Source organism: Carcharhinus amblyrhynchos, chromosome 3 (genome assembly GCF_965287045.1).
Source record: "Carcharhinus amblyrhynchos chromosome 3, sCarAmb.v2.hapA, whole genome shotgun sequence".
In the NCBI taxonomy this organism is placed as follows: Eukaryota; Metazoa; Chordata; class Chondrichthyes; order Carcharhiniformes; family Carcharhinidae; genus Carcharhinus; species Carcharhinus amblyrhynchos.
This window is the reverse complement of record NC_137326.1, coordinates 79,286,508-79,358,596: the sequence shown is the minus strand read 5'-3', so window position 1 is coordinate 79,358,596 and position 72,089 is coordinate 79,286,508. Positions and strand designations below refer to the sequence as shown.

Sequence of the window (72,089 nt, the reverse complement as noted above, 5' to 3'; positions counted from 1 at the left end):
CATAGCTTTTGCCCGATTACCAGCATTTTTTGTTTTTAATTCAGGAAAGACCTGTCTGTTTCAGTAATGATGCCTGATGCGTGTTAATTACTATCATAGATGTAGCACTGAACAGCAAAGTCTTAGTTTGTCATTGTTATTGGTGACTTTCTAAAATAAAACATTATTTTGTCTCTTTTTACTCTCTCTCATAATCAAATCTTTTTTCCCATTCTTTATTTTGCTTTTCGCTCCTGATTTGAAGCTGACTTTGCTATTCTCATTTACACTTTCTGGTTCAGACTCCTTTCTGGTCAAATCTCAATCTGTGCGGTTAAGATTGTGGCACTAATACAGAAAGTGAAACTGGTGTCTCCTTCCTCTGATAGCGGTTAAAACACAGTTCACCCTCTTTAAGACTGAAAGCATATTTGCAAGTTTCAAAACCTTGAATGGCATTTAATCAGATCAGCCATAATCTTATTGAATGGGGCAGCAGGCTCAAAGGGCCAAATGGCCTACTTCTGTTCCTCATTTGTATGTTCATATGTTGAAACTCATGGTTACAGTGGAGATCACGTCACTCAACCAGGAAACATCAAACACAAATTTGATGAGAACGACCACCACTCGAGATCCAGGAGCTGGTAAGCCACAAGCACAAGGCTTTTCTGACCCTGAAACAGCAACCCAACTCGAGAAGGAAGTAGCTCTGCAGATGGCTAAAGGCTGACTTCAAGCAAAAAAACACGAACTAAAGATCAGATGGTGGATGCAGAAAGCACAGGAGACCCAGCAGTTAGCTGACAACCATGACAAGCAGAGTTTCTTTAGTGTAGTCAAGACCGCTCAAGCACCCACGTCCCCACTTGACTGCAGGCCAAGAGTAGGGAGGTGCTCAAGAACTGCAAGGCAGTCAGTATGCATTGGAAGGAACACTTCAAAGACCTCCTAAACAGAGACAGTGGCTAGAATTTTACTGCCTCACCGGCCCCGATTCCTGAATTCTGGAATTCCCCGATTCTCACAGAATGGAATTCTCCTTGGCCTCAGGTGGGATTTTACAAGCTTCGCCCGAGTGAAGTCATAAAATTTCACCATCTGTCTTCAATGCGGGAATCCTCACTCCATTTCACAGTTACCTGCAATAACCCCAGCACAACCCCAACCCCTGCCAAAGAACTAAAGTGGAGAAGAACAAATTAAAGCAAAATACTGCAGACGCAGGAATCTGAAACAAAAACAGAAAGTGCTGGAAAATCTCAGCAGCTCTGACCGTATCTGTGGAGAGAGAATAGAGCCAATGCTTTGAGTCAAAAAAGATGACAAGTCCGACAACTTTAGAAGAATTTCCTTGATGTCAGCCACCGGAAGGTCCTCAGAGGAGTCCTCCTTAATCGGCTTCTCCCTGTAGCTGAGTAGCTCCTCTCAGAGTCATATACAGATTCATCCACTAAAGGACACAATTGACAATCTTCATCTTGCAGCAACCACAAGAGAAATGCAGCAAACAGCACCAACACTTGTACGTGGCCTTCTTTCACCTCACAAAGGCCTCCAACACTATCAACCACAAGGGATTATGGAACATCCTGCTCCATTTTGGCTTCTCCCAACAGTTTGTCACCATCCTCCTCCGCCTGCTCCATGGTGACATGCAAGCTGTGATCCCTACCAACGGATTCACCACAGACCCAATTCACATTTGGACAGGGTCAAGCAAACTGATGCTCTTCTCGATTTTCCTTGCTGCAATGCTTCATCTCACCCTCAACAAGCTCCTCATTGGACTGGAGCTAAATTACAGAACCAGTAGGAATCTGTACGACCTCAGCCACCTGCAGGGCAGACCCAAGGTCGCTCCAACCTCTGTCATTGAACGACAGTATACAGACCATAATTGTGTTTATACAAACACAAAAGCTGAGCTCCATGCCATCATCAACACCTTCACCAAGGCATATGAGAACATGGGCCTGACATTAATTCCCCATGAGGCAAAGGTCCTCTACCAACTGCCCCTGCCACATAGCATTGCCCTTGGTTATCAAAATCCACAACAAGGCATGGATGAATGTGGACCACTTTCCATACCATGGGAGCCTACTTTCAACAAGGGTGGACATTAATGATAAGATACAACATAGTCTTCCATCACTTAAGGAAGCGAATGTTTGAAGATCAGCACCTCAGACCTGGCACCAAGCTTATGGTCTACAGAAGAGTATTGATACCCAACTTCCTATATGACTTAGACATGTGAAATATCAGGAGAAGTATGACGAGTAATGCCTCCGCAAGATCCTGCAAATCCATTGCCAGGAGAGGAACATCCCCAGCAACAAAGCATTGACAAAGCATTTCGATCATCTCCACTGGGCGGCACAACATTCACATGCCGAATACTAGAATCCTGAAACAAGCACTCTACTTGGAGTTTTGACACAGCAAGGTGAATCCCAGGATTGCAGAAGAAACTCTCCAAGGACATCCTCACAGCCACCTTGAAGAGATGCAGCATCCCCGCAGATCCTAGGAATCCTGACCCAAAACTACAGAAAATGGAGTAAAAGCATCCAGGAAGGAGCTGAACACCCCAAATTTCATCACCAAGAGCAAACTGAAGCCAACCATTGACAGCAAGAGGAATGTGTGGCAATCCGACAGCCCACCCACCCACTGCTCCAACCACTGTCTGCCCCAGCTGTGACAGAGACTGTAGATCCAAACATTGGACTCCTCAGTCATTTGAGAACTAATTTTTAGCAAGTTGAAGCAAGTCATACTTGACCCCAAGGGATTGCCTGAGAGAGAGAGAGAGAGAGGGAGAGATATCACTATAAGCAACAGCAAATAACATGATGGCAAATTGGCCATTTAGTGATCTGTTTGTTCAGGAAATCTATGAAGGCCTGTTGTATCCCACTGATCTATGTACCAGGTATACTCAGTCACCAAATTTCCAAGTACATGCAAGGATGGTCACACATTTAGTGTTGCATCTCTCGGCAGTGATGGTCTTCACCAGCATGTGCAGCCACCCTATTTCCTCGAGGTTTTTTCGGTCAGGCTCTTAATACCTTTCCTGCACCATTAGTCATTCTCTCGGTTCCCCATGCCCAAACAAATCCTGTAGAGAGCACCAGGCCATTTCAATCTCCTACTTACACCAACTTGAAATGCAAAGTCTCATGGAAATTAACCAAACAAGTATTAATCAAATGATCAGTGACTGCCATTTGTTCACAGGCAACAGTAAAATCAGACCCATTTGTACATTTGCAGCTGTGATTCTTTGAAAACATCAGGTTGTCTTGAACTTCCCTGCCTGAGATTCATCAACCAACCATTGTGGCAATTAATGCTGTACCTATGTCTCCTGGTTCCCTAAATTATAACACTGGGTACATTTGAAAAGTAAGTACCCCATTACCTGTAAAGAACTTCAGAACATCCTGAGGTGGTGAAGGACACTATCTAAATACAAGTCTTGTTACAATCACCACAGAGATTAATAACTTTAAAAAAATAAATTCAATCTGCCAATGAATGACTGAAAGGAACACATTACAAGATTTCAAGTTTTAAAATTTTACTGTAACAAACAAGCTAAATGGAATAATGACTAAATACTATTTCAGTAGGCAACCTATATTCTAAACCAGAGATTCCCAAACTGGTGTCCACAAACCCTCATGAAGGGTCTTCAGGGCGTCCATGGTGCTGGCACCACATGATCAGCAAATGCTGGATCAAAAGGAGCAACCAACCAATTTCAAAAATAATTACAACAATGAAACAGGCCAATCAGAACAAGGACTCTTGGAGCACTGGTTATTGATAGGCTGACTTGTCATCCTATTAGCATTCAGTGATCTGAGAGGCTTTTCTCTGATTGGCCTATTTGATTTACTCCATTTTGCAGTTACTCGACCCAGTAGCCCATGGCCAACACTCAGGATTGAACAGCGGAAACTGGTGCAAATAGACTGATGCACTTTGGTGTAAGGTAAGAATAGAACATGCAACTGATCTCTTTTAACATACAGAAAAGTCTAAATATTGTTGGTCAGCGGTAATTAGTGCATACATACAAAAAATAAGCATCTTGGCACATCAAGAATTACTAAACAGATGGCAAGTGAGCATTTATTGCAAGCGCTTTGGCAACATGTTCCTAAAGTATTGCATACAGTTTTGGTCATTTAAAAAACCATTTTGAAGCAAAGATATACTTTTCTTTGGGGATTATTAGTTTAAGGTAACCATATCAGTTTGCTGTGACCAGAGGAGTGTTCTCTGATGAGAGGTGAAATATATTGGGCTATATTTATCTCGAGATAAAGGACCAGATGGCCGAGTTTCTGTGCCCTTCATGATTTTATAAAGTTCTATCATCCCTCATCCTCCCATTCTCCAGGAAAAAAGTCCTAGTCTATACAACCTCTCCTTATAATTCAAATCTTCCAGTTCCAGTAACATTCTTGTAAATCTTTTTTGTACCCTTTCCAGTTTAATAACATCCTTCCTATAGCAGGATGACCAGAATTGTATGCAATACTCTAAATGTGACCTTACCAATGTCTTGTACAGTTGCAATATAACATCCCAACTTCTGTACTCAGTTACCTGACCGATAAAGGCAAGTGTGCCGAGGCCTTGTTCACCACACTCTACCTATGATGCCATTTTAATACCGGCACACATAGGTCTCTCTGTTCGACAACACTCCCCAGGGCCCTACCATTAACTGTATAAGTCCTGCCCTAGTTTGTCTTCGAGAACACTGTGAGCTGGTTTCATTGATAGAAAATTATGAAGGGGATTGAAAGATTTTGGAGGTTGTTTCCTCTGGCCCTGGAGCACAGAAGGGTTGGAAGCAGGGAATATGTTGCTGGGTGGATTTTAGATAATCAATTCATTGGGACTGAGATAAGATGAAATTACTTCACTCAAATTTTTGAATTCTCTGCCACCGTGGCTTCTGGATGTTTAGTTATTGAGTAATTCAAGGGTGACTTTATTGTTATTATTATTTAGTCATGGAATGTGGGCTTCATTGGTTGGGCCAACATAAATGGCCCCTACCTCATTGTCCTTTTTCATTTATTTGGAGGTAATGTTGTCCCCTTAATGATGGGTGATTGGGGAATTACTCTAACAACACATTAGTAATTGAATAACAATAATATGAAGAGGTATTGGTGTTATGGTAATGTTACTGGACTAGCAATCCAGACAGTCAGGGTAATGCACTGGGGATCTGGGTTTGAACTATAGCAGATGTTGAATTTTGAATACAACAAAATCTCTGGAATTGAAAACGTAATAATGACCATGAAATCTATTGTCTATTGTCATGAAACTAATCAAGTTCACCAATGTTCTTTCGGAAAGGAAACCTGCCATCCTTACCTGGTCTGGGCTACATGATTTCAGATCCACACATACATACAAAACATACACAGAAACTAGAAACAGGATAAGCCTTTCAGCCCTTGAGCTTGCTTTGCCATTCATTATGATCATCAAATTCAATATTCTGATCCCCCCGCCCCCATTCCTTGATCCCTACGTCACCAAGAGCTATATCTAATTTCTCCTTGAAATCACACATTTTGGCCTCAGTTATTTTCTGTGATAGTTAGTGCCCCAGATTCTCTGATTCACCATTAGGTGCAGAAATTTATTCTCACCTCAGTCCTAAAGGTTTACCCCTTATTGTCAAACTATGACGCCTACCCACATTAAATTGCATCTGCCATGCATATGCTCACTCAGTCAGCCTGTCCAATTCATGCTGAAGTATCTCTACATCCCCCTCACAGCTCCCCCTTTCACTCAACAATGTATCATCTGCAAATCTGGAGATAATACATTTAGTTCCTCTTCCAAATCATTAATATATATGAACAGTTGGGGTCCTAGCAAAGGTCCCTGCAGTACCCATTAATCACTGACTGCCAAATGGAAAAAGATCCATTTAATTTATTCCAATTCTTTGCTTCTTGTCTGCTAACCAGCTTTCGATCCATTTCAAGACACTATTCACAATCCCATGTGCTTTAGCTTTGCATAGTAATCTGCCATGTGAAACCTTGTTGAAAGCCTTCTGAAAGTTTAAATAAACCACATCCACCCAGGTCAACTCTACTAGTTACATTTTCAAAGAATTCCAGTAGATTTGTCAAATATGAATTCCTTTTCATAAATCCTTGATTATTTTGTCTGATTAAAGCACTGCTTTCCAAATATGGTTCTATGAAAATTCCTTGATAATTGATTCTAATAAGATTTAGCTGAAGCTCATTTGGAATTTGCTATGTATTTTGAGCAATGTTGTTTACCCCAGTTTTTAGAATCTCCTGTTGCAATGATGATCCTTAGAAACCTCTTAAGATACAGGATGAAATGAGTTCTACATTTACTGTGGGAAGTATGCCTATTTCAAATGCTTTAGGAAAGTGTATTCCTTAAGGTGACGTACGCAATTCTCCTATAAGCTGTAGTGAACTATGTCTGTGTTAGGATTTGCAATATCAAGTGCAGATTGAAAATCTGGAGTCATGTTCCACCACTACTGGTACATCACACCTTTAGCTTGGCTTCTTAAAGTCATTTTGAGTCTTTGACATAGGTTCAGAGATCATGAGAGAAGAGTCAGGCTACATGTAAAATGTGCAAATATGTCCAAACCTTCCCCTCCTTCTCCCCCCAACCCCCCTCCCCCACTTCTATTATCCCTCCCTCCCTTCATTCCTTGTTTTCAGAGACAACAGAACTAATATTTTAAATTAAAAAGTACTTTATTGATCTTCGTATTAATAAGAAAAAACATTTTATTGCAAGAAATTTGAAAAGATGAGGCAATTAAATGAAATGTCATAATCAACTGTTGAAATACAATGGTAAGTTAAATGGGATAAAAGTTTTGCGTTTATCACAATATTTTGTTAACAAATGTTTTCTATTAAATTTTACAAAATTCTACAAATGCTTTATTGAAACATCAAAACACTCCATTTAAATATGAAATTATAAATGAATTAAATAAGGCAGAAGAATATTAATGATAAACACATGGTGGTTTAGATTTTCCACGGCCTAAAATGTAAACTCCCCTTTGCTCAACCTCATGCAATAAAATGTCTAAATCATGGTCCAAGAAATTCTGACCTCTCTTAGCAATTACATTTTCAGTTTCCATATTCTAAATTAAAACATGTAAACACTTCTAAGCCATATGTAAAGTTATATGATAGAATGAAGATTTAAAACAAGTAATAAAACTGATGTTCATTTAGACATATTAAATAATACTCATCTTCAATCATAAATATAAAATTAAAAATTACACTTTAAATGAGCCAACAACAATAGGATTAGCTGCCTAAAAGAAGTAGAAAAAAAACCATACCATTACAATGGCAGAGAATCCCTCTGCTTTCACTTTAAAACTGCTGTCTCAAAGCTAGATCTCAATGAACATTCCCAATCTGGCCCATCATAAGAGGGCATGACTAGAGTCCTGTGTACTGTGTTGGGGCCTGTGGAGTTTGTATCATTAAAGGCCAAAGGCTGCTGTTCCCATCAGGAGTTGGATTGCAATTTTTCAACACAGGAAACTTTGCAACAAATTCAACAATTTTCGGTAGCCCTGTGGCTTTCCACTATGAGGTGGAAGTTGTGGGCCAAAGACAGAATTAAAGATTTTCCTGGGCAGCCACATGCCTTGACAGGCACTTAATCATGTATAATACTCTGAACTCGTGATGAAGGTTTTTCTACATTCCACAGTGATTTTCACTGAATCATAGAATGGTTACAGCACAAAAGGAGGATATTCAAGCCATCAGACTTGTGCCAGCACTGTGCAAGAATAATCCAGCTCATCTCACTCACCTGCCCAATCCCAATTGCCCTTGTTTTGTTCATTCTTATTTTTACCCATTCTCTTTTGAAAACCTTGATTGAACTTACCTGTACCACTTCATCAGTGTTAATTCATGGCATTGTAGCACCATCAAGAATTTTCAGGCTTTGTTAGGGAAGAAAGGCATTTATTGATGAGAAACTAGGTACAGGGGTTGCCGCTCTTGGCTGCCCTTGAACAGTGCTCTGGTCCTTACATGCTTACTACACGGCTACTTACTGCACTCTGCCCAAGAGAGGACTCCATCTTCTGGGGTGATCTCTCACTCGGGGATTCTATTGGTTTTTCAAGTCAGGTGGCTCTTCTGCTGTGCTATCTTAAAGAGAGAGACATCATATACACAACCATCAGTGCATTCTGGATCATAACCACTCAAGAAAACTTATCTTCATGTCACTTAAGTTTTTATTGCCAGTCATCAGAGAACTCTCTAGTTCTTAACCCTTCCGCCAAAGGGAACAGTTTCCTTCCATTTACTCCAGAACCTTCACAATTTTGAACTTCTCTGTCGAATCTCTTCTGCTGTCAGGAGAACAACACTGCTGTCTCCTAGTATCATTCATTCAAGTTCTGAATTATTGTTCTGCTTCCTTATAGAAACAAATTAAAAATAAGCACAGAAACAACAAAATTGGGATATTTTTGAATGTGGCGCCATTTTGCTGTTCCCTTCTGCCATCTGTACACATTTTTGTACTGCTCTGCAGGTGCAGATAATGGTGTAGGTTCAGTAACAGGGGTAAAATAAAATTGTGGGATAGAAATAGTGTTTCTTTGTGTAAAACATGGAGAGGCAGGGCCAGGATCAGTGTACTACACCCAAAGGACAACCAAAACTGTCCTTTGAAAATTGTGATTATTCACTTGTGGCGCACTGCTTTTCTACTTGGTGTCAGGCTAAACTTGCCCTTCCATCACATTGGAAGCATAAAGTGCAACGTGCTTTTGTAGACTGGTTGCAATTATATTGTAATTTCTGCATTGCACAGTGCAAAACTGACAGTTTAATTCCAAAGTCATTTATTACTCCAACATGGAGATTGAAAGCAGATTTTAAAAGTTGTTTAAGAGTTTTTAAGGCACAGTTGTTCCTGTCTGCATTTTCCAATTAAACTTTTACATTCAGAAATGGAGCTCTGTAGCTCAGACTATATGTAAATGCTGCATACTTTGGAAAGGATAGAATGTTACTCCACCACCCTTCTGTTTCATAGTTCTTTCTATATTACTTTTTCTGTTCATTGCCATTTGTTGGTTAAAGTTACCAAACCCTTTAGTCAGTCTCTGCTTGTGGCGACCTGATTTTTTTAAGCAACATTTAGAGCCTCTGCATGAACAATTCCACCTGATTTTCTGAGAAGTGTCAACTACTAGCAGACAGTTCTCCTTCACCGTAATTAAATGGCCTCTGTGTATGCATAAATTATACATACAAATGGAAATAACTTGTTAAACATATCCACAGATTCAACAATTTGGATGTAAAAGTGAAGAAACATAATAGTGAAAAAAACCAGTAAAATAAAATTGTGGGATAGAAATAGTGCCCCTTTGTGTAAAACATGGAGAGGCAGGGCCAGGATCAGTGTACTACATCCAAAGGACAACCAAAACTGTCCTTGGAAAATTGTGCTGGGCCATTTCTCAGGCATTCTTAGCTGCCTAAATGCTCCCTCCAGGGAGGCGGTGGCACAGTGTTATTGTCACTTGATGAGTAATCCAGAGACCCAGAGTAATGCTCTGGGAACCCACGTTCACAGCAGATGGTGAAATTGTAAAACTCAACAAATATCTGGAATTAAAAGTCTAATAATGACCATGAAACCATTGATGATTGTTGTAAAATCCTATCCAGTTCATTAATGTCCTTTAGGGAAGAAAGCCTGCTGTCTTTACCTGGTCCAGCTTACATGTGACTCCAGACTTGCAGCAATGTGGTTGACTCTTAAATGCCCTCTGAAACAACTGGGCAAGCCACTCGGTGGTATTCAAGCATTACAAATGCAACAAAAAGGAATTAAATTAGATCTAAGCACCAGAAATAACAATGGCAAACCCAGATCTTTGACCTTACAAATTCCTCCTAACGTCTAGCAGCTTGTGCCAAAATTGGGAGAGGTGTTTCACAGACTAGTCAAGCAGTATCCTGACATAATCATACTCATGGAATCATGCATAACAAATAATGTCCCATACACCACTGTCACCATTCCTGATATATCCTATCCCACTGGCAGGAGAGACCCAGCAGAGGTGGTGGCACAGTGGTGTACAGTCGGGAGTTGCCCTAGGAGTCCTGAACATTGACTCTTGACCACATGAAGTTTTGTGGCACCAGGTCAAAAATGGGCAAGAAAACCTGCTGATGAATCAGAACACCACCATGTTGAACACTACTTGGAGGAAGCACTGAGGGTGGCAAGGGTCCACAATATATTCTGGGTGGGAGACTTCAATGCCCATCACCATGAGTGGCTCAGTAGTACCACCACAGACCGATTTGGCTGGCACCTAAAGGGTATAGCTACTGGACTGGGACTGCAGCAGGTGGTGAGGGAACCTACAAGAGGAAAAAACATTCTTGACCTCATCCTCACCAATCTGGCTGTCGCAGATGCATTTCTCCATGACAATATCGATAGGCACAATCACCACATGGTCCTTGTGGAGATGAAGTTCTGCTTTCACACTGAGGATACCCTTCATCATGTTGTGTGGCACTAACACCATGCTGAATGGGACAGACTTCGAACAGATCAAGCAGCTCAAAACTGGGCGTACATGAGGTGATGTAGGTCATCAACAATAGTAGAATTGCATTTAAGTCACAATCTGTAACCTCATGGCCTCATATATTCCCCACTTTACCATTACCACCAACCCAAGGGATCAACTCTAGCTCAATGTAGAGTGCAGGAGAGCACTGAGGATCAACAATAAGCATCCCTCAAAATGAGGTGTCATCCTGGTGAAGTTACAAGTCAGAACTACTTGTGTGCCAAACAGCATAAACAGCAAGTGATCCCACAACCAACAGATCAGATCAATGTTCTGCAGTCCTTCCACATCCAGTCGTGAATGGTGGTGGACAATTAAGCAACTTACTGGAGGAGGAGGACCCACAAATATCCCCAATCTCAATGATGGGGGAGCTCAGCGCATCATCGCAAAAGATTAGTCTGAAGCATTCCCAACAATCTTCAGCCAGAAATGCTGTGTGGATGATCCATGTCGGCTTCTTCCAGAGGTCCCCAGTAACACAGATTCAGTCTTCAGCCAATTCAATTCACCCAATATGACATCAAGAAACAGCTGAAGGTACTGGATACTGCAAAGGCTATGAGGTCTGATAACATTCTGGCAATAGTACTGAAGATTTGTGCTCCAGAACTTGCTGGCCCCCTAACCAGTATTGTAGCTGTACAGGAACAGCTTGGCATCTAGCTGGCAATATTGACAATTGCCCATGTATGTCCTGTACACAAAAAGCAGGACAATCCAATCCGGCCAAATACTGCCTCATCAGTCTGTTTTCAATTATCAGTAAAATGATGGAAGGGGTGATCAACAGCACTGTAAAGTGGCATTTACTCCACAATAACCTGCTCAGTGATATCCAATTTGGGTTCTGCAGGGTCACCCATCTCCTGACCTCATTACAGCCTTGATTCAAGCAACAGCTGAATTCCAGAGCTAAAGTGAGAATGACTGTCTTTGACATCAAGGCAGCATTTGACTGAGTGTGACATCAAGGAACCACAGCAAAACAGGGGGAAAACTCTCCGCTGCTTGGAGTTATACCTGGCATGGTTGTGATTGTGGAGGCACAGTCATCTCAGCTCCAGGACACTACTGCAGGAGTTCCTCAGTGTAGTGTCCTAGGCCCAACCATCTTCATCTACTTCATCAATGACCTTCCTTCCATCACAAGGTCAGAAGTGGGGATGCTCACTGATGACTGCACAATGTTCAGCACCATTCATGACTTCTCAGATATTGAAGCAGTCCAATGTCCAAATGCAGCAAGACCTAGACAATACCAGGCTTGGGCTGACAAGTGGCAAATAACAGTCATGCCACACAAGTGGCAGCAATGACCATCTTCAAAAAGGGAGGATCTAACCACCATCCTTTGACATTCAATGGTGTTACCATCAAAGAATTCTGCACTCTCAGCATCCTGGGGTTACCATTGACCAGAAACTATACTGACCTAGCCATCTAAATACTGCGGCATCAGAGCAGGCTAGGAATCCTGCAAAGAGTAACTCATCTCCTGACTCCCCAAAGCCTGTTTACCATCTACAAGATGCAAGTCAGGATTGTAATGGAATACTTTCTACTTGCCTGGGTGAATGCAGCTCTAACAACTCTCAAGAAGCTTGACACTATCCAGGAAAAAGCAGCCCGCTTGACTGCTACCCATTCCACAAACATTAATCTCTCCAACACCATTGAACAGGAGCAGCGGAGTGTATCATCTACAAGATATACTGCAGGAACTCAGGAAGGTTCCTTAGGCAGCACCTTCCAAAGCCATGACCACTACCATCTAAAAGGTCAAAACAGCAGATACCTGGGAACTCCACCGTCTGGAGGTTCCCCTCTGTGATAACCCCATGAGGTCCATGGGAAATCACTGAATCCCTGTGAAATTCATTGAGTATGAGTTCCCCCGGTCACAGGCAATGGAACTCATTACCTGCGCATTTTATAAAGCAGGTGCAGGACTGGCCTGCTGAACTGTAGTTCCAGGTAGGGACTAGTGTGTGTACACCATGGTAGTGGTTTTACTTTGCATTCTGTAGTAAACTATGTTCCTTTCCAGTTGGACTTCCTGAGCCATTACATTGGTGATGAGGAATAAGAAAGTTTTGGATAGTCTTGCCTTTCAAACCCAGTAAGACAGTAATGGAGAGATATTGAAAATCCTGCTGTTTGGGAAACTGGAAACTTATGATACAGGTGTGGAGGATTGGCCGAAAGAATGAGATTTTTTTTCGGGCAAACAGGATAGAACGGGACGACCAGCGAAGTGTTATCCTCCTGACTGCTGGTGGGCCCCAACTTTCAGCATCATAAAACGTTTAACCTACCTGCAGCCCCGGATTCAAAATCTTTTGACAAATTGGTAGATATGGTTTTGGACCCTAAACTGTCAGTTATATTGCAATGCTACAGGTTTAAAATGACAATGAGAATCCCCGAAAAGCAATCATTGAATTATTGATGAGACTGTAGAAATTGTTGGAACACTGAATATGGGGTTAGCACTTCTGGAAATGTTAATGGATTGTTTGGTATGTAGAATAATATTGCAACCCAAACAAAGCTACTGACTGAACCAACTCTCAACCTCAAGAAAGCTGTACAATTGGCCCTTTCCTATAAACAGATGGAAAGAGGGACTCTGGAGCTTCGGGGATCCATAGATGGTACCGTCCTCAGCATTGGGTGACCCCCATCCATAGGACCAAGTCCCCAGATGATAATGCTTCCGTCATCCATTTGCTGCCAAGAAAGGGCGATTGGAATTGGAGGCTACAAGATTCCATAACTAGACAGGAAGTGTCTCCACAATAGTGAGGAGCGAGCACATCCATGCTGCAATTGTAGTCAAAAGGTCCTCCCCAGAAAAGGCTACCAAAACAGGCAACGTGCAACGTCTAGGCAAAAGGATGAAGCCACTTCAGGACAAGGCTTTACAAATAAACTAGCCTGGGAATGAGGAATTGATGCAGGTAAATTGCAACACTGCAACCAAAGTGGCTTCAATAATGATTAAACTCCAGGCAAATGGTCACTGTCTAGACATGGAAGTAGACACAATAGTAATATTGGGGAACAATCCTTTAGGCAACTCTGATTGGGCACCTTGCCTTTAAGCTTGCGAGCCACCAGATTGGCGAGTTACACTAGGTAGCCCTTACATATTGTTTGGTCCACTATAACCCCAGTTACCATGGTCAACAGACACCCCAACTCCCCCTAGAAGTGGTGCAAGGACCAGGGCCCAGCCTTTTGGGATAAAGTTCCACCTGTATGGTCAGAGTAACCGAGCACAAACCTCTGCTGGGCCTCTTCAAGGAAAAAAAGGTATTTCCTCCAATCGCATCAGCCCTGGTCCAATGCTGGGCACTGCTATTAGGCGCCTATGAGTATAGCTCAGAACATGGTCCAGGGAGACACATCGCCAACACGGACCTTGAGCTGCCTGTTACTACCCACCTGTTTACCTTCTCCTCCAAAGTTGAATGAAGTCGCCATGACTCTGAACCTCATGAACACTCTGCCAAGTATCTGCCAAGCAAATCCAGGCATAGACCCAAAAGAAAGCTATGTTGGCAAAACTATGTCACATTGTCTTAAGTGGTGTACCACAAGGGCATCCTAGGAAGGATCTGAAACCTTTTCTCTCCAAATTGCAAGAATTGAGCGTAGAAGGTGGTATCATCTTGTCGGGAGCCTGGGTGGTTGTCCCTTGTCTAGGCCAATGCCCAACACTTCAAAAATTGTATAATGACCACCCAAGCATTTTTAAAATGAAAATGCTTTCAAGGAGGAATGTCTGGTGGCCTTGCATAGACAGTGATGCAAAACTTGCCAGGAAAACCAGAAGGCTCCACCAGCAGCCTTGTTGCACCCTTGGGAATGGCAGTGTGATCCTTAAAACTCAAGAACCGCTCACCTGGATGGTGAAGATTCTGACTACTGAGGCGGCCGACACCCAGTCAGAGATCAGCACTGAGATGAGCCACCTGTAGGGACTTTCAATGCTCTTTGTGGAAGAGACATTCAGCTATCTGTTACACACCAACCGACCAGACCCTACCGGGGATGGAGATGAGGCCATGGGCAAAGAGACAGAAAAGGTACCATCCTCCTGGGAGCGAGGGGAAGGGAGTGATAACCCCCATGAGAACCATACATAGGGAATCATTGATTGATCTCCCTGTGGGGCTGGTAACAGTGGCCTGCCCAGCTGGAACTCGTCACTTGAACCTCGACTCCGTTCTAAACTGCCCCACCCCCCCCCCCCCGCCCCCGATCTTGAGGAGTTGAGGAGGAACTTCTTCACTCAAAGGGTGGTGAATCTCTGGAATTCTCTGCCCGTTGAAGTGGTGGAGGCTACCTCGCTAAATATATTTAAGACACGGGTAGATAGGTTTTTGGTAGGCAAGGGGATTAAGGGTTATGGGGAGAATGCGGGAAAGTGGAACTGAGCCACTTCAGATCAGCCATGATCTTATTGAATGGCGGGGCAGGCTTGAGGGGCTAGATGGCCTACTCCTGCTCCTATTTCTTATGTTCTTATGTGAGTGACTTGGGGAATGTAATGACTTAGGAAGCCGAAGTGGAAAGGAACATAGTTTCTCAGAATGCAAAATGAAACAACCACTGTGGTATACACACACATTAGTCTCTGCCTGAGACTACAATTTAGCAGACCCAGTCCTGGGCCTGTCTCATAAAAGGTTCAAGTGACGAGTTCCAGCTGGGCAGGCCACTGTTACCAGCCCCACAGGGAGATCAATCAATGATTCCCTATGTATGGTTCTCGTGGGGGTTATCACTCCCTGCCCATCGCTCCCATGAGGAAGGCACCTTTTCTGTCTCTTTGCCCATGGCCTCATCTCCATCCCCGGTAGGGTCTGGTCGGTTGGTGTGTAACAGATAGCTGAATGTCTCTTCCACAAAGAGCATTGAAAGTCCCTACAGGTGGCTCATCCTTACAGGTGGCACCATCCTTACTTGGAAATATATTGCCGTTCCTTCACTGTTGCTGGGTCAAAATCCTCTAACAACACTCTGGATATACTTACAGCTCACCACCATCTTCTCACGGGCAATTAGAGTTGGGCAATTCGGGCTGGGCAAAGAATGCTGGCTAAGCCAGCGATGCCCACATCCCATAAAAATGAATTATAAAAGAAAGAAGTTAAATGATGCACCATAGTGCCTTACTGATATTGGAAATCAATGTGTCAAGCAGTTGTCAGTCCTTCTCTTTACAGGGTTCTTCAATGGCAGTCAAAGAAAACACAAGTTTATTAAATAAAATCTTCCTATGAAGATGCATCTAGAAGGGGCAGGAGTGCTCCTAAAATAATCCACTTGTTGAGATCACCAGAATCTACCCTCCCCTTCCCCATCAACTCTAGCCCACTCCAAACACCATCATGAGGTTTATCTGTGAATTGCTGTTGGCATGACAAGTGGCCCAACATTTGTGCCATTCATTTGGTGAATTGCCTGTAGCAGTTCAATCACTTGCATGTAAAATGTTAATGACGTTCATCAAAACATAGAAGATAGGAGCAGGAGGAGGCCATTTGGCCCTTCAAGCTTGTTCCACCATTTATTACAATCATGGCTGATCATCTAATTCAATAGCCTAATCCTGCTTTCTCCCCATAACTTTGATCCCATTCACAGCTACCTAAATACATTCAATGATTTGGCATCAACTATGTCCTATGGTAATGAATTCCACGGGCTCACCATTCTTTGGGTGAAGAAATTTTCCTCACCTCCGTCCTAAATGGCCTACCCTGAATCCTCTGACTGTGACCTCTGGTTCTGCACTCCCCCACCATTGGGAATATCCTCCATGCATCTACCCTGATTGTTTTTTTTACCCTGTTCCCGAGTTGGTTCCTCAACATTCTGGTCTAAATTAAAATTTGTACATAGTCCTGGAATTTATCCGTCACAATGTTCTTGCTAATTTGATTTGCCCAATTTGTATGTAGACTAAAGTAATTCATGATTACTTTTAGCACCCTTACTGATGCATCTCTAATTTCCTGTTAAATCTATCCCTACCTTACCACCACAGTTTGGAGATCTGTACACAACCCCCACTAATGTTTTCCAGCCCTTGTTGCTACTTAGTTCCACCCAGACTGATTCTGCAGCTAGATTTTCTGAGCCAATACCCTCTCTCACAATTACACTGATTTCATCCTGATGGATGCTTCACAACACAACCCTCCTCCTTCCCCTTTTGTCTTGTCCTTCCTAAATATCAAATACCCTTGGACATTCAGTTCTCAGTTGGGGTCACACCAGAAACAACTATTTGAGCAGCACGCACTCCAGGAGCACATGAAGCTTATGCAGCATGATCTTCCATAGCATTACGGAAACCAAATTCATTCCAAATGCACCCTCCCACTTCATGCAGTCAAACAACTACCTGTGAGTAAATGGTGTTCAATTCACGGCCCAATTTCAGGCAACTGCAGGCACTCAGCCAAGCAATATTTTGCTGAGTCTGAGCATGAAAACAGGACCAGATCTATTTTTTCCTGTGTCTCTTGTGTCATTTGAAAAATTGACAGACTTAAGTACATTTATAAAAGCATCTCAAAAAGCATATCATCCAGAACAAAATATAGTGACTGAGACACCATGACCCACTCACAATTTATTCAAACACATTTATTCACTCAATGTACAGTTGAAGGACATAACTGATACATACTCACTAACTGATTGAGTCTGGCATCTGATGGATTCATACAACAACCAAGGACCATTAGCTTTGCATTGCACCCTGTGAAGCATCCATCAGTTACATTTTTAGATTTAAAATGAAGCTGAATGATATCATGTAATAAAAATTCCTCAGCCAAGCTTGGGCTCATTGGACTTCCCGCACATCACTGAATATATTACATTATTAATGACGATGTTGTGCATCTCTTGGTAATTTGCAAAGGATCAAAGGTTTAATATGAATAATTTAAGGACATAAAATGAATTTGGACCAAACTGAAATAAATACATGTAAAAAGCAAACTAATAAAATTAGGAATGGGTACTAGCAAATTACTGGGGAAATATAACTTACCTCTTCCAAAGAGCACCTGAAAGATGAGTGACAAGCATCTATACAAAAACCTGATAACAATGTACACAAGGATAAAGGTTATCTAGTTTGTAATGTCAACAGAAAACTACTGAATGACCTGCACTCTTGTCTGATTCCAACAATGCAAACATAGCCAAGGCTGTTCTTGTATTTTTAATTGATGCATAGCAAGTTAAATCAAGATCCAACATACCAGATTGCTAATTAATCTCCAGTCCCAAGCCTCTTCGGTAATTCAGAGCCTTACCAAAATGTGAAAAGCTCCCAGCTTATTTAATGGGCACTAATTGTAGCAAGTCCAGTTCTTATGTGTCAAGAAAGAAATCATTATTTGCGTCCTGACTCTATGGATGGAGTTCTCCCACCCTGCCCAGAATGGGTTTGGTGGTGGGCAAATGTGGAGAATCTGGCCAAGGCCAGATTTTTACATTTGCATTTCAGGGAGTTTAGCAGTACCAACATTGTAATATGTTTTACTCACTTCTTAAAAATAATTTATATATAGATATCATAATTCTCTTGCAGACTGCTTTGACATGTATCTGCGTACATATAACTAAGATAAGGCACACCGATCTGGATTAGTCAGAGAGTGATGGACAAACTTGAACTCATCTTATCCATCATTTAATGGCAGGCCAGCTGTGAAGTTCAGTGATGTTCCGAATGAGTGGGAATGTATAACTATAGCCTGTTCACTCCACTCGTGTCTGAAAATAGTTCCCCTTATAAGGAAATATTCATGTCAATCCTTTGGATCCTTTTATCACAACGTGTATTTTTCTACATATATACTTCTATCCACAGATGCAGCACAGCAATTTAAATGATTGCTAACTACAATAAAGGATTTAACTGAACATTATGGGTAGTGGGCGTGTAAAACCTCAATACCATAATTTAAACTGTGGGTCTCTTCCATGACTTTGCATCAGACTTTTTAAAGTATCATAGTGCATCATGAAATTTTAATCCATGTCAGTTGCATATCACTTATATTTCTATTTAGCAATAAGCTCTAATATGTGTACTGTTCATATTTGTATAATACTCAGAATATGATAAGAAAATTACTCTGTGCATCTGTCTAACTACTAGACATGATGCCCAAATGCACTTGTACTTGTTCAAATCTGCCTATTATTTCAATGTTGCCTCATCTTTCTTGTGCCAGGTTGGCTCTGATTGTTGTCATTTTGCAATTCCTGGGACCAATTAAGCAGCACTGCTCCTTTGACATTCAGGTGATAGGGTTGTATGTGTTCCTAAGGTGTGACTCTTAGTTGACATAATGGACTACAGCCTCGTTAAAAAATACAAAATCAAATTTTGCTTCACCTCCATCCACTCCTCGCCAAAACCCAAAACTCCCCCAGTACTGGCATCACCTAGGTGTTTCAAATTAATCATTGCTACAGCAAAGATCTCATACTACCACTGCATGATGACTGGCACTGACTCATTCAAATTAATATAAATCATGACCTTTTAAAAAAATTTTGACAGCCACAAGAGCAGATCAAGTTAGCCTCTGGAGAGAGAATAGAACCAATGTTTCGAGTCAGGATGACCTTTCATGAGAGGGTTGGATCTATTCTTTCTCTGCAGATGCCGTCAGATCTGCCGAGATTTTCCAGATTTTTCTGTTTTTGTTTCAGATCCCAGCATCTACAGCATTTGCCTTTATATCAGCTCAAATTAGCATATGTTATATGACAGAAGACAAGATAGGTTTCTGCCTGCTCCAGTAATTGTGCCGCCCACTGAGGCACAATAATAAGCAGACATATGGAGGGCACACTTTCATTTTCCATCCTTGCCTGGCACCCAATAGAAAGCATTTGAAATGTTTCCAGATGGAAAATAAGTATGACTACTGCAGTGAATTAATGCAATAATTTGTATTCAGGCAAAGAAAATCAGTGATCAGGAAGACTGAGCAAAGAAAATATCTGACTTGTGTGATCTCAGGATTATGGGCTCTCCATTGACTATTTCTGCCAACGGTGGTGTGGAATTGTGGGATTGATCTCACAAAAGAATTTGCATTTCTGATTCTGCACTGCTGCAAAGCAGATCTTTTCAGATAAATTTTATTTTTCTTTTAAGTCCCTCCATGTCCACCCCCATCAAAGTTTCCTAAAGTTTATTTATCAGTTACAAGTAAGGTTTACATTAACACTGAAATGAAGTTACTGTGAAATTCCCCTAGTCACCACACTTCTGCGCCTGTTCAGGTCAATGTACCTAACCAGCACGTCTTTCAGAATGTGGGAGGAAACCAGAGTACCCAGAGGAAACCCACGTAGACACGGGGAGAACATGCAAACTCCACACACAGTGACCCAAGCTGGGAATCGAGCCTTGGTTCCTAGCACTGTGAAGCAGCATTGGTAACCACTACGCTACCATGCTGCCCCTAAAATGGGGCTATTTCAGTTTGAGACATACACCATTCAGCACCTCAATGTATTGACGCATTGCATCTTGGAGTGTCAATCCTTAGTCAGCAATTGCTGACTTGGAGAATTCTTAAGATGAACCAAGTCACAAGACAAACAGGGAGCAGAGGGAAAAAAGCATTCCAAAGGACACATCATGATAACTCATGAAATTACTGATTTTATGCAAAAAAATAGTTTCAGCCGGCTGTGCCTTGGAGTGGGCATCTGATTTTTCTGTAGCAAAGTTAGTCGTATTTCAGTAGTAAAAACAAGAAAATGCTGGAAACACTCAGCTCTGGCAGCATCCAGTATTCAGTATTGTTTCACACGAATATTTTTCAATCAGTTAAGTGCAAACATTTAGCACATATGAACACTTAGTGTACTTCTATTACATTCCTCTGTGCTTCAATTCTTTTTCTAAGTATTAATCTGTTTTCTTCAATGCATTTACATCAGCTAGCAGGAGAACATTACTGACAATCAGACATAGTCATTCTGTGCAAAAGGAAATATAGATGAAATTTCTTTGTTGTTTCAAAACCATTATTCAGAATTCATTTCAGTCAAAACTTGCATGGTAGTTGGAGCAGCTTAGTTGAAAAGTTAATCTATTAATATTGTCAGAGAGTGAAAAGGCAGATTCTGACGTTGCTGAATGTTAAGCCAATAGGAACATTTACAGATGAATGACAGCAATAATTCACCCCAGAAGGATTGAAATATGACTCACAGCCTATTTGTTTACTTTGAAGACATCACTACAAAAGCCATCCAATATCACATCTCTAGTTGCACAGCTTTAATTCTATCAGGAAACCTGAGCTTCACAGATAAACCGGATATATGCACATCCAATATTGCAACTTCAAAGCCTACCAATAGACAAATCTTCCTGTTTCATCTGGAAATCCTATTGCTTGATGGAGTCTGGTAGTAATGCATGGTAGAAAAGGACTGGTTTTACTTTAGCTGTATTTTAAATATGGTGTTGTTTCAGTAACTGACTGTATTTAAGTGTTATTGTATCGTTTAACCTATAAATACTACCTAGTAATTTTAACCCACATGTGCTAATCTAATGGCATGTAATTTTCTGCCTTTTGGACGGCACAGGGGAACAGGCTGAACACCACGCAGTGATAGTTTTTGATGAGTCTTACTTCTTAAGTCTAAGAATGTTGACTCATGCATCACTCATAAAAGGACAAAGATTCCAGTTCACAGGAAACTGCCTTTCACTCGTAATTGTTATGAACACCAGGCTTGCCTTAAAATCGAGAGAAAAGGTCGGGAAGTCCCTCCCAAGTCCCAACAGACCTCAGGGTTTCTGTGCCAGTGCAAACCAGAAGAGGCTATGCATGTGCAGTTTTGCATTTTGAGTTCTTTGGGCTGAGGACTGGCCTGCACATGAAAAAAAGGTGCAAAAGTACAAGTCATGTGACTGGAAGCAGAAGGCCATTGAAAGCCAGTGTCCCAGGGGACACGGAGAAGTCCCGAAGCAAGAGATTCCAAAAGAGTCGCAGACAGGGAGATGGACAGGAAGAAGTCATAGTTTAGAAAATACGAAAAGAGCTGTAGCTAGCAGACTTTAAGTGAAGTGGGTTTAGAAGAAGCTCAAGCGATCAAAAAGGGCTTGGGAAATGCACTGGGGATCCAAAATGCAGCAGGCATTGGTGAATCCATACTGTGGGCCACTGGGGTGAAGATACCCCTTTGGCACAGTGGTGGAACAGCTGAAGTTGCACTTGTGAATTGGTGCTTGAGTGCAGGTTCAAGAATCCAGGGCAATGGAATCTTGGGAGATGAGATTAAATCCCTGTGAGGTGGGTCCTCATTGAGGCCATCTGAATTAAGAGTAACAATTGGAGGGAATTGCCTGGTTAGATAATCAAAAATGAAGACTATCCCTCTTGAGAGAGAGTTTCAGTGAGTTTGGTTGACTCACAGTTGTTGAGAAATCTGTGGACTCCATCTTGGTTGTGTTTGCCATTTATTGTGCAGTGTAGTTTATTCAACCACAGTTTGCCTATTAATTCACCTGTACCTTATATGCTAACATTCTGGATTTATACAAGATATTGTAAATTATTTTATCTTCTGAACTTGTAAAGTTATTTTTGTTTGTTCAAAACCCATGAAATCTTGTTTTATTCCCTGAACAAATGTCTTGAATCTCAAATTTTATCTTCTCCAAACAAAATGTTATTGGTGATTTACACATTTAAGAGGAGCTGAAATTTCAAATCATATGTTGACTTGGAGCTTTTGGTGACTTGTAGGTTGTTGTGGGGAATTTCTCCATTGTTGGCCTGATTCTCTAAAAGACTTAAGAAAACTTAAATTAATTTCACAAAGGCAATACCTTTCAGTTTTAAGACATGAATAAAATTTATTTTAAAAACATAAAAGACATACAAGACAAACAAGACATTCACCTTGGCTGCGGGAGTCCTTCAAAAGGTCAAATAACACCGGCTGATGCGAAAGACCTCCCAAACAATCTGAGATATGAAGCCAAAACTCATTATAATTATATCTTTCTGATATCTAAGGTACTCCAAATTAGCTTAGACTTGATCTCATTTCATGTTAACATGTCAGTCCAAAACATGACGGACACCTCATCCAATTGTGAAATGCTGCTTGACTTGGTGATCTTTTATTCGCTAACCCAAAAATCCACCCCCTGGCACGACTAATTTCCTTGTTGCTATCTCTCTCTAAGGACACCAGCGTTCAAATATGTTTCCCATCAGCGCTTTGCCTAAACAACTGGCCAAATCAACCCGGCCCTGGGACTGATAATGTCCTATGCCTGGACAATAGAGCCTTTCAATTTGATATTAAATGTTTCATTAAATGTTTCAGCACTTGTCCTGCGTTTGAAACTTATATTTTCTACTAACTAATTATCTCTCAATTCTAAACTTTTGAACTTCTATAGTCTGTGCAATATTTGTACATTGGCTGTGGTGAATATTTTTAAACTTATTTTATATTAATACACTATTATCATTCAACAGAAAAATACATTTTTAACATCAAAATCATCTTTCATTCCTTTTAATAAAGATTAGCACTCACGTGTGAACAAAATGTTAACATTATCTTGTTCGGTGTAAGTCATTTTAACTCTCTTCCTGTTACTGAACCTAAGAATCTGTCTATTACTCTGTTTACTAATCCAGAATCCCTTTCCTCATAGGTTACAGGATCTCTCTGGCATCTTAGGTACTATTTGTGTCATTATGTATTAATAATACATTATCTGGTCTGTAATGAGGAGATCTGCAAATTAGGTTCACCGTCACATCCAATGAAGGTTCACTAGATTTATTCTTGGAATAACAGCATTGTCCTATGAGGAGAGATTGAGGCTTTTGGCCCTAAATTCTCAAAAGTTTAAAACAGTAAGAAGTAATTACATTATAGTGCACATAACTATGACAGGCTTCAACATTGTAGATGAAGGAAGGATGATATCCTCGGCTGCAGAGTCAAAAACCAGGGGACATGGTGGGGAAGAGATTTTCCACTGCCATTTTCAGGGGATGAGAGCGGCAGAGGGGGTGGAGAATCAAATGTAAGTCCCAAGATCGTTTTTATACCAGCAGGATTTCCACATTTGATTGTCCCTGCCTCCACCAAAATGTAATGGGATCCCATATTTAACTATGCATATCAGGACTTTGCTCCTGATAACTACCCCATGTTAAATTGTCCATTCTATAAATCTTGACAGGTTCCCTCCAACATGTCATCAGAACCCAACAGAGGTGCACAGGGGAATCCAGTCCCCATAATCCATCATTACGAAGTGCTTCAAAAAGTTAGTCATGGCACAGATCAATTCTGACCTCCCAGATTGCCTGGATCCACTACAGTTCACATATTGCTGCAACAGGTCCACGGCAGACGCCATGCAGCGTAAGTAAGGAAGTGTACAGTAAGGCCTTTGATTAAGTTCCATATGGTAGGCTGCTATAGAAGGTTAGATCACTTGGAATCCAATGACAGCTGGCAAATGGGATATACAATTGGCTTGATGATAGGAAGCAGAGGATAGTGGTGGAAGGATGCTTGTCAGACTAGTGGTGTGCCTCAGGGATCAGTGCTGGGCCCATTGCTATTTGTTATCTAAACAATTTGGATGACAATGTACAAGGCATGATCAGTAAGTTTGCAGATGACACTAAAGTAGATGGTATTGTTGACAGTGAGGAAGGTTATCAAAAATTACAACAGGACCTTGATCAGCTGGGAAGTGGGCTGAGAAATGGCAAATGGAATTCAATATAAATAAGTTTGAAATGTTGCATTTTGGAAAGTTAAATCATGGCAGGATTTTCACAGTGAATGGTAGGACCTTACGGATATTGTGGAACAGTGGGACCTTGGAGTTCAGTGCACGGTTCTCTAAAGGTGGAGTTACAGGTAGATAGGACAGTGCAGAAGGTTTTTGGCATGCTGGCATCAGTCAGGATACTGAGTATAGAAGTTGGGAAGTTTTGTTGCAGTTGTACAGGACGTTGGTGAGGTCACACCTGGAGTACTGTGTTCAGTTTTTGTCGCCTTGCTGTAGGAAAGATGTTATTAAACTGGACAGAGTGTGGAAGAAATTTACAATGATGTTGCCAGGATTCAAGAGACTGAGTTATGGGGACAGATTGGACAGGCTAGGATGTTTTTCCTTTGGAGCATAGAAGACAGAGGGGTGATTTTTTAGAGGTGTACAAGATCATGAGAGGCATGGATAGGGTGAATGCACTCAGTCTTTTTCCCAGGATTGGGGAAATCAAGAACTAGAGGGCATACGTTTAAGTTAAGAGAGGAATGAATTAATGGGAACCTGAACAGCAACATTTTTTACACAAAAAACAAAGAAAATTACAGCAGAGGAACAGGCCCTTTGGCCTTCCAAGCCTGCACCAACCATGCTGCCTGACTTAACTAAAACCCCCTATCCTTAAAGATGGTGTGTATGTGGAATGAGCTGCCAGAGGAAGTGGTTGAGGTAGGAACATTGAACACATTTAAAATACATTTGGACAGATACATGGATTGGAAAGGTTTAGAAAGATATGGGCCAAATGCAAGCAAATGGGGTTAGCTTAAATGGGCATTTTGGTCAGCCTGGATCAGTTTGGGCCAAATGACCTTCTCCTTGCCTTGAATTTTATGATCCTATGAAGTACCCCACGCACCCTGGATATATTCTCTTCCACCTTCTCACATTAAGTTGATCTTTCTCCACACCTTAGCTATGACTGTAACACTACATTCTCTACTCTCTCCTTTCCTTCTCTATGTACGGTATGCTTTGCTTGCAGAGTGTGCAATAAGCAATACTTTTGCTGTATACTAATACATGTGATAATAATAAATCAAATCTCTCTGGCCCTACACTCAACCCTGAAACCCTTGGATAACAAAGGCACCTATGTCAGATTCCTATTTATTGACTACAGCTCAGCCTTCAACACCATTATTCCAATAAAACTCATTTCCAAACTCCGTGACCTCGGGCTTGGTTCCTCCCTCTATGACTGGATCCTAGACTTCCCAACCCACAGATCACAATCAGTAAGGATAGACAGCAACACCACCACGATTATCCTCAAGACTGGTGCCCCACAACGCTGTGTCCCCAGCCCCTTACTATACTCCTTATATACTTATGACTGTTTGGCCAAATTCCTTTCCAACTCTATTTTCAAGTTTGCTGATACTAACACCATAGTGGGTCAAAACTCAATGATGAGACGCAATACAGGAAAGAGATAGAGAATCTGGTGAACTGATGCAATGATAATAATCTCCCCCTCAATGTCAGTAAAATGAAGGAGATAGTCATAAACTTCAGGCAGCGGAGTGAGGACATGCCCCTGTCCATATTAACGGGGACAAAGTCGAAATGTTTGTCGGCTTCAAGTTTCTAGGTGTCCAGATCAACAATTATCTATCCTGGTCCCTCCATGCTGACACTAAGGTTAAGACAGCCCACCAACACTTCTTTCTCAGGAGGCTAAGGGAATTTGTCTGATATGACTCTCTCCAACTTTTACAAATGCACCATAGAAAGCATTCTTTCTGGTGGTATCACAGCTTGGTATGGCTCCTGCTCTGTCCAAGACTGGAAGAAACTACAAAGGGTTGTAAACGAAGCCCAGCCTACACTTCCCGCTGCTTCGGAAAAGCAAACAGCATAATCAAGGATCCCATACACCCCGGATATACTCTCTTCCATCGGGAAAAAGATACAAAAGTCTCAGGGTATGTACCAACCGACTAAATAACAGCTGCTTCTCTGCTGCCATCAGACTTTTGAATGGACCTATTTTAATTGATCCTTCTCTACACCCTTGCTATGATTATAACGCTACATTCTGCATTCTTGTCTATGTCTGGTATGCTTTGCCTGTTTCACACGTAAGAAGTAATACTTTTCACTGTATACTAATACATGTGACAATAATAAATCAAATTAAAAACAAAAGTCATGCCCGTGCAGTACCCAGACTCTGTCGCTGAAAAAGATCTTTTGAAAGCAAAATGAGTCAGCCCACCAGCATGACATTGTGGAATCTGCCCCTTGCATTTTTTTCATCCAAGAGTTTAAAAATCTGGCAGCGCAGCCAAGAGGTACCTTCAGTTTTTCCTACCTGAGTTGATAGTCAAAGAAATCAGTAAATTTTGCCCTCAGTTTGACAGTAACAATATTAAATAAATCAAGGGATATGGGGATAATGCAGGAAAATGGCACTGAGTTAGAAGATCAGACATGATGATACAGTTGAATGGCAGATCAAGCTCGAGGGGCTGAATAGTTTACTTCTCCTCTTATTTATATGTTCCTATGTTCCATTGTACACAATGTTGAAATAAAACGTAATGCTGGAAATACTTAGTAGGTTGGGTAGCATCTGAGGAGGGTGAAATAAAATTAAGACTTTAATGACTTTTTAATGACCTTTCGTTGGAATTTTGGTCTTGCGTATAATAATATCCTGAATTTGAAAATCTGTTTCATCAAATTTGGCACCGCTTTAAAGGAACCTATATGCAGCATTTTTGGTGGCTGAGTTGGGGGGAGAAGAGTCAGGCAGTACCTAATTTCACACCACTGGCTGGTGTACCAGTTTGTTAACACCGTCCTATCCTGAGCCGTTTTCATGAAGACCAGAACAGAGACAGAAGTGGCAGACAGCTTATTCAAGTAATTAAATGACCAATTAAGGCCATTGATCAATGCCTGACTAGACTTTTCCACTCAGTCTATTAGCTCTCCATGGTGTCAAGAACACAACAGCTAACTGGAGGCGGCACTTGGCTTTTGATGCCCTCTCTCATTTCCCCCTTACCTGGCCACAGTCCTATGCAGGAGAGAATGCCCTCCAAAATGGTGGTCAGGCAACACTGACCATTATTTTAGTTCAAAACTTAATACTGAGAGATTCCTCAAGATGGAGGTGCCCTATCTGTCTCTTACTGCACCTCTTTTAGAGAAACTGTAAACCAAATTCTCCATTCACTAACATTCTTACGCTGCTACCCCATTGGCTGGAGCATTGTTTGTAGATTCAACAGCCCAACCAAAAGCTCATTGACTTTCGGTGGGATTGAATAATCTTAGCAGTGGTCAGGGCCTGGAAAATCCTGTTCATAAAGTCTGGGAATCCATTAGTTCCGTGTTTTGGAATAAGCTTCAAACATTCAGAATGTTCCCAAAGTTTCATAATCTATATTGAAGTATAAAGAACAAGAACAAAGAAAATTACAGCACAGGAAAGGCCCTTCGGCCCTCCAAGCCTGCACTGATCATGCTGCCTATCTGAATGAATCCCCCAGCAGCGAGTTCCAGGCACTCACCACCCTCTGTGTAAAAAAAAAAATTGCCTCTCCTTTAAACCTTGCCCCTCGTACATTAAACCTATGTCCCCTAGTGATTGACTCTGACTCTATCCATTCTGTCCAAGCCCCTCATAATCTTGTAGACTTTTATCAGGTCGCCCCTGAACCGCTGCCATTCCAGTGAAAACAAACCAAATTTCTCCAACTTCTCCTCATAGCTAATGCTCTCCATACCAAACAACATCTGGTAAATCTTTTCTGTGCCCTCTCCAAAGCCTCACATCCTTCTGGTAGTGTGGCAAGCAGAATTGAACCCTATATTCTAAGTGTGGCCTAACTAAGGTTCTATAAAGCTGCAACATGACTTGTCAATTTTTAAACTCAATGCCACGGCCAATGAAGGCAAGCATACCGTTTGCCTTCTTGACTACCTTCTCCACCTGCACTGCCACTTTCAGTGACCTATGTGCCTGTACACCTAGATCCCTCTGCCTATCAATACTCTTATTGTCAGGCTAGTAATATTCTTAAGGGTTCTGCCATTTGCTACATATTTCCCATTTGTATTATTCCTTCCAAAATGCATTTGTCCGCATTAAACTCCATCTCCGTCCAAGTTTCCAACTGATCTATATCCTGACAGTCCTCATCACTATCCGCAAATCCACCAACCTTTGTGTCGTCCGCAAACCTACTAATCAAACCAGTTACGTTTTCCTCCAAATCATTTATATATATAATTACAAACAGCGAAGGTGCCAGCACTGATTCCTGAGGAACGCCACTGGTCTCAGTTCTCCATTCAGAAATGCACCCTTTCACTGCTACCCTGTCTTCTATGACCCAGCCAGTTCTGTACCAACCTTGCCAGGTCACCTCTGATCCCATGCGACTTCACCTTCTGCATCAGTCTGCCATGAGGGACCTCATCAAAGGCCTTATTGAAGTCGATGTAGACAACATTGACTGCCCTACCTTCATCAATCACCTTCGTCACTTCCTTGAAAAACTTGATCAAGTTAATGATACACGACCTCCCCTTCACAAACCATGTTGCCTCTCGCTAAAACATCCACTTATTTCCAAGTGAGAGTAAAGCCTGTCTCGAAGAATCCTCTCCAATAATTTCCCTACCACAGATGTAAGACTCACCAGTCTGTAGTTACTTGGATTATCCTTGCTACTCTTCTTAAACAAAGGAACAACATTAGTTATTCTCCAATCCTCTGGGATATTGCCTGTAGCAAGTGAGGATACAAAGATTTCTCTCAAGGCCCCAGCAATTTCTTCCATTATCTCTGTCAGTATTCTGGGATATATCCCATCATGTCCTGGGGATTTGTCTACCTTAATGCTTTTCAAAATCCCCAATACCTCCTCCTTTTTGATTTCAACATGACCCAAACTACCCACACACCCTTCCCCAGACTCATCATCCACCAAGTCCTTCTTTTTGGTAAATACTGACACAAAGTACCCATTTAATACCTCACCCATTTCCTCTAGATCCACGCATAGATTCCCTCCCCTGTCCTTGAGTAGGCCAACCCTCTCCCTGGCTACCCTCTTACTCTTTGTTTATGTATAAAAAGCCTTGGGATTTCCCTTAGTCCTGCTGGCCAATGACTTTTCATGACCCCTTTTAGCCCTCCTAAATCTTTGTTTAAATTTCTTTCTATTTTCCTTGTATTCCACACTTGCTTCATGTGTTTTCAGCCTTGCATCCTTGGCAAATGCTTCCTTTTTCTTTTTGTAGTTGCCACCTGACCCCCTTCACAGCTATCCGGAAGCTTCCATGTGAGCAACACTCATGTTTAAAGTTATGAATATGACATGCTTTTACTGGGTTGACAACTGCCTTTCTCTTGTCCCTGCACTGCCTGGCCAGGCTGTATGTTTTTGGAGTCTTAAAGGTAAAACGTACAAGAATACAATAGTAATATGGTAATTGGGGCAAGTAAGAAGTGCCTTTTTACACCATCTGCAGCTCAGAAATCAGAAGAAATTATGGGATAGGAGGATTAGGTATGGATACCGATAATCTTTGATGTTTTCAGTCCCACTGTTGGCTGCTGCCTCCAATATGAATTCCAATAATGGCCAGGGTTGCTTCCTCCATGGGGGTCAGGATATACATGTCTGCCTGTCCCCTCTGGTTAGATCCTGCAGCCTCCTGTTATGTACCACCTCCTCCTGCAAGAGAAAAGCAAGTGTGTCAGAGTGTCATGCAATTTTCCTGGGCAGCTGTTGTAATTAAATCGCTGGCAGTGTGTGCAAGCTGTGAGTTATGGGTGTGAGGCTTACAGGAGTGCTAAATGTGTGCAGATGTAGTGGATCATATGGATTGCAATTACAGTTTTAAATCTGACTGATAGAGATTACTGGCTTTTGGAATTTGAATCTTGGCACTAATTCCCATGGTTAACTGTTCCAACTGCCTCCTGACTGTGTGTCTGAAAGGACATTTCCTCCTTTGAATCTTATCCACCAATTGGGCCTTCAGTGTAGTGTGCAAAATCTTGAAGCCTGTGCTGTCCCAGTTTGTGTCATTCTTCTGCCTTTCCCAGGTCAAATTCAACTCCCACAGGATTGTGTTAGCCACACTGCAAGCTACATTTTAGCACTGAGGGCTAACTTTAATTGGAACGACTCATGATATTGGCTCTTAGCACAGGCAACCAGCCAATCAAATGTGTGCTTAGCGCTGGCTGGTTACTTAAATAAGCAGCATGAAGTTCTTACGTTGTCTGTGTTTCAATCAATGCGTGCAGGTTCAATGCACCCAGTTTTGGGGCTATTGAATTTAGCTCCTAGGAACACCATGGAGACATTTACTTAATTTTTGTCTTTTGGGGCAAACCAAATAAGCCAACTCAAATGAACTCAGGGACAAAGTAAAAAGGGCAGGTCCCCAAAAGGAGGGGGAACAGCCTGAACAGAAGTACAAAGGAAACTTAAAACATCAAATCATAATTGATTATCAGGGTCTATAATGTGCCCCAGCCCCAGCCCCAATGGGCACAGAAGGTGTCAACTGCACCAGTGGACACCGCATGCTCCCTCACCAGGGACATCTGGCCACAAACGCAGCTGCGGTACAGGGCAGTCAGGATGGACGACCCCGTTAATTACCCGCTTCCTGGACCTGTTAATGGCGCATTTCGCCAGGCCCAGAAGCAGGCTCACGGGGAGGTCGCCATCCCGACCCGCCCTTCTCCTACCAAGTGTCCGTAGATCAGGAGCATTGGACTGAAGTGCAAACAAAACATCAATAAAAGGTTCTTCAGGGTAACAAAAAGGGAGTGCAACCTAATACACAAAATGTAGACATGGTCCACAGACTCCACAGGGCCACTGAAGCGGCAAACTTGGGAGCCTGTGAAACATACGGTTGTACAGAACTGCTGCATGCATCACCCTCCACCTCAGGTTCCCCCAGAGAACTGGGGGCGATCCCTCCGTAGAGGGACTTCTGCCACCTGGTGGCAACAAGGCCCACCAAGGTGTATCCGGGCGACAGACGAGGATGTGGTAGTGGAAAGTGTGTAGCAGCAGCCTGTACAGGAAATACTCCGCACGATGGACAAAGACGCGGAGGACATTTCTGCAAGATGGCACATGCTGTGGGGCACCTGACCTGCGAAGGCAGGCATAGGCTTTGGGCCAATGTGGAATTCTGTCCAAACAGGGGGACGTTCGGGCGGGATCCCACCATATGCCTGCACTGTCTCAAGACCATATGCACGTTTGGGGCTGAGCATGACTGTTCTAAGGTCTTGAATGGCTTTGGCTGTGCGCCAGATGAGCACCTCTGCGTGCTCAGCCAGCACGTGGGGGTCATCCAGCCTTGATCCTGGTTAGCCCAGCGTCCACAATCCTCCTCTCCACCAGCCACCTGAAGTTATACAGCTGGAGGAGCGGATTCCGGAGCAGTGGCTCTCACAACTCCTGAAACGCGCCCCAGATTTATACGCAGAAACTGCACGTCGTAATTCAGGCTGTGCAATAGGTGGAAGAAATATGTCGCTAGTGCACACCATCGTGGAGAAGGCTCAGCGTAAAGGTACCTCTGCAGGGTCTGAAGGCAAAAGGTCGCCACCTGTGTCCGAAGGCACACAAGACCTTGACCACCCTCCGCAAGCGGGAGATGCAGAACCGTGGCAGAGATCCAGTGCAGTCAGTTGTCCCAGAAGAACTGCACGAGGGTTTTCTGGAGATTGGTGACAAAGCCAGAGGGAGGGGGTCAAAGGGACCAGCCAGTACCACAACATGGAGGTGAGCAGCTGGTTTATGATGAGAACTTGTGCTGTAGGACAGCACTCGGAGCAGTCCTGTCCAGCGACCCAGGCGGGAGGAGACTTTGGCCTCCAGCTCCTGCCAGTTTGCCGGCCAGGATTTCTCAGCTGGGCAGAGATGGGCCCCCAAGTAGAGGAGGTTGGTCCTGCTCCAGGTAAAAGGCCTCAGCTCCTCTGGAAGGGGATCCGTCTCCCACAGACCAACCAGAAGTCCGGAGCACTTGACCCACTTGATCCTGGTGGAGTATGTGGCGGAGTACACCGCCTAGCATTCTCACATCCTCCACAGGTCAGCCGGGTCCATGAACATGAGGAGCACGTCATCGGCATAAGCCAACAGGACCATCCCTATGTCCAGGCTGCGCAGAGCCAAACCCGACAACCTCCTCCGCAAGAGGTGCAGGAATGGCTCTATGCATATAGAATACAGTTGGCCAGACAAGGGGCAGCCCTGCCGTACCCCTCTCCCAAAGCGAAGGGGCGCCATCAGGGACCCGTTAACCTTAATTAGACACTGCGGCAGAGTACAGTAATGGGATCCAGGCAACGAAATGTGTCCTGAACTCAAATGCCCACAGAGTTCCAAGTAAATACTTGTGCTCCACCTTGTCGAATGCCCTCTCCTGGTCTAATGACAAGAAGGCGCTCGACCGACCAGCCCTCTGGGAATGACAGATTAAGTCCCGAACGAGATGGAAACTAAGATGTGTGAGTTAGGTAGATTGGCCACGCTAAATTGCCCCTTAATGCCAGGGGTCTAGCTAGGGTAAATGCATGAGGTTATGGGGATAGGGTCTGGGTGGAATTGTGGATGGTGCAGACTTAATCAGTCAAATGGCTTCCTTCTGCATTGTATGACTCTATGAAGATTTGCACCCTTTCTGGTGTATCACAATCACTCCTTTTACTGTAGCTGATATTTAAAATGATGAATTGGCAACAGGCAAGGAACATGCATTTGGACATATGGCTCTTATGTGTCTTGTTCAATAGCAGCATCATAGAAATAATAAGTTACTTCCAGAGTGATTAACTAAGTGGATTTATTTTTTAAGCATCATAATGCTTGAAAGTAGAGCATTTCAGTTCCAAATAAAGCAAGGCCTTTTTTTGTGTTCCATTATTATTGGTACATCTTGGTGACCAGGACTTCAGTACATCGGTCATCATTTCAAAGTTTGCTGATGATACAAATGTATTTTACAATGAAGATAGTAACACAAATTAGAAAGAAAAGGACTGGAAAAATGGGCAAATACAGATTACATTTAATGCAGAGAAGTGTGAAGTGATACGGTTTGTTAGGAAGAATGAGAAGAGGCAATAAATGGGTTCAAATTCAAAGGGGGTGTAGATATGTACATGGATCTTTGAAAGTAGCAGGACAATTGAGGTGTTAAGAAAGGATATGGGATTATTAATAGGAGCACAGGAGAAGAAATAAAAGGAAGTGACACTGGATCTGATTAGTGTCAGTTCAGTATTGTGCTCAGTTCTGGACACCACACTATAGGGAGGATGCCAAGGCCTTGGAGAGGGTGCAGAAGAGATTTACGAGAATAATACCAGGGATAAGTGACTTCAGTTACGTGGAGAGACTGGAGGAACTGGACTTGTTCACCCTAAGATAGCCAAAGGCTAAAGAGAGATTTGAATGAGGTGTTCAAAATCATGAATGGTTTTGATTAAGAAGAAACTGTTTATAGTGCCAAATGGATTGGTAATAAGAGAATACAGATTTACAATCAAACAAAACAGTGGCAACATGAGGAAACTTTGATTTACATGTGAGTTGTTGTGTTCTGGAACACAGTAGCCGAAAGAATGGTGGAGTCAGATTCAATTGTGACATTCAAAAGAGAATGTATAAACATTTATAAACACAAATCTGAATGCCGATGGGGAAAAAAGCAGAGGAACTGGATTCATTGTATAGTTTTTACCAAATGGCTTCTTTCTGTGCTTTACCATTCTATAATTTTGATGTAGGCTTCAAATAGGATTTTTTCAGTAGGCTCAATAACATCCTGTGTCAAAACAACCTTCTGCAATTTATCAGAAACACTTCATTGTAAAAATTATACAAGAACTTAAAAATGTTTGGGAACAGGACAGTGAAAACCCAAAACACTCAGCACCTTTCAGAATCTATTTGCACCTACCCATCTGGCCATGTACATCCCTGCTAATTGAGATGTACAAGATTATAAGAAGTTTGGAGAAGGTGGACAAAGAAAATCTGTTCCCATTAGCTGATGGTACAATGCTGAGGGAGGCGCATATTTAAGGTATTAACAAAGGATTGTAGGAGGACTATGAGGAAAACATTTTTGCACTGTGAATGATATGAGCTGGAACTCGCTGCCCATGAGAGTGATGGAAGCAGAAACAATAAAGTTACCACCTCTGCCTGGACATATTCTGAGAGATATCGGTGGAAGTAACATCACAGAAAGTTGGTGGCATAGGCAAAGTGGCTTTCAAGGGACTGCAAGAGAGGAAGACAAATCAACTTTAATTATGCAAACAGGATAAATTTGCAGTGAGGGTGAATAATGATACCAGTTTGGAGAGAAAATAAGCTTTACTCACTCTTAATGCAAGCGATTTCAGTGATATAAAATCTGCTAACTCTGAAGGGAATTCTTTTTGTCTCTCCCTGTATTTTTAGTGAACTGAAATGATCTGAACTCCCGCTCTCATCAATTGCACGTGCCCTAACACCTGCTGTTTGTGCACAATCGTTACATGAAATTCAAACACCAACAATCCCAATGCAGCCAGCAAAATCCCAGTGAATCAGACTCATCATCAGTGACACACTGATTAGCACTGCTGACTCACAGTGCTGGGGACCCTGGTTTGATTCCCGGCTTGGGTCACTGTCTATGCGGAGCCTGCACGCTCTCTCCATGCCTGCATGGGTTTCCATTGGGTACTCCAGTTTCCTCCCACAGTCCAAAAGATATGCTGGTTAGGCCTCTTTTAGGGCAAACCAAATAAGCCAACTCAAATTAACTCAGGGATAAAGTAAAAGGGGCAGGTCCCCAAATGGAGGGGGAACAGCCTGAACAGAAGTACAAAGGAAACTTAAAACATCAAATCATAATTGATTGTTGGGGTCTATAATGCAGACCAGCCCCTGAAGTGCCCAATGGGCACAGAAGGCGTCAACTGCGCCTGGGGGCACTGCATGTTCCCTTTTCAGGGACACCTGGCTGTGAACGTAGCCACAGTAGAGGGGCAGACAGTCAGGATGGATGACCCCGTCGATCACCCACTGCCTGGACCTGTTAATGGCGAGTTTCACCAGGCCCAGGTGGAGGTTCACGAGGAGGTCGCCATCCCGACTTGCCCCTCTCTGCACCAGGTGTCTGTAGATCAGGAGCGTGGGACTGAAGTGCAAACAAAACATCAATGAAAGGTCCTTCAGGAAAACAAAAAGGGAGTGCAAACTAAAACACGAAACATAGATGTGGTCCATGGACTCCACAAGGCCACAGAAGGGGCAATCTTGGGAGCCGGAACTGCTGTACGGAACTGCTGCATGCATCACCCTCCATCCCAGGTCCCCAAGATCATTGGGGAGATCCCTCCGTAGAGGGACTTCCACTGGGGACCTCCGCCGCCCGGCAGCAACAGGGCCCACCTAGGTGTATCCAGGCAACAGGCGAGGAATGTGCTGGTTAGGTGATTAGGTGAATCACTTTAAATTCTCCTTCAGTGTATCCGAACAGGTGCCGGAGTGTGCTGATTAGGGGATTTTCACAGTAACTTTATTGCAGTGTTAATGTAAACCTACTTGTGACAATAATAAATAAACTTAGCTCTTGGCTTTTTTTTACACTTTAAGTTTTGAATTTGATTGAACATAAGAACATAAGAAATAGGAGCAGGAGTAGGCCATCTAGCCCTTCGAGCCTGCCCCGCCATTCAATAAGATCATGGCTGATCTGTCGCTGCTCAGTTCCACTTTCCTGCCCTCTCCCCATAACCCTTAATCCCCTCTCTTATCAAAAACCCATCAACCCGCGTCTTAAAAATATTTAGCGAGGCAGCCTCCACCACTTCAACGGGCAGAGAATTCCAGAGATTCACCACCCTTTGAGTGAAGAAGTTCCTCCTCAACTCCGTTCTAAACCGCCCCTCTTTTATCTTGAGGCTGTGCCCCCTAGTCCTACTGTCTTTTTTGAGCGGGAAGAGTCTTTCTACCTCTATCCTATCCATCCCATTCATCATCTTATACGTCTCAATGAGATCTCCCCTCATTCTTATAAACTCTAACGAGTACAAGCCCAGTTTATTCAGCCTCTCCTCATAGCTCAGCCCCCTCAACTCCGGTATCAGCCTAGTAAACCTCCTCTGCACTCCCTCCAAGGCCAAAATATCTTTGCGCAGGTGCGGCGCCCAAAACTGCACACAGTACTCCAGCTGCGGCCTCACCAATGCCCTATACAGCTGCAGCAAGACCTCCCTACTTTTATATTCAATCCCCCTCGCTATGAAGGCCAGCATCCCATTCGCCTTCCTGACCACCTGCTGCACCTGCAGGGCAGCACTATGCTGGACTGATTTCACCTTGTGGCAATGCCTCATAATAGTGGGAGCTGTAATTTCTTCCCCTTCTTGCTGGTTGCTGATGATAATTGGGTTGAATTTTAAAAAATATTGTTTTAAAATTTCTCATTGCAACGATCTTGATAGATGTCACTTTGAGAGGATTGGTAATCTTTAGAGAAGATCAATGATTTCAAAAGGAATTTGGATGTGCACATGAAGGAAATAAACTTACAGCGTTACAAACAACAAGCAAGCAATGGGATTGACAGGATCATGCTACAGAAAGCTGGCACAGTTGAAGGGCCAAATCTCCTCGAGTGCCATAAACAACTCAATAACTCTCGCAATTACCAGATTGTCAATTGAACCTGTGGGCTACCCTCAAGTTCCACTCCAAGCCACACAAAACCATTCTGATTTGAAACTATATCATTCAGTTACTGGGTCAAAATCCTAGAACTCTCTCCCTAAGAGCACTGTGGGTGTTCCTACACCACATAGACTGCAGCAATTCAAGAAGGCAGCTCATCATTACCAAAGGGCTGCAGTTAAGAATTGACAATACATAGTGGCCTAATCAGTGATGCCCATATGCCATGGATGAATAAATAAACAAAAAAATCTGGAAAATACATCGGAACATAGAACAATATGTTGTGCCAAACATGACACCAAATTAAACTAATCCCTTCTACCTGCACTTGGTCCATATCCCTCAGCTTCTTCCCTGCTTTTGAATGAACCTGCCTCAAATTAAGTTGATCTGTCTCTACACGTTAGCTATGTAATACTACATTCTGCACTTTCTTGCCTTCTCTATGTACGGTACGCCTTTGTCTGTTTAGCGCAAGAAACAACATGTGACCATAATAAATCAGATCATATCTATTCCATCCATTTTTGCCTCCACTGGATCAAGGTTGATCCATGAGGAAGCCCAGGCAGAGTTGTTGGTGTTGTTGTTGTCTCGCCGCCGGCCTCACCCTGTTGATGTCATCGCGCCGCCTGCGTGGCGACGCTGCGGCGGGACCGGACGTGAGGTAGGGCCCGCGGGCCGGCCGGAAGTGGCGATGTGGGCTGGCAGTTGCTGCGCAGCGTCGCTGATGTGAGGCGAGAGAGAGAGGGAACGGAGGCTGCAATCGCTGGAATCGCTCAGTCAGGGTGGGTGCTGTTCCCTTGCTCCTTCCCTGCCCGCGGCTCAGACTAACTCCCCTTCATCACCTCCTGATCCCGGGCTCCATTGCTGGGCTTGGGGCTTTATGATTGTTATTATTTGACGCCGAGGCCTGGCGAGCCCGGGCTGCCCCTTTCCTTCCCTAGGGGAAGATGGGTTGCCCCACCCCCCTCATCGCTCTGCGCATCGCTGCACCCCGATCCCCGGGGAGGAGTTGGCGGCGACAGGGCGCTTGCTCTCCCCTCTTTGTTTTTGGGAGGTGGGTGGGTGGTTGTGTCGGCCCGAGTGGGGAGGGGGCGTGGGGGGGGGCGTTTCCTTACAATGTCGGCGCTACCTCCTGGTCTGTGTTTGCGGCCATTGACAATTGGCCTCCCTCTTGTCACCCTCGGAGCCAGAGTAACATCGGTCTCGCAAACTGAGACCAGCTGATAGGTAAAAGAGGACTTATAACTGTGGAAGGCATATTCGAGAAGGGCTTGTATTTCAAACTTGAATATTGGCTCTTTCTGTGTGCGTGTGGTCTTTGCTTTGTTATTGTCGACAGTTCCATGCAAAGTGGGATCTTAAGCCCCGCATCCGAGTTTTTAATTGCACGGATCGTTATTTTGACCCACACCGATTTAGAACGAGCACTGCTACTTAATTTATCGTAGAAGAGGGCAAGAAAGGCAACTTGCAAGACCAGGCATAAATTTGGATTGAGAACAGAAAATGATGGAAATACTCAGCATCTGTGCAGAGGGCAACAGAGTTAGCGTCTCAAGTCAATCATCTTTCACCAGTGTTCGAAAGTGTTTCATTTTCGATAACGAGGCTTTCCTGAAATTAATGTATCATTGCTTTTTACTGTGGTGCATTCTTGCTTCAGGTAAAGGGATGGATTTACTTTTTATAGCAACTGCAGGATGTTTTTGTTTACAAATTGTGTGGCACTGTGACCAGTTGTGCCTTCCCCTAATAAGTTTGAGAGAGTAGAAACAAGAATTGTGAACAACAGTAAAAAAAAATTCAGAATGTGTTCTTCCTGAAACCCCACACAATTGAGGGTGCCTCACCAGTATTCAAAATCCCAATTTTTCAATTTGGTGTTGCCCTGACCCTCTTTAGAGAAATTGGCCTGTGAGCCCATCAAGTAATCTTTGCAGTTCAGTTTGACCCCGGCTGAGCTGTACCTACGCTCCATTTACCCATCTTAGCTCCCTATCTGTCACTACCCTTACCTAACATAAATCTATGGATTTCAGTCTTGGAATTAGCCAATCATCTACAGCCTGGAGGCTTTGAGATTTTAGCTTGAACCCAGTAGGTTCATGTTGTGTTGGTTATTTGTTCTTAATTCATCACACATTTCTGCCGTAACTGAAGACGGAACTGAAACCATCAATACTTTGCTTTGATTTTGCTTATTTCATGTTTGCTGTTTTCAAACAAGTTCTATAGTTTCTCAGTGGTTCAAGTAGACATAATGCCACACATCACTGTGCTAAAATACCAATGGCAGTGTGTGTAATTCATGGTTACTGCTAAATTCAAATGCTCCATCATAATTAGCAAACTTATGCAGTAGGAAAATAGGAACTCGTGTTTGAGTCTGTGATTTGACTGTTGAGCCATATTTTTGATGTAATGTGGAAGGCAAAGTGAGCAGTAGAGATTCTCTGTGTGCTTTGGGTTCTTCTCTCACTTCCTGTAAATAATTTAATTTTTAAACTGTATTCAGTAGGTCCTTAATAGCAGTATTTCCTGAAATTTGAGGATGCTTGGAAGAAGTTGACTGATTTGTGTAAGATACAGATTGGAAAAGCAATTTGGAATAAAAATGTGCAGGATTATTAGACTTGTGTTTCAGTGTATGAGATTATGGGTGATTTGAGTTATACACTCTAATTTTAAGTGTTATGACTTCATTAAATATAGTAGCAATGCTTAGATTATGTGGCAGACTGAAGTGAGCAGGCTTTTGCTTTGCATAGATATTAGTTTTCCTGCTGATAATGCAGTAAGCAACTAATATTCATAAATACAATAAAATGTTTTTAAAAATTATGCTTAGCTACAGTTAAACCATGATTGGCTTTTGGATGACATTTAGCATTGCGCCAGTGCTAAATGTGTAGTACAGAACAGTAGGCTTTGCGCCACGATTGAAATCTGCTTATGTAAGTGGCTGGTATTGAATTTTGTAATTGAAGAAAACACAGGGAAAATAGATGTTGGTCTAGTCAGATATATTTTCTATCATAGGAGATTTCGCTTGCTGATGGAAGCTGCTAAGAAATGCCCAATGTGTAGCTTGAGGTTGTGTGCATTGAGTTTTGATTAGTCCCAACAGCGGTATGAACCTCATGAAACTTTATTTACCTGTTTTTATTATTACTTAAGCTTAAGACCATGAACTGACCATGTACCTTGTACAATAACATTACTGATCCACTTTAAGATGCAAAATTGCAATACTGCACCCATGTCCCATTTGTGTGTACTCAATTGCAACTGATACATGAAAAAACTGTTTAAGTTTGCAGTTTTGGATTGTGACTCAACTACTCAATAGCTGAGATTCAAATTTAATATGGGTGTACATGATCCAGTGAGATAAAGCATTGATGGTATCTAAGCAATATTTACATTGCAGTTGGAGCTATCTACTATTTTTGGAATTGTTTGCAAATTGCCTCTTATTCAGTCTTGGGTCCTCTAAATATTGATGCTACTTTGTTCATCAAGCCATCAGTATGACTGGATCTAATGTGTATTTGTATTTGATTTAAATACAGTATGAATTGGGTATTGCCTTATCATACCACTGACGTTATATTCACAAAGATCTTGGTGGCTTCCTTCTTAGTATCTTTTAAAAAACATTGAAAAATGTTGTGGTACAATGAAACATGAATTGTGCATTAGTGATTTGTAGCCCAAATTTGTTTCAAAATTGGCCAAGTTTTCAAAATCATAAGCTGCAGCAATTAATTCCATTGTTTTCCCCTGTTGTACCATCCCATAAATCTACAAAGCAGCTCTCTTGCTAGAAAATACCAATCATTGCTGAGTATGCATTTGGTCTGTTCTGCACAATGTAATTGGCAAGAATAAAGCAGAGATGCATGTCTTACTGAGGGAGAGAAAACCTTTATTACACTGGGCAACAATGTGTTTGTGCTTTCCATTTGTAATATCACACTAGTATGAAGTGGACAATCGTATCAGAAATGCTGTTTTCTTTCGAGTGTACATGTTGACCTGCTTGAATTCACTGTTCAGTATTTTTATTCATCTTTATAAAAGATGAAAGTAACTTAATTGCATTCTTATTGCCATTGTACCAGGCATAATTTCATCAATTGCAACGTATCAGTTATGCGGAAGGATTTCAGTTGTTACTTCCCACTGTACTGGGCACCAGTTCCCATTTGGGTAAGCGTGGAATACCAAAGTTTGTGATGGTTAGGGAGGGGCTGGAATTCTAACAATTACCCCAACCCTTGGTCATTCTGCAGTGTGTACTATCTGGTCCAGTGTCCAGGTTATTGTGAAAGCTTATAGTCAAATGGAGTTTAAAATGTATTAATCAATAAATACCAAGGTTTTAGAATTTTTTTTGGATCTCTTTAGGAGTCCAGGGCCTTAGTGAACCTGTTCAATTGGGTAACCTCTAAGATGCAATTGTGTTATACAAGTGATGCTGTTTTAATTTGGAGTTATTAAATGCCTATTGAATTCAAGGATTATCCATTTTCTTACCTTTCTGTGTTAAATAAACTACTTGTGAATGGGAGTTCTCATTGCTGAATTTCCAGTTAATGATTTAAAAAGAATTCAAAACAAGAACCACCAGACAGCAACTGTTTCCAATACGAAGAGTGGAAGGGTAACCAAACAAATCAGTCTTTTAATTGAAAAAAATATTTTTGGTCACACTTTACTTAGTTAGCCGCTATGTATTTATAAATGCATGAATAATACAGTAGGTTGGCTTCAGGCCAAATTGGTTAGGACAGAGATTGTCTACCTACCTCTCAGCATTGCCAAACCACAATAGCCTTCTGACCCTGGTTGTTTAGTGCTGCCAAGTTCAGGAGCTTCCCTACTTTTGCCATGTGTTCTGCAACCTCGTTTATTGTTTTCTCTCTATCAGTTCTGCAAAACGAAGAACCTTTCTTGAAATCCTGCCAAATCCTAGGACCTTCTCTCCAGTAGCATTAACTCAAGAGACACCAACCCACCCTCCCAACATTTAAAACTGTAACAATTATAGATCAGTTATATTGACATCCGTCTTTGGGAAGCTTTGTCAGTTGTCAGTTTTCAAAGGGATCCAGACCATTCTTTCTAATAAGAATTGTTTTGAATAACTGTTGCCAACCCTGTTAATACAACGCTTTTGTAGCCTTTAGTGTTTTGTCATCCTTTGCTATTTTTAATCTTTCCCATTACCCAGTATCAATTATATTTTTCACATTTTTGCAGACTTTTTCTTCTGGTGCTATGTTTTCTCTTACTACTTTGGTTGTCTTTTTTTTGGTCAGATAGAACTCTTGTGTCTTAGGCCATGTATAACATGATTACTTTTTGAATACTGACTGATCTTGAGTCTCTTTATGCATTAAAAGTTTACTATGGAGTCTCTGACCTGGCCTACTGAAATCAATCTTGAGTAAATCTAGAATGTTAGTAGCTGTTTTAGTAGTGTTACATCTTTTCAAAGACAAAGTTGAATCAATCATACGTAATCCTGGAGTTCTTACCCATAGTAGCCTACATGTAACTCCAGACTCAGAAGAACATGATTAGCCTCTGAAATGGCCTAGCTTGACATTCATTTGTATCAAGCACTATTGGCAGCATGATGGCACAGTGGTTAGCACTGCTACCTCAGCATCAGGGACTCGGGTTCAATGCCTATCTTGGGTTACAATCTATCTAGAATCTGCATGTTCTCTTCATGTCTGTATGCGTTTCTTCTGGGTGCTCCAGTTTCTTCCCATAGTCCAAAAGACTGGTTAAGTACATTGGCCACACCAAATTCCCCATTTTATGTCCTGCACAGGTGCTGGAGTGTGGCAACTAGGGGATTTTCCCAGTAACTTGATTGCAATTTTAATGTAAGCCTACTTGTGACACTAAAACAGATTAACCATCTACCATCAACCTAGGTGTGTCCAGCCCGCACCCACATCTGAGGATCTATCCCAAAGCTGTCATACCGGCTGGCCTGACATAGTCACACTCACTGAATCTTACCATAAGATCATTGTTCCAGACTCGTCCATCAATGTCCTTGGGCATGTTCTATTCTGTCAGCAGGACCGACTTACTGCAGGTGACCGAGTGGTAAACAGTTGAGAGTGATCCTGGGAGTCTTCAACATTGATTCCAGATTTGATGAAGTCTCATTGCAACAGGTCAAACAGGGTCAAGGAAACCTCCTGCTGCACTGATGATTCGGGAAATTATATTCTGAGTGGAGGGCCTACAATATCCGTTACCTGGAGTTGCTTGGCAGCATCACTACTGTCAGAGCTGGCAGAGTCCTAAAGGATATAACTGCTACATTGTGTCTGCAGGCATGTTGTGTGCCAGATATGGCTTCACATCTAATAAATATTTTCCAGTGCAATTACAATATGGGCAACTACCCAACAATGAAAAAATAAAATAAAAATTACTAGAGATGTTCACATCTGGCAGCAACTGTGAAGAAACAAACAGTGTTAATATTTCAGTTCAATGACCTTTCAACTGAACTGGAAAAAATCAGATGTAGCAGGATTGAACCAAGTTCAGAGATGGGGAAAGCTGGGAGGGAAGGAAAAGAACCGAAGGGGTCTGTGATGGGGTGGAATACTCTGCACTTTTCTGAATGAATGCAACTCCCAAAAACATTCAAAAGGCTGAACACCCACCTGGGCAAATCAAGTGGGCTTGATTGATACTCCATCCACCGCCTTAAATATTGACTCAATCCATTGCTGTTGCAGCATGGCCAGATGCCATTGAAGGATGCACTGTAGCAACACTCCAAGACTTCTTTCATGGCACCTTTCAAACCTACAGCCAATGTAATTTAGAAGGACAAGGGCACTAAATGCCATATGGGCAGCACAGTGGTTAGCACTGCTGTCCCTCAGCTCCAGGGACCTGGATTTGCTTCCCGGCTTGAGTCACTGTACAGAGTCTGCACATTCTCTCCTTGTCTTTGTGGATTTCCTCCCACAGTCTGAAAGACGTGTTGGTTAGGTGCATTGGCATTGCTAAATTCTAGGTCAGCGTACTTGAACAAGCATCGAAATGTGGGGTCTAGGGGATTTTCACTAACTTCATTGCAGTATTAATATAATCCTACCTGTAGCATTAATAAATAAACTTCTAAACTTAAAAATCCCAGGAATGAGCAGAATACTGAATCCTGTTGCACCGAACTTTTAACTTGGTAGTTCTTCTCAGATGCTGTTAGGATAATATTTTGGAGAACTTCAGTTTAGTGAATTTCTGGCTTATGGTTGAAATGCAGAATTTCTGAGATTAGACTTAACTGTATCAGATGAATTTAAACTGAATTGGAACTTTGAAGCTTCTGGTATAAGGGAGTTATCAGTTGAATTGCTCTGGTAAGAATGGGTATGGGACAATTCAAAACCAATCCCACTCTCCTCTGGTCATATTTTTAAATAGACCAAATGAGGGTTGCCTAAGGTAGTTTATTATTACATACTGAAGCTTTTTAATTAAATGATATGAAAATAAAATTCTGAATTACTGAAAATACTCAAAATAATTTAATTGTCAATTGTTTTAATACACATCCATTGGAGGTAGTAGTCAAAAGTGAGCTGGGTTTCCAGGGAGCAAAAACCATGACGAGGAGGAGGTAGTGCTTGAAGCAACAAACTGAACATGGGACAACTCATGACAATATGGAGAGGGGTTATGGTAGAGGCTTAGAAGTCATTAAATATTACACTTTTGGTTCCTTACCCCCGAAGGAAGAAAAAAAATTGGGGGAGAATTATCGATGTAGAAAAATGTATTGCGATTGCATTAAAATGCATTTTTTTTTAGGTAAACTAGGCTAGTTTCACAATTTGATATTTCTTGCACTTATGCGTACAAACACTGGTATGTATTAATTTAAAAATGTACTCAATAATGTACAAAACTTCACTAACTCATATTAAATTTCTGTATTCACTGAGAACCTACTTGTAAATTCATTTAAGTCAATGAAGTGATTTTTGATCATGTGCTGAAATGATTGCTCCAAGATTCCTTCTGATTTATTTTTCCAAAATGATTGGAAATGGCGTTTATAAATCTTCTTCAACTAGTCATTCTGATCAGACAGTTGATTGCCCAAGAGCACAGTTTTGAGTTATAGTTCACTGACACAGTACAGCAATGGGAATAAATGTCACTTGTATAAAAAAGCCATTGTAATGTAGATCATGGGTTAGATTTTAATTTTTGTTGAATATTGACACATCATAATTCATGAAGCTTTCCATTGAATTTTGTGTGTAGGTTTATACACTGGAGGGCAAATAAAATGCACAGAGAATTCAGAGGTAGCACAAAAGAAATAGTAAAATGTTAAACGGGCTTGGTGTAAGAGAGAATGCAATAACGTCTAAGTTTAGTTTACTGTTCACGTATGTGAAAGCACAAGAGTGTGGGTAACTGCAGGCTCTTCTTCGTGTTGATAAGAGATTACAGATTTAGGAAGTGATGTCAAAGAAAGCTTGGCAAGATGCTGCAGGGCATCTTGTAGGGGGTACAACTACCACTGTATACTGGCAGTTGTGGGAATGAATGTCAAAAGTGAATAGGGTGCTGATGAGTGATTTGATTTATCCAGGGTCGTGTCCAGATCTTCGGTGTTGCAACTACGTTCATCCAGGAAAGCAAAGAGTATCCCATTTCGCTCCTGACTTTTGCCTTGTAGATGATGGATGGTCTCTGGGGAGTTTGGAAATGAATTACTGCCACATATTTCCTAGCCTTTGACCTGATCCTTTAGCTACTGAGCTGATGTGATTGGTTCAATTAAGTTTTTGTTCAGCACTAACTTCCATGATGGTGATGGCAGAGAATTTGTTGATGGTTAAGCCATTGAATGTCAAGGGGAGGTGGTTAAACACACTATTGGAAATTGCATGGCGCTTGTGTCATATTAGTGTTACCTCCCACTTAGTGGCCCAAGTTTGGATGGCTGGGACTTGCTGCATGTGGGCATGGTCTGTTGAGTTGCCGATGGGACTCATCACTTAGCAGTCCCTCTTCTGACTTTATTGATTCATTGAAGCAGCTAAAGCAGATTGGACCTAGGACAATACCCTGAGGAGCTTCTATGAAGTCTAAGGGGCTCGGGTAACTGTCCTCCAACAATCACTACTACCTTTTTTTTCACGAGGCATGACCAGTGAAGAGGTCAGCCTCCATTGATTTCAATTTTGCTCTGGTTCCTTGATATCACTGTCAAATACTGCCTTGATGTCAAGGGCTGTCTCTCGCTTCACATCAGAATTCAAACCCTTTGCCTTTGTTTTGACAAAACAGCAATATTATGGCAGTTTAGCATTTGCTCTGTGTAAATTCTATTCACAAATGGTGGTGCATTTTCAATCATTATAATGTAAGGTGTGTTATTGGGTGGTGCACTACAAGAATGTACAGCAGGAAAGATTTTTTTAGATACCATCTATTTTTGACGAAACAGTTGACTTTGGTCACCAGGATTACAGCAAGGACTTAATTAATCTCGTGTCTCTTAGCTAGCAAGGGGAAGAGTCAATTAGTGTCAGTGTTCCTGATAGCCCAGTAATGCTGGAAGGAACACATCTGCTATCAGATCACATTCTGAGGTAAATGTTAAAAGGCAGCTGGAGATCTCATGGTTCAGGGGGAAGATCACACATGTAAACTGGTGTCCCACAGTGCGAATTTTCCAGTCAGTAATCATTCTAACTCCTTCCTTGTTTTCCCAAAACCAGTCCTCCTTTAAAAAAATCAGAAAATAAACAGTTATATCTTATTTGCTCGAAACTGCAATTGACTGACACTAGTCTGTGGTTTTAAATGTAAAAATGACAGAGGTACATGGAATAGAGATTTCGATTGTACTGTAACAGAATTTTGCCATCTTGCAAAATAGTGTTGAAAATTCACTTGTTTATAATGGGAAAATAATTTGTGCTGCTCAGTGTTATTGCAAGAAAATTTGACATATGGTATGCTTCATTTTTAATGCCTCTTCCTCCAAGTTTACTGCTGATAGTGTAGTTTTTGATTTGAAAGTCTGGACTTAAAATGTCAAAAACAAATATCAAAAACTTGTTTTTGCTATTATCCATCTTATTAAAAGAAATGAGCACTATTTCCACCGCAACCTGCAAATGTGCTTCATCAAGTCTGGTGTTGTTTTCTCTATACACCTTAGCTGATCACTGTCTGCCTTGAATATAGCACAGTTACATGTACTTCTAAATTTTTGAATTTACTGATTGTGCAGTAATTCACAGGGATTTAGAAATTTGCATGGAGTTGACCCTCACAATCAATAATTATTATTACAATATTGAAATTTGATTTCACTTTTATTTGAGACTTGATGAAAGGCTATGACTAATTATATATGGTAACCATTGGTCCAACATAGAAGTGCTTTAACTATTGGCAGAGTTATATACCTTAAGAAATTGGCTTTTTGTTAGCACAAATTTTGTGTAGAAGTTTTTAACCCTTCTACTTGATTTAAACCAAAATATTTATGGTGAAGTTGCTGATTTATCTGTTGCATATGGAATTGAAGCTAGTGGCTTTCAAATCTCACCATATAAGGGCTCTGCTGATAATGTTATTAGTCTCCTGGGTTTCTTTCTCTTTCAGCTTTTCCCATGTTACATGGTACTGCCACAATGCTAAATACTATATTTACAGGGTCAACCATTTTGTTTTGCCATTGTTGCTCATCTGAAATTGATTCAAATTCTCTTATGCTTTGCTTTTAGAGGAACAACTTATAGGAAACAGTTTCAGGAGGAACAAGAGACTTTTTTTCTACTCTGGTTTAGTTTTGACCACAAATTTGTTGCATTATTTTATAGAAATGGATATTTCATTGTTTGAATTTTTACAGTAGGAACAGAAAGATGCTGAACATATTTTTTTCGTTGCACAGCTCCTGAGAAACACCATGAACCCAGTATACAGTTCAGCCGCCTCAGGGGTTCCATACGCAAATCCAAAAGGAATTGGATACCCAGGTAAGTTGATGAATTAATGTTTCAAATATGTTTGGTTAATAAGAAATATAGTTGATTATTGTTGGGGGGGGGGGGGGGGGGGGCGGTGCGGTGGGGGAGATTAATGGAGAAGATTAAATGAAGTATTGAGTGCTCATGACTTTTATCTCAGGAACTACACTGGATAAATTAAAGCAGCCTGACTGCAGGAACACCAAATTCGTGTATCCTGGATAATGTAGTGTCGCTACTGTCATTGGGATTGGATTTAAAAACAGGCTATTACCAAGTCACGTTTCATTGCTGTGACTTTAATCTTTCATAGTCGTGTTCATGGTTCACATTCAAGTCACTTTTACACTGTAAGTGGAGTTATTTCCTCCAATCTCACTTTGAGTCCACCCTGTCTTCAGCACTTGGGAATAGAGGGGTTCAAATGGGTGGTCTAGTTAGGAACACATGATCAGTGCAGGGCCTGTTCCTGTGCTGTATTGTTCTTTGAGTTTGAAGAAATGTACGTGAAGACAAGGATATTAATTGATGATCGTTGAATTGTATATAAAGGGAAACTGATACTCATTTTTGAACCTTTGTTCCCTCTGTCAATAGACAGTGATTGTGAAATCCTTGGAATGTAGTAAGCAGCATAGTCTAGATTTATACCGAATAGTATTTAAATTTTAGTTTCATGGGAAATCAATTTTTGTGTAATGTACTTGTGCATAACTGTTGCTTCTGTGGTAATCAGTCTAATTCTTTTGACTAATTTTAAATTTGATCTCTTTTAAACAAAGCAGGTTTTCCGGTGGGTTATGCAGCAGCTGCTCCTGCCTTTTCTCCTACTATGTATGCTGGTACAAACCCAGCCTTCCCTACAGGTATCACACTTGTTAATGATTACCTTGTACATAAGTGATCTCGCATAGCAAAAGTGTCTGTTTAACATTACAACTCTAATTGATTTACAAGATAGACAATTATTTCCTTAATATCTTAGTACCAACTGGAACTGAGTAATTTGAAATATTCTGCAATTATGTAGATTTAATCTTTAAAGGTAAAAAGTAATGAGTGAATGATCACGTATCTGTAAATCAATAAAGGCCGCATTATTTGAGGGTTGATGTACCAATTTAGTTGAGCAATATTAGAGCTGAGTTTGTTCTGCTTTGACAGGTAGCTTAGCCCCAAATGTAGAAGACTTCTACCTCATGAGTGAGATTAAAAGCTTACACCCAAAACATTCCAAAATCAGAATTATTTACAGCATATTAACTGTTGTGGGCAAAAGTAACAGCCATTTTACATAGGCATATCTCACAATATGTGATGGTCAGTAAATTTGATTTTTGACAATTGTGGTTGGGCCGGTGATGTTAGCCAGATTACTGGCAGAACCCGCTGCTTCTCTTCAAATAGATATGCCACTTTCTTCCTACTTGCTAAATTTAAATATTAATTATGTGCTGAAGTTGATTCTGCAAGCTACTGACTCAAACAAGAGCGCAATCGATGAGCCACGTTAACACTCTTCAAGGATTTTCATTTCTTACATCCTTGTGATGACTTGGATAATTGGTAACTGTAACCATTGCTGTGTAGAAACTGGGTCGAGAGCGCTTCTAGCTAACTTACTGAAGAAATTTTGCAATAGGTAATGGACTTCCAACCCAGTTCAATTTTTGGTTCTGCAAGTTAAAGTGCTAACCAACAGCACCACCTTGTGAAGTTCATATAAATCCCACATCCATTTGAGAATAGGCATTTGATTTTACTGTCTTATTTTGGGAGGCTGTGTACTCTGGAAGGAGAAACATTTGAATCAGTTACGAATTTCTGGGCTGAACATTTCTATAATTCCAGTAATTTGGATTTATTTAACACTTCTGAATTGGTAAATATGGTGAGGTAGCAGAGATCCTGAGTAGTAAAAAGAATTGGAGAATGCAGATATTAACATAACTTAAGTATTAAGGGTAAAACATCTGTAGTTTTATGGAATTAAAACATAAGTTTCATTAAGAGATACTAGGTATTTCCTCATCCCATTGTTCATTTGGACGGATGAAATGAGGTGCCAACATTTGTGTGCAAATCAATTACGTACAGCCACTTATCAGTCAGCCTGCAGACTTACGGCCTAAAGCACTATATTGTTTGCTTTGGAAGAGGGAAGTTGGAGAATCGCTGTCAAGTCTTCATGTCTTCACAAAAGCAGGAATGATGCAGAAGTGGTTGAGGAGGAGTGTGAAATATGGGATGAGTTGAACATAGTGAAAAAAAGAAATACTAAGGTGTTCACTGTCTTTGAAAGTGGATTTATCACTGGCCTAGTTGAATTGTATTCCAAAGTTTCTAAAAGATGCAAGAGAACGTCAGCATAATTTTCCAATTCTCTCAGGCATGATGTTGGACGCTGTTAACTTTACTGTTGTTTTAAAAGAGAACGGGATTAATTAAGTCATTATAGACCAGTCAGCCTAACCTCAGTGCTAGGACAATTGGAAAAGAATTGAGAGACAGTATAAAACATAATTTAGAAAGACGAGGATTATTCAGTGACTGTTGTGCATTTGTCAAGGGAAGATCGTGTTTGCCTCACTTGACTGAACTTTTTAAGGTGGCAAGGAAGATCAAATAGGGTAGTGTATGGGTGCCTGGATTTTAGCAAGAATTTTGACAAGCATCCCAGTTGGCAATCTGATCAGAAAAGTAAGAACCTTTAGAATCCATTGACAAATAGAAGGTTGGATCCAAAATTGGCTCACTTAGAGAAAGCAGTGGATTATGGTTAGTTGTTGTTATGACTGGTAGGCTGTTTGTTGTAAGATTCTGCAAGGCTCAGTACTGGGTCCCTAGGTTTTTGTGATTTATATCAATTTTTAGACCAAAATGCTAGCAACATGTTAATAAGCTTTCAGTAGATATGAAAGTTAGTTGCTGATTGGTAGTGAGGAAGAAAGCTGTAGACTGTGGGAAGAATTTCCTGTCAGGCAGACAGAAAATTGGTAAATGGAATTCATTTTGGAGACTTGAGAGTTAAGGTGTTTGGGGGAGGCTGAAAAGTGTAGATTAACAGATGGACCTTGAAGTGAATGTCTGTCCACAGATCAGTGAGGGTAACAAGACAAGTAGATAAAGTGATTAATAAGGCACACTTGCCTTTATTAGCTGAGGCATAGAATATAAGAGAGGGTTAGTTATGCTAGAACTATATAAAACACTAGATTGCAGTTAGATAACTGCATACCATTCTGGTCACAACATTGCAGAAATGATGTGATTACACTGGTGAGGTTACAAAGGAGATTTATGAGGATGTTGTGAGAAATGGAGTAACTTAGTTATGAGATATGATTGTATAGCTGGAGTTGATTTCTTTGGAGGAGGCTGAGGAGAAATTTAGTTGAGGTATATAGAATTAAATGAGCCTGGAGTGGATAGGAAGGACCTATTTCCCTTAAAGGAGAGGTCAATAACTAGGTGGCATAAAAGTAAAATAATTGGTAGAAGGGTAAGAGGGGAATTCAGATTTCTTTTTCCACAGAGGTAGTGGGGGTCTCGAGCACATCGGCTGAATGGAAAGCAGATCCTAATTTTATCTTTAAAAAAAATGTATATGTGCACATAAATTGCTGTAATCTACAGGGCTATGAACCAAGGGCTGGAAAGTTGAATTGGGCTTGATACTCTAATGGGCTGGCACAGACAAAATGGACCAGATCAAGGCCTATTATATTGTAAATGTTTCCATGTTTCTCTTTCTGCCACAAGCTTTGCTTCTTAGTGAATTATGAACCCCTGGTTGGTAATTGTTTTAACATTACTGAATTATGTTTTGTTTCAGGTTATACACCAGGCACACCTTATAAAGTGTCATGTTCTCCAACCAGTGGAGCGGTGCCACCTTACTCCTCTTCTCCAAACCCATACCAGACAGCTGTATACCCGGTTCGAAGTGCCTATCCACAGCAGAACCCTTATGCACAGGTCAGGATAGACTATTTGCTTAACAAATCTATTGGAAATTTCATGACTTTCAAAGTCAAGTACTTGGGCTTTGTCATTCAGTCAAACATAACTAACATCTCTGTTAAAGAATGGAGCAATCATTTTGCTATGATATTCACATTGGTTCATGTAAACTGTTTATCAGTTGCTGCAATGCAGATACACTTGACTTATAGTTATACAAAGTACAGCACAGGAACAGGCCCTTTGGCCCTCCAAGCTGGTGCCAAACATGATATCGTAACTAACTTTAAAAAAAAAACCCTTTTACCCTTCTGCCATTACTTAGTCCATCTCCCTTTATTCCTTCCCTATTCATGTGTCCATCCGTATGCCGCTTAAATGTTGATAATGTGCCTGTTTCCACCACCACCTCTAGCAACACATTCCAGGCACGCACCACACTCTGTGAAAAAAATTTCCCTATTTATCTCCCTTAAACTCCACACCCTCCTACCTTAAATCTGTGCCCACTTGAAGTTGACACTTTCACCCTGAGAAAAAGCCTCTGACTATCCATCTTGTCTATGACTCTTAATTTTGTACCTCTCTATCAGGTTTCCCCTCAGCCTCCATCTTTCCAGTGAAAACAATCATAATTTTTCAACCTCTCCTCATATTCAACATCCTTGAGACCATGCAACATTCTGGTGAACCATTTTCTTCAAAGCTTCCACGTCCTTCTGGTGTGGTGATCAGAACTGTACGCAGTATTCTAAATGCAGCCTAACCAAGGTTTTATATAGCTGCAACATGATTTCCCAACTCTCGTATTCAATGCCCCAACCTTTAAAGAAAAGCATGCCATGTGCTGCCTTAATCAGCTTGGCCACCTGTGTTGCAGCTTTTATGGAACTGTGGACCTGCGTATCCAGATTCCTCAATGTTAATGTTCCTAAGGGTTCTTTCCTTTACAGTATAATTCGCACCTAAATTTGATTCTCCAAAATGCATCACCTCGCGTTTGTCCGGATTAAACTCCATCTGCCATTCTGTGCTCATGTCTCCAATTTATATCCTGTTGTATCCTTTGGCAATCTCCGGCACTTCCAGCAACTCCTTCAATCTTTGTGTCATCTGCAAACTTACTAATCAGTCCACCCACATTTTCCCCCAAATCATTTACGTACACTACAAAGAACAGAGGTCCATGCACTGATCCCTGCAGAAATACCACTAGCTACAGATCTCCATTCTGAAAAACACCCACCGAAATCTGAATTCCGGCTCAAAAATAGGACGAATTCAACTGTACAGATTTCCAGTGGGTTATCAAGGCTGCCTTGATTACTGTTCTTAAGCTTTTCTTTGGTCCCTTGGTGTGTGCAATCTAGAAGCATTTTAGAAATCCTGAACACTTAATTTGTGAATTTAGTTCCACTGCATGATCCAAGTTTGCACAAGATGCTTCTTAAATATTAGTCTCTAAAATCTGTCTACCTTTTGTATATCAGTATAGTTTGGGGAAATAAATCATCAGACAGATTTATTATTGAAGACTGAGAATCGTTGACTGTAATGGTGTTATTGCATTACACACAAGGTCTTGAATTCCCATTAAACAATCGCTAATCAGGAAGTTAGCTGATTAGCTGGTATCTTATTTTAAAATGCTTCAGGGTAGACCTGAGAATGGACCACATGATTTGACTTTTGGAAGCTGAGGAATATATTTATTTCATAAACGTGATGGCTGGTTGTGTGTTGCCTGACATCATCGTTATAGTTCATGGCTGGGATGTAGAGATGTTAGCAGTTTCAGACTCTCAATTTCTAGTACGTCCCCTATTTATCAAGATTTTTAACTTCTGCATCAAGAATTCAGCAATTTACTAATGTGGTTTTAAGCTGGCATGAATTCCAACAAATGATTTAAGCTAAGTCTTTGGGTATTTCTATTTTGGGTCGTACCAAGTTATTAGAATTCTTGAATAGGTTCAATCTACTAGCATTGAAAACAAAGTGAATGAAATATTTGTTGCATAAACTTTGGTGGGTGGATAAAAGACCAGGCATTATCTGCAGCTCAACTTAAGTTGCTGTACAGGATCATAATTGACGTTGTTGGCTATGTAGCCCATGTATTTGAAAATTGGCAGTGTTTCTGCCCTGATTCGTAAATTCTCTGCTGAACAGTAGGGAACTATAAGAGTTGACAAAAATATTTTGGATTTGCTTGCACAATGAGCTACCTCTATAGTGGTGTAGGCAAAGGAATGTCATATACACAACTTCACACGTGGACTGGGCTCATGGGTGATTTTGGAACTGTCATTTATTTTAAATAGACACTGATGAATTGTTAAGATGACTGCCAGTGGGTCAGGTGAATTTTGCTCGTCAACACAGACTTATCAAGCTTCCAGAAAATTCCAAGTCGCTTAACCGTAGATGTAATGGACATAAGACAAATAAGTGAATGACCTGCCATTATTCAAACCTTGCTCAAAACACAATCTAGGAGTCCATTGATTCTCTCCAGATCCGTTTTCAGAAAATGGAACCTGATGAGACCAGTTATCGATCTGTTAAGTGTGAAAGCTCACCATGCAACTCCCATTGTATATCAGTGATCATTTACCTTTGAGCCATTCTGGGTGAACTGTGGCTGTTCATCATTATACCAAAACTGACTTCTGATACTGAGATCCCTGTTGTCCCAAGACCTAGCAGAGAACTGAGCAGGCACCAATAAGATGACAGTTGCAGAGAAAGTATGTGCCATTTTTGCTTTCTAAGAGCAATTAGTTGCCAGACGGTTTAAGAAGCATAAGAACATAAGAAATAGGAGCAGGAGTAGGCCATCTAGCCCTTCGAGCCTGCCCCGCCATTCAATAAGATCATGGCTGATCTGAAGTGGATCAGTTCCACTTTCCCGCTCTCTCCCCATAACCCTTAATTCCCTTGTCTATCAAAAACCTATCTACCCGTGACTTAAATATATTTAGCGAGGTAGCCTCCACCACTTCAACGGGCAGAGAATTCCAGAGATTCACCACCCTTTGAGTGAAGAAGTTCCTCCTCAACTCTGATCTAAACTGCGCCCCCCCCCCCCCCCCCCTTATCTTGAGGCTGTGCCCTCGAGTCCTGCTATCCTTTCTAAGCGGGAAGAATCTCTCTACCTCTACGCTGTCCATCCCCTTCATTATCTTGTACGTCTCTATAAGATACCCCCTCATCCTTCTAAACTCCGAGTACAGACCCAATCTATTTAGTATCTCTTCATAGTCCAACCCCCTCATCTCCGGTATCAGCCTAGTGAACCTCATCTGCACTCCCTCCAAGGCCAAAATATCCTTGCGCAAGTGCAGCGACCAAAACTGCACACAGTACTCCAGCTGCGGCCTCACCAATGCCCTGTACAGTTGCAGCAAGACTTCCCTACTTTTATATTCTAACCCCCTCGCTATAAAGGCCAACATTCCATTTGCCCTCTTGATCACCTGCTGCACCTGCAGACTGGGTTTTTGCGACTCATGCACAAGGATCCCCAGGTCCCTCTGCACCATAGCATGCTGCAGCTTTTCGCCTTTTAAATAATAATCCCTCCAACTATTATTTCTGCCAAAGTGGATAACCTCACACTTGCCAACTCTATACTCCATCTGCCAGGTCCTCGCCCACTCGCTCAGCCTATCCAGATCCCTCTGCAGACTTTCCACACCCTCCATGCAATTTGCTTTTCCACTCATCTTCATGTCGTCAGCAAATTTCATCACCCTACACTCAGCCCCCTCCTCCAGATTGTCTATATAAATGGTAAATAGCTGAGGCCCCAGCACCGATACCTGCGGCACTCCACTAGCCACTAACCGCCAATCAGAATAGCACCCATTGATACCAACTCTCTGCTTCCTATTAGACAGCCAATCCTCTATCCACGCTAACACCATACCCCCAACTCCATGCACCCTAACCTTCTGTAGGAACCTTTTAAGAGGCATCATATCAAACGCCTCTTGGAAATCTAAAAACACCACATCCACCGGTTCCCCTCTGTCTACCGCACTAGTCACATCCTCATAGAAATCCAATAAATTCGTCAAACACGACTTCCCCTTAACGAATCCGTGCTGCGTCTGCTCTATCAAACCATTCTTTGTGTCTCGTTATTTCTTCTTTGATGACGGATTCAAGCATTTTTCCAACTACAGACGTTAAACTAACAGGCCTATAATTCCCTGCCTTTTGTCTGCTACCTTTTTTAAACAGCAGCATAACATTAGCTGTTTTTCAATCTTCTGGCACTTGCCTGGAATCCAGCAAATTTTGGTAAATAATTACTAAGGCATCCACTATCACCTCTGCCATTTCTTTCAGAACCCTGGGATGCATTCCATCCGGTCCTGGGGACTTGACCACTTTCAGTCCCATTAGTCTATCAAGCACTACCACTCTACTGACAGTAATTGCATTCAGGCCCTTAACTCCTACCATCCTTCTATCTTTAAGATCCGGCAAACTATTTGTGTCCTCCTCCGTGAAGACCGAGGCAAAAAAACTTATTTAAAGCCTGTTATTTAAAGCAGGCTCTGAAACTTGCTGCAAATCACCAAGCAGCCAAAGTACTTGATCTGTCCCCCTTCCAAAGTTCACCTGAGAACCAACCTCCTAGATATTTGATTACAAGAAGCTTTATAGTTTGCCGTGAATCCTTTGCTTTATAAGACCTTCACGTCAACTTTAAATCATTGAATACGTTCAAGATACCGTGACCCGAAACGTGGAATACTAGAAGTTGTAAATCAGAGGCTGAATTAACTGTAATCTTAAAAAAGTTGTTACCTAATCTTTGTGAGCATGTGCACGTGTGAGACTGAGTGTGTGGCATTGTGTTCATTTGGGGTGAATGTGGAAGTAAATAACCTTATTTTAAACTCATGAAAGCTTGCTGCTAAATAATTTAGAATACACATTCAAAGGGTAAAGAAAGGCACATCTCTTTCCATACAAACATCCTGATTAGGGATAATAGAGCAAGTACATTCACTCTGTGATACCTGCCAAGGTCAGGAATTCATGCTGCTGTTCATGGACCTAAAAGGATGATGAACATAAAAGGACAGGAAATCAAATTAAATAGCTCACAGTTAATTACCTTACTACGACCAAGGGCAGTTATCATTCTGAACCAGGGAATTGTAATAATCCCTAGACCTGTAATGGACTGAAGAATGCTGAATCTTCAAATCATTAGGAGCTTTAAGCCATTTAAATCCTGACATTCCAACTTTACAATGACAGGTCACATTTAGAAAGTATGTTTAATGAAACAGGTTTTAAAATTGTAGCTACTGAATTTGCCATTGCAAATTGTTCTGAGGAGAATGGAACATGTTAGGAAATGACTGATCTCAGTTCCTTCCTATTGCTGAAGAAGAAGCAATATTAAGATGTGGTTTGCACATAGCGCACGCGCACACCCATCCCAGCCGGTTTAAGACTCAAAGCGTCAAAAGCACCCATGTGTTCCAGAATACAGATTTTTTTTCTGGTTGAAGTAGCTGTATTAGAATATCATAGTTTAGCATGTGACTAGGAAACAGGTTGTTGTCTCTGACTTTTCATGCTTGTTTTGCCCAGTCTCCAATGTAGTATTTTATCTATATGTTTGCTGCAGCAAGATATTTGAGAGAGAATTATGTGCTTTGGGATGCAATTTAAAGTTTTTAATATGTCATGGATTCCACCAATTGCATTAATTTGTTTATTTTATTTCTCTCCCTGTAACAGCAAGGCACTTACTACACACAGCCACTGTATGCAGCACCGCCTCATGTAATTCATCACACCACAGTTGTTCAGCCGAATGGAATGCCTGCTGCCATGTACCCACAACCAATTCCTTCACCCAGAGCAAATGGTGTTGCCATGGGAATGGTAGCTGGGACCACTATGGCAATGTCTGCAGGTGAGTATCAGCATAAGCTCAACTCTTGTACCTTGGCTTTTAATTCTCTCAATGCCTGCGTTTTGGATTTGGCAGTCAACCATATGTTTTGTACAATGTGCTACAGATGGAACAGCCTGGAGATGTATATGTTAAAAGGTTAAATAAGAGCCAGACATAAAAAATGTTGGATATCTCAAGTTATCCAGCGAAAAGTACATTTTCTAAAAAATCAAATCATTGAATGCATTCAAGATATCATGACCTGCAGTGTGGGAGGCTAGAAGTTGTAAATCAGAGGCTGAATGAACTATAATCTTAGAGTCATCTATTTATCTAATCATCATGCGCTTGTGCACACGTGTGATTGTATCAATCATGTAATGCTTAACTCGGAGTCGGAAGGTTGAATTTCTACCCAAACGGTGCATTAACATTGTCAGCTCTTCCATTTACAACTTGTAAAATTGCATGAGGATCAATTACAAATTAAGCATTGTTGACTGTCAGTTCCACACCCATCTTTCCCACAGCTGTTAAGTCCCTCCAGTCATATTTTAGCTCCCACCACAATACTGAAATGGTTGTTGTCAGAGTCACAAATGATATCCTATGTGACTGATCTCAGTAAACAATCCCTCCTCATGCAACTCAAATTGGCTGTAACCATATCTTTTCATTCAGTGCTGCTCCTCTTGCCCAGCTGGGTAGAACTGACTTTACCTAATTTGGATCTGCCCAGTTGCTACTGATTTGATTTGATTTTATTGCCAGATGTATTAGGATAGAGTGAAAAGTATTTCTTGCACGCTATGCAAACAAAGCATACCATTCATAGAGTACATAAGGGAGAAGGAAAGGAGAGGATACAGAATTTAGTGTTGCAGATACAAATAGGGTGAAGAGAATGATCAGCTTAATAGATGCTAGATCCATTCAAAAGTCTGATGGGAGCAGGGAAAAGGCTTCTCTTGGGTTGGTTGGTACATGACTCAGACTTTTGTATCTTTTTTTCGATGGATGAAGTTGGAAGACAGTATGTTCAGGGTGAGTTGGTTCCTTGTTTATGCTGGCTGTTTTTCAGAGGCAGTGGGAAGTGTAGATGGAGTTAATAGATGGGAGGCTGGTTTGTGTGAATAACTAGGCTATGGTCACAACCTTTTGTAGTTTCTTGCAGTCTTGATCAGAGCAGGAGCCATACCAAACTGTGGTACACCCAGAAAGAATGCTTTTCATGGTGCATCTGCAAAAATTGGTGAGAGTTGTAGCAGATGTGTCAAATTGCCTTGGCCTTCTGAGAAAGTAAAGGCATTGGTGGGCTTTCTTAACTATAACATCAGCGTGGAAGGCTCAGGTAGAAACTTGAAGCTCTCAACATTTTCATTTCATCACTACTGATGTAAACAGGGGCAAGTCCTCCACTATGTTTCCTTAAGTTGATGACTACCTCCTTCGTTTTACTGACATTGAGGGAGACATTATTGTCATTGCACCATTTCACCAGATTCTCTCTCCCTTTCCTTGAATCGATGTCATCATTGTTTGAGATCCGAGCAACTATAGTGGTGTTATCAATCAGCTGTAATGGTTTCTGCTCCCGCTGGTGTATTGTTGCTCCTGGAGTCATCCCAAGAATCTATCCTTGACGTTTTCCTATTTCTCAACAATATGTTGCCCACGTCACCTGTAAATACAAATGCAGTTTCCACATGTACACTGAAGCACTCAGCTCAACCTCATTACCACCCCTTTGACCCCTTCACGCACTCTGATAGGACCACATTGCTGTGCCATCACCAAAATTGACTTACTTCCACTTCTATGACATTGCCTTCCCTTCACCATTTTACCTCATCTGCTGCAATTCTCATCCATGATCTGGATAGCTCCAGATTTGTCTATTTAAACACTTTCCTGGCTATCATCCACTCTACATAAACTTACTGTATCCATTTTTCTGCTGTTCATACTCAAACTCGCTCCATTCCGTTCACAAAACTTATTGACTTATGTTGGTTCTGGAAATGCCTCTATTTTCTTCTTCAAATCCCTCCATGGCCTTGCTCCTCCGTATCTCTTAAGCTTCTGCAGCCCTCTGAGACTTTGTGCGCTTCACTTTTGCATTTTAAATTTGAGCATAGTTACACTTTTTTGTGGCTGTGCTTTGAACTGCTTTAGCTACAACCTCGCTACCTCTTCTTTAAGGTGAGCCTTAAAATAGGCATATTTGACCAAACATTTGATCATCTGTCCTTGTATCTCCCTTTGTAGTTCAGCATCAAATTTTATTTGTAACCCTCATGTAAAGCACTTTGGGACATTTTGCCATGTTAAACATTTTATATAATGTGAGTTGTTGATCTGCCGTTGTAATTGGAATCCATCATATGATTATATATGGACTGCTTGAACTGGGCCTCTGGCCCATGTCAGGAGTGTTTATAATCTGATATGTCAGACTTCCTTGCATGTGACAACTTGTTTCTTGAAGCTGAACCAGTATGATTTCCTGTCTATTTGAAAAATTGTTGTCAAGGATAGTTAGAGAATTGTTTACTTTAAAAAAAAGCCATACAATTTTGAGTGATAAATACATTTCCATCAAATCATTTAATTTTTTTAGGCCATAGGTCTCAGTTGGTCCATTTAAAAAGCAATATTGACTTAAATCTAAGACTTATTTATCTTCAACGCTCAGCAATGTCAGAATATGTGTTACAAGTTTGTGGAAGGAAGAAAAATGTTTACAAATAAGTATTAATTTTATCTTAATTATATTTATTTTCTTGAATTTTTCCAGCACTTCAGTTTTTCTGATTAAGCTTTTTTATAAGTCATACCTTTTGAGCATTTCCGGTGCTTTAACTGGATCTGGCATTGAGATTGAATTTCATTTAGAAAATTATTTTCTTGCAGGTACTTTGTTGACGACTCATTCCCCAACTCCAGTAGCTCCACATCCTGTTTCCTTGCCTGCTTATAGGACTCCAGGAACACCTACCTACAACTATGTACCCTCGCAGTGGTGATCACCCAGTCACAGGAAATGTAAGTCTACCTTCCTTAATTGTAAAGTAGTCATCTTTTAGAGTTTGAGCAACAGCAGCTGATTAAGAAATCTAATGCATAGGTTATATTAGATATCAAATCAGACTTGGGTTTAAGTTCAGCTGAACTTCAACTTCGAGAAGTTAATTCAGACAGATTTACGCTGCTTGAAAATACATTATACCTGAAATTCTACACTTCTGGGTTTGTCATTGTACCTGGACGTTGAATTCGCAAGAGATTCAGTTCAGCTGTTGGTTTGGCTGTTTTTGGTAGGTTTTAAGCTCACTCTGTTAAAATGGGAATGAACACTTGCTACCTGTGGCTCAGTTGACCTTGTATGCTAGTTGATGACGAGGGTTGTTGCACACAGGTAATCTCAACTAAATATAGTCACCAGATAAAATGGTTAGAGGGTAGGGGATCATTGGAAAGGACACACTAATAACTTCCAGTCACCCATTTTTAAGCCTTGCATTCTGCGAACTGGAAATTGCTGAAAGCACATGAATAGTAATGGTCCATCAATAACTTACAGTACAGCATAACTATGACATGGATTTTGCAGAATATAGGGGCATGAGGGATTCAGGTCACTGACGTGCCAGCTACACCAATATTTTCTGGGTCTTTCTGGTCCCCCAAGGACCTTTCTTAAAATGTGAATAGAATTTTCTTGGCTCTATCCTCCATAAAAACACTGATGACCAATTTGCTGGATTAGCACACTTTGTTACAGCTGCCACTTAAATAGTGCCCTTTGGATTCAATTCACCTATCAGATGTGAGTTTATTGCTTCAAGATCACTTACCCTTGAGCATAGTTGGCTTTTTATCAGGTTTTGTTGATTTATTTAGCTAGTACAAAAAAATTGACTTTTGCACATACTGATTGGAATGTGTTCAGTTGAATGAAATTTAACTTTTAATAGCACTGACATTTATGTCTATGCACTTGATCCTTGATTCCTTAACATTGTCGGTCATTCATTTGGAATATTAATCTATTCAGAGTTAAGATGACTGAAGGAATGTACAGCTGCTCTGAAGTTAGGTGCAGCGATGTCTGAGAAATGAGCTTTGAAATAATTACTCCCTTCAGAGGTTGTATTTAGTTTTTAATATAATTCCTCTGCAAAATGCAGGACATGTGTTTTGAAATAAAATGTCTCCACCAACATCTGGAAGTGATTACAGTTTAGAAGTGTTAAGTTACCTCAGGTACGTGCGGCTACATGCGCTGCCCATATTACACCCAGAAATTGCATTCACACAGCTTTAGAGAACAACATAAATAACCTATCAGATTTGTAGTAACTTCATATGATGTGGCCCACCAGTCAAACATGAATTTATAAACCAGAATAAAAATTGGAAGAGTACTACACTACTGCTGATATGAACAACATCACAATTGACTGTGAACAATCTCAATTTGGCACTACTGGATTGCCATTATCCCCACTGTGGCATATTCTGATGAGTTCAGTGGCAAATCCTGTCAAAGGTTCAATACTGAAGAATCACGCTGCCCAACACTACAAAAGCATTCGGGACCCTTTTGGCATTCAGACAATTTCTAAGCTCTGTCTTTATTTTTATAACATTTGGGTTTTTCATTATTTAGTTAACAGTAGATTTTGACATTTTTGGCAAAAGTTAAAGTATTAAAATTTCTTTTGGGCATAATCTGTGGGAGGCACAAAACTAAAGCAGCACCAGTACGAGTTTACAACCGCAGGAAGACAAGTTTACATCAGCACTTGCCAGTATAACTGTGGACTTAAAATTTTTCCCAGTATAAATTTGATACACAGGGTAGCAACATAAAAGAAGGGTGTGTGAAGTGGGAAATGTGCATACAGGATATTCTCCTCTTCTCAAAGACTTGGACCTCACTGTTTAGAGGCAATAGCTGAAGTAAATCCAAGCTTCAAGAACCATTTTCCTGTTGTTCAGCAGAGTACATGATGAGCACTTTCTGAACCTTTCTTAAGCACAGTCCCAGTTCAAGATAATATATGCAAAGGAAAACCTCAGGTTTATCTAAATGGATTATGCAATTATAATTTACCATGCTTTGTGACAGCCATTTAACCTGGTTTCTGTTAACCTGTATAGCTCAGTTGTTTGTTGCTCAATTAAACTTTGACTGTACATCAATTTTAGAAGCCTTATTTTTGAATGGAAGAGACCAGTTAATGTAGAAAAGAAATGCCAATGAAAGAGAGATTTATGTATCCAGCAAATACATTTTATTGCAAGTAACACTGCTTTGTATTTGCTGACACAGCCTTCTGACAAAAGTGTAGCTGCACTGGTTGACACTTTCAACACTTAAGATACTTGTAATGATTAATGAGCACCTTGGGTAACTATTGAATCCCTATGGTTTGGTCTTGAGCTTGTTAGTGAAAAGTGAAAAGTTCAGTTTCCAAGTTATATTAATGCACCCTGATGACTTTAATCTTATAGCATTTGGAAGAATAATGTGGAAAGATAAATCCATGTTTTCTCAAATGGTCTTGCATAGAATTTTGACAAGAGTCACCCATACTGGAAATTAAGTATTTCATAGAAATGGAACTCTGAATTTTTTTCAATAAGTACTTAAATTTACATCTTATGATTTTATACTTAATGAAAGACTGCTTCTATATACAATGGTTGTTTCAATTTGACTCGGACATTAATAAAATTAAGAATTAAGTATTTAAAATACTCTTTTTCACAGGTTGAAAGGTGGGAGATATGCAATCAAACAAGTCTTAACACTTGGTGCTGATTCCCACATGCCTCCAACCAGGATCCTTCCTTCCAGTACATCAATGCTCTCAACACTTGCCAAACACTACCAAAAAAAAACTCGGAAGATTATCGTGGCTGCATATCTTGCATCTTGGAACTCGGCAGTGCTCAAGTCTTATGACAAAACCTGTTTTGTGGACTGTCTTGCAATTTTATAGATTACACAAAAGGGAGTATAAGCATATTTGGAATTCATATCTAGTTCAATGCATGTTACAAAATGCTTGCTCAAATCTACCTGCAGTGACTAATGCAAACCATCATATGCAAAATCCAAAGGAACCGAGGTTCAAAAAATATTTTGCAACTTAATTTCAATAATGCAGAGTCTTATTGTATGTAATGTTTAAAAAAAGAGTTGTGCAAGTGAATTTCTATAACTGGCCAGAAAAACAAAACTTCTGGCTGATCTGTCGGACTTGATGTTTTTTAACGGGAACAGTTATGTTTCTTTAGCCAGATTATTCATTTACATTCTTGGTAGCAGATGCATTTACAGCACAGCACCTGGTGGTGGTGTTAAGGTAGGCATAAAATGAAACCTGCAAGCATTGACATGACAGTCCTTTTTTTCATTTTAAACTGCATTAGCGTGTAATAGAGAAAAAGGCAACAGTAGACATTAAAGTGAGGTGAATGGAGGAAATGTGCAGACATTTTTTAAAATGAATTTGGAACAGCCAGTAGTTGGGGAAAATAGAGGTATTTTTATATTCTTTGATTTAATATTGCAGTAACATGTTATGAATGCCTCTGACTTAAAATCATGACATTTGATGGTTTGTAGGCTTTTAGTTTGATAACCATTATATATACACTTTTTTCCATATCTCAGAATTTTCCATGGGTTTCTGTAGAGTCCAAATCACTGATTATTGTTTTGGATAATAGTATAAAATATATTTTTTCTTTTCAAATTTGTCTATTCCTCACAGAATTCCTCATTGTTTTGAGCATTGGATGAGTGATTGGTTGCTGCCCAGTAGTGGACACATGTAATATAGGTGACATTGTTTTTAAAGTCTGCATATAATTTTCATCACTGTCTCATTTGATTTGTTCCAGGTTGTGTATTACATAGGATGACTTCATTGGTCAAGCAAGGTTGAATAACATTTTTGAAGGCATTTATGACTAATGCTTCTGAATATTCTAACTGTAGTATGAAACCAAAGGAGGTAAATTTCTTAATATTGCTTTAGGGAATCTGTCCATTACATAATCCCATAATTTTCATTGGATTTTCATAGGGCTTGCTGGTTTCTACAGCAGTCACATTTCAACTGTGCAATGGATTGCTAGTCAAATAACCTTTGATCGCTAAATGGGAGAAAAGGCAGACCTGCTTTATTCAGCATATGTTAGAAGCTTTCTCCCCAATCTCTACCTGCAATCCACTGAGCAATATCTGTCCTTGGTTCCCAGACCCCAGATAATTCCCTTCTTGAGCTTGCTGTTGGAAGATATTAGTGAATAGTGTAAATCGACTTATCTTTCAGCTTTTCCTATTTGGGCTAATTGCCTTAGCCAGATGGCTTGGCTAAAATCCAAACCTCACTATATTGGATTAGGAATTACAGGGAAAACAATTTGAAAAGCTTGAATTATGGTATCCAATGTAAAAAGCACGAGTTCCACTTGCATTCTTTTTTTTAATTGTTCATTGCTGTAAAAGTAAACCAATAATGCGGATCTAAAAAGTCAAGTGGACAAACTGGCAAGCATTTATGTTTATAATGACCAGGTTATTTTGGTTAGGAATCTCTTTAGTTTTTCTATATTTTGTGGCCCCTAGACACTGCACAACAGTTTCAATATTTTGGGTGTTCATTCTTTTGCAATAGGAAACACGTTGATAAAAGGGAATAAGACACTGCCCATCTTGAGTTCCAGTCCCACTTAGAGATTGATAATCATATCCTTCAACTATCGTGAAAGTTCATTTCAGAAATTACCCCTAATCTGTGGTGAAACTTGGTGTATCTGTGGATTAGGATTGTCTGACAGTTCAGCTGCGAGCATTCAGCTATCTTCTTGGCTGTGCTTATATGAGTAATGCAGGGACTATTTTGGATTGCTGCTGGCACTGTACATGATGCAAGAGGATCCAAATTCTTAAGTTATGATTTTTCTAGACTCTTTTATCAAATTTTACCTGAATTAGCACAAATTGAGGAAAATAGTTGTGGAAACCATTGAACAGCTTAATTTAATGTAGAGGAATTAGTTTAATGAAGTAGAATTGTTTTTTGATAGTAGCTAGCAAAGAAATATTTGAGGGGAACAAGCACACAACTTTTAGAATTCGTATCTTTCCTATTCCATTTTTCTATATTGAACTTTTATAATGGATTTAGCATGTATGTTAACTTCATTTTAAAATATTCCCATGACCAATTATTGACCTATTTTCAGATAGCCAGCAGCGTTACTGCTGGGAATAGTAATGATAAAGACATTTAATTTTAAAAATTGAGCAGTCTGAAATTTACTGGGTTGTTTACTGAATATAAACTCAAGTTTTAATATATCAGATTGCACTAACTGCAATTTGTGTGTCCAATGCAGTGGTTTTGCAAAAGCTTTCGCAGACACTGGTGTCCTGCAGTCCTAGGGAGTAGTTCCTTTCAGAATAACCATGCCTGTTTTGACTGGTACTTCTGAGGTTGTCCTTTGCAAACCCTGTATTAAAATAGCATGAGCAAGAAAGGAGTTTTAAAATTGAATGTGTTCATAATCTTCTGATTCCGCTTCAATTTGGACTGGGTTAGGTTGTGAACTCTTCACTCATTTTCAAAGGAAAATTCTGTCTAATGTTGCGTCAGAGGGGCTTGTTTTCTGACTTGGCATTACAGGGCTTGGAAAATTTTGGATGCTTCACTGTAATATGGTTTTTCAAGCTTTAAACATACACTGTGACAGACTACATTGACATTCTAAAAGATTCCCAAAAAAAGACAGGTTGCAATTTTAACAGAAGTTATAAGCATGACTACAAAAGAAAGTTTAAAGGAAAGTGTATTTGTTGATAGTTTCTTTAAAAATTTACAAGTCACAAGTCAGGACTTGGTATAAAATGAAGATTGAACCTAAAGTGAATAACCTATAATCAACACTGTACACTGGACTAATGTTTTGTTTGTTTCCCTTTTTAAATGTCATCTTTTTACATTCTTCTCCCTGCTTCAGCTCACCTGTTATGCTGTGATGTATGCTGAAATAGTTTCAATATTGGCATCAGTGTGGACTGTGTAACTGAGTGCAGCATGGAAATTTTATTAATCAGTGTGGTTTTTCAAATATGCAGCCCCTATAGCATCACTTGGAATCAGTACTTCTGTAGTAATATTGCATTACAGAAATTAGTAGTTGATCCAAATAGTGAAGGCTAAATTACCAGTGCAAAGCTGCTGAAACAGCATTTTGGCCAGCTTGCACAATTCCTTTTCTTTAATGTATGTCTTAAGGAGAAAATAATGGGTACTGAGATAAAGAAAAATCAACCGTGGAAACCTGCCATGGGCAATGTTTAATATAAAGCACTGTTTAAATCTGGGAGTTTCTTCATGTTACACTGCTGTACATGCACTCATTTATGTTGCGTTTGAAATTTAGTAGGTTTTTGTATTTAAAAAAAGACTTGGTAGACCAAATTATGCTTTGTTGCACAAATTAAGATGAATCACTCTTTTGGTGCTTTAGCCACTTAGTGTTCACGCTGGTTACTTTTTGCATTTCTTGAGACGATTACAGTTTTGTTTGTTAAACTGGGTGGAAGAGAATCCAAAATTTCAGTCTGTTAGCATCCAGAAACTTGTGGGTGCCCAGGTTTGAAATTCACAAGTGGCCATCCAATTTTCTGCACTTTGCAATGGGAGACATGCAGTCTGGGCTCATGTTGCATTTTTGAAGGAACATGCAAGCTTGGCATACTAATTCTATTTGTTCTGTCTTTCAAAAGTTCTGTTTGGAGGAGAAAATTTACTGACTTGTAGAAAGCTATAGCCTCATGCAAATTTGCTAGTTGCTTGAGAATATTTCCAAGCCTCTTCAGGGGCAACATATGCCATATGCTCAGGGACTTATTGAGAATGACAACCTTGTGTTGAGCTAAAGTTTGTATATTTCACCATGGTTCATGATTGAAATATACTTTCTATTTAACTTAACACCTCAACACTTCTCTCACTCAAATTGCGTGCATTCTTTCAATGCAATTCAGTGTTCGACAGAAGTAATTTAAAGTTAACTATTTTAGAATATTGGGTTGGGGCAAAAAAAAGAGCTGTATGATTAACATGGATCTATGGGGCAAGTGTCTCTTTATACATTGTTTGCATGTTCTTTTAAAGCAGTTAACAACTGGGTTGACTAACCTTGCAAATATTGGATCCCTGCCAAGCAATGAAATGCTGTTTTTTCCAATTTTTATAGGGGTGTAAAAGGTTCTGCTGCTTCTCCCTCCCTCTTTTACATTGAGCATTTATTGGAAAGCAAACAACAAAACCTAATTTGAATTGAAGAATCATTAAGACACACAACATAAAAGAGCTACCCATCTGTTTTCAGAATCCTCAGCTACCACCCCTCCTCCGATTTATATTCTCATCAGACCCAGTGTGAGTCCATGTATTCAGTCAGCTGCTTGGCAATAGTCTAGGTGGATGTGATCTGAACTATTTCCCTGTTTAATAAAAAAATGGGATTTTGAATTGCAGAATCGTACAGGATGAGTAGATTGTGTTTGTTGGTGTGCAGTGTAGTGCTGTATGACAGCTTTTCCGTTCAAAGTAAAATGAGCATATGCAACACATAGGCACAGCAGAATCACCCATTGAGAGTTATGTACATTTTTGTTAGAGGCACACTTTTTTAAAAAAATTTGACTTTTGAACACTATGCTTAATAAAAATATTATTTTGGTACATATTTAGTCTCAGTCAGTGTCGTCTTCCGGAAATCAGTTTTGAAGCACCGTTTTACATTGGATAACATAAACCCAAATTCTAACAATTCCTTTCTGAGCCAGTTCAATTATGTGTAAATTCATACATTGTTATTTTTTTAAAAGCAATCTGACAAGTAGATGAGCTCAGATTTAAAAAGAAACTTCAAGGCATGTTTATTGTAACAAGAATTGTTATGTATTAATACTTAAGTTTTCAATAAAGATTGACTTGTGTTGCTTATCGTGTCTTGTGAACTTATTTATGCTTTTTTACATTATTGATGTACTGTCCATTAAATGGCATTTGCGGTTTGAGGACAACATAACTCATTACAAGTCATTAGATCAAAATGATTAATCTACATTATACTGGTACAGAGGAGGTCTTGTGGCACAATGGGGGTAGTGTCCCTGCCTTTGAGCCAGAAGCTCCATGTTCAAGCCCCACCCCACCACTTGATGGCTAAGGAAGGTGCGTTCATAACATGGCTAAACAGTTGAGTGTCAAGCTGCAAATCTTTCCTAGATACTAGTGACTGGCACAAAGAGTAGGAGAAACTCTGGTCAGCCATGCTTGTTAGGGAGTGGCGATCCTCAAGCTTTAAGCGTCTGGCAACATACTAGTGGCCTGTTCCAGAAATAACTAGCTATGGAAACAGACAAAAGTCTGCCTTAATGCATCACTAGTTGCGGGAAAAGAATTGGAGTACAGATATAGATGCCAAGGATAAATCAACTTCTTGGTCTTACTGATATGGACAAGAAGTATAAGCAAGTTATTTGTGCACTTCATATAATATGATATTGGAATCTGTGAACAAATCAATTCAGTAAAGTTGGTATGGATACTATGTCCATTAAATGTAAAACTGAGAAGCCCATTCCATTTCTCTGTCTTGTGTTAAATTTGTCATATGCCAATTTGAAACATTCTTCATTCTGAACCATAATTTAGATAAGTATTATTCCAGATTTACCCTTTTCAGTCCTGCAATTAGGCAAGAAGGTAAAAAAATTACCCCTTCCTAATCTTTGGGTTCTTTATGCTAAAAATGAGTGCAGTAGCTAAGGTATGCTTCTGTTAGGGCATTATGGTAAGTAAGCGTTATAATTTCTCCTTTTGCTGTTTTCAGTTGTTAACATTGATGAGGTAATGGTTCCTCTGGCAAGTGCAGGCAGGATCAATTCCAAACACCACTGCTGGCTCACTGTACAGGGGACCAGGAAGAAGAATGAGATAGTAATAGAAGATGCTATAGCTAGATGAACAGACAAGCATTTCTGGATCTTCAAAAGTGAATCCAGGATGGTATGTTGGGCGTAAGGAAAGAGACTATGGAGGTGGGAAGAAGACGAGCAAACAATTTCAAAAGTATTAATTTCTGGATTACTCCCAGTGCAATGTGGTAATATGTATAGAGAAATGGGGATAGAACAAATTAATGCTTGTGAGATGGTATAAAAGGGGGAGGGCTTTAGATTGTTGGGACTTTGACAGATTCAAGAAGAGCTGGGTCTGATAAAGGCAAGACGGGTTGCACCTCAACTGGGCTGAGACCAATATCCATGCAGGGGTATTTGCCCTCAAATTGAGATTAGTTTAAATTCACTTGTTACAGAGATGAGGGCCAGGATGTAACATTACAATTGGACAAAGTATGTCAAGGAACTAGTGAGATAGATAGCACTAGGTAAATCAGTACCAACCTTTGGAGAGATGGGTAGGTACCATTCAGGTAGAATCCATGAGGAGAAAAGTAGGACAGTGAAAGTTGGATGAGGAAAGACAGTAAGATGAAGCAGAAAATGGGTTTGTTTGACATGTCAGGTTGATACAAACGAGAACCAGGCTGAATATGCAGTTTGAAAGGGAGATGAAAAATGTAATGAGAAACAAAGAGATGAAGCTGACAGCTGACATAAAAGGAATCCAAAAATCTTCCATGGCATATAAATAGTAAAAAGTTAGTGAAAGGAAGGATGTGACCATTTCAAGTTTGTTTATTCGTGTCACAAGAAGGCTTACATTAATACTGCAATGAAGTTAGTGTAAAGCCCCACTAGAATCAAAAAGGGGATTTGGGCACAGGTAGAGAGCGTGCCACAGGACAGCCAATTTAACCTTGATGGGAAAGCTTTCCAAAACAATCTAGGATAAAATTAACAGTCACTTGCACTAAACGTGAGTTACTTAGGAAAAGTCATCATAGATTTGTTACAGCAATCTTGTTTAGCTTAGTTGATCTTTTTTGATGAGCTAGTAGAGTTGCTGAGAGTAATGCAATTGATCTGTTGTACATGGACTTCCAAAAGATTTTTGATAAAGTGCCACTTAATAGGCTTGTCAAAAAAGTGCAAACCTATGGACTGAAAGACATAGTGGCAGCATTTAGGTGAGCGACAGAAAGCAATAATGGTGATATGAAGTTGTTTTCAAATTGGATATTGTGGGGTTCCCAGGTATCACAAATAGGATCACTGTTTTTCTTGATCTGTGGATGTGTTGGGCACAGTGTTAAAATATTATGGATAGTGCAAAACTTGGATAGTGATAAAGAGAGCACTGAATAGCTGTTGGAACTGGTTGATTAAAGTTAATGCAGAAAATTGAGTGTGATATATTTGGGGGGAGGAACGAGAAGCACCAGTATAATGTAGAGAATACAAGTTTGTCCTGACCACAACCCCACCCAGGCCCTATTCCCATAACCCACATATTTAAGATGCTAATCCCCTGAAACTAGGGTCAATTTAGCATAGCCAAACAACCTAATGTACACACCTTTGGACTGTGGGTGGAAATTGGAGCTCCTGGAGGAAACCCATGTAGACACGGGGAGATTGTGTGCACACACACACACTGATCCGAGGCCAGAATTGAACCCAGGTCTCTGGTGCTGAGGCAGCAGTGCTAGCCACCACACTTGCCCACATTGGTGTGCATGAGCACAGATCATTGAAAAGACAGGTTGAGAGATTGGTTATTGAGGCATATGGCACTGAGATTTTTAAATCAATGCATGGAAT

At 40.8% G+C, this 72,089-nt stretch overlaps 1 protein-coding gene across 2 annotated transcripts; it reads left to right on the top strand.

Annotated features, from left to right (window-relative positions):
* The first annotated feature begins 37,998 nt into the window (after positions 1-37,998).
* fam168b (family with sequence similarity 168 member B) lies at positions 37,999-69,301 on the top strand. 2 transcript variants are annotated; one of them, XM_080185435.1, is made up of 7 exons: positions 37,999-38,103; positions 48,294-48,378; positions 49,155-49,235; positions 52,205-52,347; positions 58,102-58,279; positions 61,175-61,306; positions 64,041-69,301. In XM_080185435.1, exons 2-6 carry the CDS (start codon positions 48,309-48,311, stop codon positions 61,285-61,287), a joined length of 585 nt encoding a protein of 194 aa, XP_080041561.1. In that variant the 5' UTR covers positions 37,999-38,103; positions 48,294-48,308; the 3' UTR covers positions 61,288-61,306; positions 64,041-69,301. The 2 variants fall into 2 exon arrangements, with proteins under 2 accessions (XP_080041561.1, XP_080041560.1); XM_080185434.1 differs by having other exon boundaries at positions 49,152-49,235.
* Positions 69,302-72,089: the final 2,788 nt, after the last annotated feature.

Bases quoted from the DNA above. Each gene is read 5' to 3' on its own strand.
- fam168b (XM_080185434.1), top strand. From the start codon at position 48,309: ATGAACCCAGTATACAGTTCAGCCGCCTCAGGGGTTCCATACGCAAAT. The intron at 52,348-58,101 runs GTCAGGATAGAC...TCCCTGTAACAG, and splicing joins AGCAGAACCCTTATGCACAG to CAAGGCACTTACTACACACA. The intron at 58,280-61,174 runs GTGAGTATCAGC...ATTTTCTTGCAG, and splicing joins CACTATGGCAATGTCTGCAG to GTACTTTGTTGACGACTCAT.